The 64,300-nt window shown below is 44.2% G+C and overlaps 2 long non-coding RNA genes across 2 annotated transcripts; both read left to right on the forward strand.

The window, feature by feature from the left end:
* Nucleotides 1-11,055: 11,055 nt before the first annotated feature.
* Nucleotides 11,056-26,525, forward strand: LOC120993696. Its single transcript, XR_005777313.1, has 3 exons — nucleotides 11,056-11,177; nucleotides 23,655-23,657; nucleotides 26,516-26,525. It is a non-coding gene; the product is annotated as an uncharacterized LOC120993696 (long non-coding RNA).
* Nucleotides 26,526-45,980: 19,455 nt separating this feature from the next.
* Nucleotides 45,981-57,539, forward strand: LOC120993693. Its single transcript, XR_005777312.1, has 3 exons — nucleotides 45,981-46,139; nucleotides 48,666-48,721; nucleotides 57,504-57,539. It is a non-coding gene; the product is annotated as an uncharacterized LOC120993693 (long non-coding RNA).
* Nucleotides 57,540-64,300: the final 6,761 nt, after the last annotated feature.

Below are 64,300 nucleotides of genomic sequence, written 5' to 3' on the forward strand. Positions count from 1 at the left end.
CATGAGGCCTAAGCCTGCAAATGCACCAGATGTTGTAAATTGCCCAAAAAATAGGGATTTTCAATGTCCCAAAAGCCGCCACCTGACTGTCTTATTAAAGTAATTTTTTTTCGGTCACTGGGCTCAGGGCAGGATAAAAAAATTGTGCCCTGCACCCACACAACACAATGTATGTACACTGCGTGCAGAATTATTAGGCAAATGAGTATTTTGACCACATCATCCTCTTTATGCATGTTGTCTTACTCCAAGCTGTATAGGCTCGAAAGCCTACTACCAATTAAGCATATTAGGTGATGTGCATCTCTGTAATGAGAAGGGGTGTGGTCTAATGACATCAACACCCTATTAGGCAACTTCCTTTTCTTTGGCAAAATGGGTCAAAAGAAGGACTTGACAGGCTCAGAAAAGTCAAAAATAGTGAGATATCTTGCAGAGGGATGCAGCACTCTTAAAATTGCAAAGCTTCTGAAGTATGATCATCGAACAATCAAGCATTTCATTCAAAATAGTCAACAGGGTCGCAAGAAGCGTGTGGAAAAACCAAGGCGCAAAATAACTACCCATGAACTGAGAAAAGTCAAGCGTGCAGCTGCCAAGATGCCACTTGCCACCAGTTTGGCCATATTTCAGAGCTGCAACATCACTGGAGTGCCCAAAAGCACAAGGTGTGCAATACTCAGAGACATGGCCAAGGTAAGAAAGGCTGAAAGACGACCACCACTGAACAAGACACACAAGCTGAAACGTCAAGACTGGGCCAAGAAATATCTCAAGACAGATTTTTCTAAGGTTTTAAGGACTGATGAAATGAGAGTGAGTCTTGATGGGCCAGATGGATGGGCCCGTGGCTGGATTGGTAAAGGGCAGAGAGCTCCAGTCCGACTCAGACGCCAGCAAGGTGGAGGTGGAGTACTGGTTTGGGCTGGTATCATCAAAGATGAGCTTGTGGGGCCTTTTCGGGTTGAGGATGGAGTCAAGCTCAACTCCCAGTCCTACTGCCAGTTTCTGGAAGACACCTTCTTCAAGCAGTGGTACAGGAAGAAGTCTGCATCCTTCAAGAAAAACATGATTTTCATGCAGGACAATGCTCCATCACACGCGTCCAAGTACTCCACAGCGTGGCTGGCAAGAAAGGGTATAAAAGAAGAAAATCTAATGACATGGCCTCCTTGTTCACCTGATCTGAACCCCATTGAGAACCTGTGGTTCATCATCAAATGTGAGATTTACAAGGAGGGAAAACAGTACACCTCTCTGAACAGTGTCTGGGAGGCTGTGGTTGCTGCTGCACGCAATGTTGATGGTGAACAGATCAAAACACTGACAGAATCCATGGATGGCAGGCTTTTGAGTGTCCTTGCAAAGAAAGGTGGCTATATTGGTCACTGATTTGTTTTTGTTTTGTTTTTGAATGTCAGAAATGTATATTTGTGAATGTTGAGATGTTATATTGGTTTCACTGGTAAAAAATAAATAATTGAAATGGGTATATATTTGTTTTTTGTTAAGTTGCCTAATAATTATGCACAGTAATAGTCACCTGCACACACAGATATCCCCCTAAAATAGCTAAAACTAAAAACAAACTAAAAACTACTTCCAAAAATATTCAGCTTTGATATTAATGAGTTTTTTGGGTTCATTGAGAACATGGTTGTTGTTCAATAATAAAATTAATCCTCAAAAATACAACTTGCCTAATAATTCTGCACTCCCTGTAGATCGCTGAGCTAGATTCAGATTTTGAGCAAAGAGTCTCTCCTATTCTCTCCCTGAAATCACCAGCAGCATCCTCCCCCTACACTAAGCACAGCAGAGTGACGTGCAGCGCTACGTGACTCCATAGAGGCTGGGTCACATGCTGCACTGGCCAATCACAGCAATGCCATTAGTAGACATGGCTTCTAAGGGCACACAGTTAACCGCTTGTTGATTGGCTGCTCTGCAGCCTTTCAAAAAGCGCCAAGAAACCGCCGAACACCGAACCCGAACTTTTACTGAAATGTTCGGGTTCGGGTCCGGGGTCCAAAAATCCTACTTTTGCGGACCGCACATCACTGGCACTCTCATAGAAAATACCTTTTCTTGTCTACAATTGCATACTATTTTTTTGCAGAACGGAAGTGCGGATCCGCAAATGCGGATGCGGACAGCACATTCCGGCCCAATTGAAAATGAATGGGTCCGCACCTGTTCCGCAAAATTGGAGGCCGTTCTGTCTCTGCAAGTCTAGAAGGGGGTCATTCTTTGCCACATAAGAATGGCTGAAAGGTGAGAATAGTCTCCTGGATGTTGCCAGCACCCTCTACAAGACATTGTTCTTTTAAAAAAAAAGCATTGCATAACTAAATTTGTCATGTGAGACATGCAGGAAGCACCTGTTATTTTGCCCAAATATAGTGCGATTGTCACTGACCACCTTGCCCAGTTGGAGTTGGCGAGGAGACAGTCAGTAGGATGTTTGCTGCTCTAACACAGCATGTCATCACTTCACTTTACCCTTATGATAGGTGAGAGCTGGAGTATGAGCAACACTCTTCCCTGCTGCTATTTAGGAGGATATCCATGATGAGGAGGTGGTGGATGCACCCCTTGGTGTGGGAACCAGACTGACACAAACATGTAGGTGTCAAGAGGATCCAGCCTTCTTGTTGCGGTGCTGTCTTACCGCAAAAAGCATTGACTCAGTGGGTTGTGAAAGACATGTACTGTCCCTGCCCGTAATAGCTGCTAAAGGTGTCCGCGATGGCATGCACTCTGTTGCACAGTGAGAATTACAAGGAGTGGCCCACATTCTCCACTCTGTAAGGGATGTTTTTTTTTTTTGCAGAAATAATGTCTGTTAGATATTTTCCAGCAAGGCTGAACTCATGCCATCAGCTCCCTAAAGGAAGCAGACTCTACTAAATGTTACAGCAGTGACTGTGTAGTACCCCAGACCTGGGGGTACTACATTTGTAATGGTTTCTAATGTAAATGCAATGTAATAGAATGTCATGCTATACACTTTGCTCACCAGTAGGTGGGGTACAGTTAGCAGTGGTAGCAGTGGGCTGGTCTGACTCAGAGCAGCTTATTAGAGTCAGTTTTGGAATCAGAATGTAGAAGGTGTTTAGTGAGGGAGCATGCAATCCATCTCCCACTCCTCCAGGCCATGTGGACCTCAGAGCCGGCTCATCTAGGAGGACATCATTGCCCCAGAGAGACTGTAAGGTCCTGGGCCACAGAAGATTTGCAAACTATGATGTATTTGTGTCAGCAGAGTTATCAAGTAATAAAGCTATACAGAGTCCACTGCAAGGTGTTGGGTAGCATGTTCACTTGGACCTTAGCGTGTCTCTGCAGCCTCTCTGACTAGTATTACTAAAACTAAATCTTTATTATAAATGCATTAAAACACATATAAACTTCTTGGGAACACCTGTGTAGTATCCCCTGATGACGCCGAATCGATTCGGCGAAACATGTAGGGATACAGGCTCTTCAATTTTTAGGTCAGGAAGGGTAGATAGGAAATCCCGGACCTAACCTATTCCTGAGAGTTTTAACAATTTGTTCCCAAGAAGTTTATATGTGTTTTAATGCATTTATAATAAAGATTTAGTTTTAGTAATACTAGTCAGAGAGGCTGCAGAGACACGCTAAGGTCCAAGTGACCACCTAACTCTATTTTTCTGTAATAAATAGCGTGGCAACCTCCTGTGGGATCCTATCGTTTGTTATATTAACGGGTAACATGTTCAGACACCATCACAGCAGTTCAGGACAGGCATAGGTAAAAGCATGCATCATACAGTGGACACCTACAGTCAAAGGTGCAAGCTTTATAGCCATAGGAAAGGTAATCAGGAGACATTGTCAGCTAGCAATTAGTGATGAGCGGCAGGGGCAATATTCAAATTTGCGATATTTCGCTAATATTTTGTAGGATATTCATCATATATTCACGAATTTGAGAATTCGAGATTATATTCTTGATTGCGAAAATCGGCAATGTAAAATTTGAGTAATGTGCACGGAATACAGGCGTGGGTCACTTATGCTATATTTTTCAAACTGGTATAAGTTTCCTGAGACTGGAGAAAATGGTTGGCACGGCAGAACATTAGAATAGCTTTATATGCAGATAGAGGGCTCCAATATATTTGCGCTTACGAATTTTCGGCAATAGTAATGGGTAGGCAACTTTTCTATTGGTTGCTAGGGATGTTGCTAAGCTGTGACAAAGCCTTCTCATTGGCCCACAAGCTAGAAGAAGGGAGGGATGACCACCTGATTTGTACTGTGTTAAAAAAAAACTAAAAAAAATTGCTTTTAAGAATATATGGCGCCATATTCTAAATAATCGCAAATTCTCGAAGTGCCAATATTCGCGATTAAAATTTGCTATTCGAATATTCGCGCTCAACACTACAAAATTCTGAGTGTCATATTCTGCCATATTGCCAGTTACTATACCTCATTATCTGGGAGGTGAAATTGCATTTTGTACAAACTGTTGCTGGATATGATGCTATTTGTTTTCGCACTCAGTAAAGATAGATGTTCTTTGTTCTATAATCTCTACCTGGTTCCTTCATCATTTACCTTTATCACTGCATTGAACCCCAGGGATTGTCAGCCACGTGTAGGACACAGTGACACTACACTTCATCAGGGCCACTACCACTCCCATCCTCTGCACCGGCTCCTTAGGTGTTCGCTGCAACTTCACTGTCAGCAACTTGCCCACATGGGAGTTAAGCTTGCTCACCAGTGAATTGCTTGGCCTGTTATCGATGGCTGATGACATAGAGTAGGAGGAGGTGGAGTAGTCCGAGTTGGAGAAGCAGTAAATGACGATACAGTATAACTGTTAGCTCTTCAGACATCGAGTGTCATAATCAAATAATGAATTATTATTTGTATTTAATAATAGATAAAATGCAATAAAACACAATAAAATGTAATAAATATAATAAAAACATTTCCCCAGTATGTCCACTTACAGTACAGTATATGCCATTTCCAAATAATCTACTTGTATATTAAAACCACTGGCCAGATAGGTATTTCATTGATAGTTAAGCAGGAGTACTCTGATTTCTGCAAGACTCCTGTCTTTATAGCAGTGATATGTCTGCACTGTGCACTGTTTACCACAACGTAACCGAACTTTGTGCACAGTGCCTATAATAGCAATATGTCTGTATTGTTTACCAGGATGTACTCAAGCAAGTATTGGTATTATATTCAGTTGCTAAATGATGTAACATTTATTCTCCAATCTATTACTTACTGTATCCTTTACTTACTGTACCCTCTTATACTGTTCCATTATTGCAGCAGTTCCCAGAGTCTCATAGTTGCTTCTAGGCATTAACGTTTCACACTTAATGGACCTCTATTGGGGTACCACAAGATCAGCTAGGTGAGTTTCAGGGTGCCTAAACCTTTCCTCAGTAGCTTTTAAAATTTGAAATAGTGGGAAATCTCAGATGCAAGTGCAGCGAGCCCCTGAAGAGCCTGTGCAAAGGATTGGAGTGGTAGTGGCCCTGATGTCAAAGGATCAGGCAGATACAGAGGAACAACAAGTATTTTTCTTTAACGAGTGCAAGGGTAGTACAACCAGCTGTCATTTGTATAAGGTGCAAGGTCTGTATCCCCAAATGATGGCGTATGGTGGAAAGCAAGAAGGCACACAATAGCACTTTAGAGTTATCCTTCTCGCTATCCTAATGTACCTTCACTAACAGCAATAAGCTGGCACTTGTGGCTATAGGTGTCCACTTGTAAAATGCAGGATTTTGTATCTGCTTATCCTGAACTGTGGTGATTGGTGTCTTAACTTGTTATCCCTTCACCTGCAGTGGAGTCTGTATTGTTGTAGGACTGGTCATTCTGCTGACTTTGGATTTTGTTGCTTACAGTTTTTCTAGCGGCCTAGGACCCTGCAGTCTCTCTGGGGTAATGGATATCACAGACAAGCTGTTTTTGTAGCCCTAGTGCCCTTGGAGCTGGAGTACATGCACATATTCCCTCACTCCAGGCTTGCTAAGCTCACTTTTAATAGAACCCTCTAGAGCAGGACCAGTCCAAACCCACCAAGAGCATAGGAATTGAAAGTTCCATTCCTAATATCAACTATACCTGTCACGGATGAGAGTGGGGGAAACCCTCAACCGTGCGATGTCAATAAGATAAGGGTAGCTGCTAGGCCAGGGCGACAGGATCAGGGAGCAGGTCACCTCCTAGCGCGTCCCTAATTCTGACCCTGACTCCTAACCGTATGAGCCAACCCAGATGGTAGGAGGGCTCATACTCCGGAGCCTAGGGTCCCTACTAGCCCTCAGGAAATACCTGGACTAGAAGCAGGGTAAGACGACCTGTTCCTCCTAGACAAGGACGAACAGGAGTCTCCACTGGCCAAGAAGCAAGGAGAGGGGAAACATATACAGCATATGGATATAGCAGATGAGTTAAACCAGTACCACACCTACCTGCCACAGACACGCTGACTGGAACCCGTGCACAAGTACTGCTGTCCACACAAACATTAAGGACACAGCACACACCACAAATCACACAAGTATCCAGGACACCCAAAGCTATATATAGCATATAGACTATAAAAACATCTTCTTAACATCATAACATATATTTTATGACCACAAGGGTGGCCCTCACTGGATAGATGGCATATAAGACCAGGAGGATGACTCCAGCATAAAGCATGGCTGGAGTACCCCTCAGCTACAGGCATCCAGCAGAAGCTAAATAGCCCAAGTAGCCACACCCACACACACATACTAGGAAAGGAGTTAACCTTTCCAACACCAGACAAGGTAAGTGTCACTTAAAGGGGAAATGCACACACAACTAAATCCTGTGCACACCAAACATAGAAAGTGAACACATACAAACACACGTTGCCAGATGCAACCGCATGCCTTGACAGCGAGCCGCCTGGCAACCAGCTCAGGCTGCTACACTGCCAACAACATCATGTTGCCAGCGGCAACCACACGTGAGGCAACAAGCTAACTGCCCTCACCTGCGGTAGACAACAAAGAGCAGACCGCGGGCAAATGCATGCGAGACAAAGAGTCACGACCAAAACCATAGCCGTGACAATTCCTTTCTACTGCTGAAGCATACGGCAGATACATAACGTAACATGACATCCTAATATATAACAGTACTTATAGATCTTTAGGTGTTCTTAGAATTCGAAATGGGTTAGTCAGGCAAACTTGAAACAGGATTGCTTGATCCAAATATTTTATATAAGTCTCTGTTCAGATGGATCACAAATAAACCTTTAAATATTACATCACATTTTTAATGTTCATAGTAATATACATTTTTTCCCCACTTATTCAGTCAATTGCATGCTTATTAAAGGGGTTGTCCCATGAAAAATATTCTACAGTTTTCAAAACAGCTCCTGGATCTGAATACTTTTGCAACTATATGTAGATAAAAATTTAGTATAGCCAGTGAGTTATTCAATAAAATGTACGATGGCCATAGATGTAAGATGGCCATAGATGCCCAGTTTCATCCTTCAACTGTCTCCTTAGCTGTGATAGGGAGAGAGCTGCAGCAGAATTGACACGCCCCCTGAGCTGCAGCAGAAAAGAATCTCCCCTTGAGCTGCCAGCTTGACATAAATGTAGCAAAGCAATGAACTGGGAGATCTCTGGATCCACGTGAGGTACATGGCTGGTTCTAGCTTTGTTCGTACGAGATTATCATGCACTATTGAAGTCAGATTATCATGCACTATTGAAGGCACTATTGAATTTTGTACATTAGTCATGGGATAACCCCTTTAAAACATAATTTCAGGGACTCTACTGCTATATGTATGTAATGATATCTTCCATCTGCTGGGGAAAGATGAACATCTCCCATGTAATGTTTACCTTTCACCAGAAGATGGCGCACACCCATACATATGGACTAACAGTGCCACAGCCCAAAGAAGAGATTCACATAGATGAGCTTGAATGTTATTTCATGTAGTTACGAGTAAATGTACTGTACTTTATGCACTGTGTACCTCGGAGGTTGTGCATGGAGAGTAGTTGCCCCTCTGCCTTCTTTATTCCAGGCTATACAAATTAAGGGGGTGATTTTTGAAACAGAAAAACGTCTAAATTAGGCGTATTTCTGGTGCAGATTCTGCCGCAAAGGTCCACAATCTGCGACTTTTCCCCACTCACGCCAGGTCAAAAAAAGTGGGCGTGGTGTGGGCAGGGAAGGGGAGGGGCCATCAGATCCATCTCATTTACCATTGTCTGTGCCTGTTTTAGGCATAGAAAATGGTCTAAATGTAAGACAACTTGAAAGCTGTCTTACAGTTAGAAGTGACGGTGGATCCACCAAAGTTAAGTAGAGTAGAGATGGCCTCACGGTTCGGCTGGTGGTCGTTTCGCGGCGAACTTTGCTCGTTCGTGGTTCGCCGAACAGGCAAACATATGGCGCCATATTCTTTTACATTGTGAAGAACTTTGAACTATGACACATCCATCAGGCGGTACAGGACAGTCAATTGAGACGTTTCAGCACATAGACATACCCCCTACCTTATAAATAAACCCCATCTGGCCGCTATTTTACATTCAGTCTTTTGCCAGTGTAAGGAGAGATTGCTGTGTGGAGCAGGGACAGGCTGCTAGGGACACCAAACGCTAATAGGGCCACAAAAGCCCTGGACTGGTATAGGTGTATTATCGATATGTGTGACTTACAGAGGGGTGTGATATACTTATAATATACTTTCTAACATAGAAAGTATATTATAGTGCATTTGTATTGTTCAGCAGTTGTGTGCGGTTCTGCTGCGATACTGCATACTGCAGATAATTTCAACTGGTGTGATATACCAGTTGCCCCCCCCAAAAAAACTGATGGAAGCAGGCGTGTTATATACCAATAATATACTTTCTATATAGTGCATTTGGGTAGTGCAACTTTTGTTTGCGGTTCTGCTGCATTACTGCAGCTACACAGAGTGACAAACGCTATTGGAACAAATAATTTCAACTGGTTGGATATATCAGTTTCCCCCCAAAATAACTGATTGAGGCAGGGGTGTGAAATACCAATAATATACTTTCTATATAGTGCATTTGGGTAGTACAGCATTTGTTTGCGGTTCTGCTGCGTTACCGCAGCAACACAGAGTCACAAACGCTATTGGAACAAATAATTTCAACTGGTGTGATATACCAGTTGCCCCCCAAAAAAACTGATTGAGGCAGGGGGGTGAAATACCAATAATATACTTTGGTATAGTCCACTGGCCTGCTGTAAAATTGATATCCAATGACCGTACAATCTACCTCCAGCCACATACTTACTTGTTCTTTTCTGTACGCTGAATGCATAATTTTTGGGCCTGTAGTCCACTGGCCTGCTGTAAAATTGATATACATTGACTGTCTAATATACCTCCAGCCACATACTTACTTGTTCTTTTCTGTACGCTAAATGCATAATTTTTGGGGCCTGTAGTACACTGACATGATGTAAAATTGATATCCAATGACCGTGTAATCTAGCTCTAGACACATACTTACTTGTTCTTTTCTATATGCTGAATGCCTATTTTTTGGGGCCTGTAGTCCACTGGCCTGCTGTAAAATTGATATCCAATGGCCGTGCAATTTACCTCCAGCCACATACTTACTTGTTCTTTTCTGTACACTGAATGCATAATTTTTGGAGCCTATAGTCTACTGGCCTGCTGTAAAATTGATATCCATTGACCGTGTAATCTACCTCCAGCCACATACATAGTAACATAGTAACATAGTACATAAGGCCGAAAAAAGACATTTGTCCATCCAGTTCGGCCTGTTATCCTGCAAGTTGATCCAGAGGAAGGCAAAAAAAAACTGAGGTAGAAGCCAATTTTCCTCACTTTAGGGGATTAAAAATTCCTTCCCGACTCCAATCAGGCAATCATAATAACTCCCTGGATCAACGACCCCTCTCTAGTAGCTATAGCCTGTAATATTATTACACTCTAGAAATACATCCAGGCCCCTCTTGAATTCCTTTATTGTACTCACCATACGTACTTGTTCTTTTCTGAATGCTAAATGCATAATGTTTGGGGCCTGTAGTACACTGGTCTGCTGTAAAATTGATATCCAATGACCGTGTAATCTACCTCCAGCCACATACTTACTTGTTCTTTTCTGTACGGTGAATTAATTATTGTTGCGGCCTCGGAGGAATTCAACATCAGTGACGACCACGTGTTATCGAATTTTAACTATTATCATTAGTTTTTTTTTCAAGAGGGTGGATTTCGTTAGCCATGTTTTTAATCCAATTTGATAATATTTAGTTCTTTTATACATATGTATTTGACCTGTATTTATACTGGTCTGAGGTATCCATTGACCGTGTAATATACCTCTGGCCACATAATCACTTGATCTTTTCTGTCCGGTGAATGCCTAATGTTTGGGGCCTGTAGTCCAGTGGCCTACAGTAAATTTTTTATCCATTGATGGCATAATGTACCTTGAGCCACATAATCAGAATTCCTTTTATGTCACGTGAATGCCTAATTTTTAAGGCCTGTACTCCCGTGGCCTAAAATATAAATTTTCTAGGTTCCGACAGGGCACATTTCAGAGAATTTCCCTTTAAGACGCATACAAATGTCCCCTGATTAAGACACATATTTTTTGGTGGAATTTTTGTCATTGATCCCCCTCTAGTATGTCACTGTCCGCGTTCGCGAACCGTCCCGGCTGATGTTCGTCCATCACCATTCATCGCTGAGAATAAAAATGAGGGATTTGAGTGGTTAATCAGTTAAAAAAAATAAACTCACCTTATCCATTTGAGCGTGAAGAGGCCACTGCAACCATGCTTGATTGAAGATTCTGTATGGAAACTTGCACGGTGCATGATGCCATCATCACGCTGGCCAACGTGGTGACGTCATACATCACCGTGTCTGAGATTTCGCTCTGGGTCTTCAATCAAGATGGCCATTGGTGGACTTTATGCGTTCAAATGGACGAGGTTTCTATTTTTTTTGATGATGCCATTTCAGGGAAAATTGATTAGTTACTACAAAGCACCAGAAAATTCGGCTTTGCAGGGAATCGAATTTTCCCTGAAATTCATATGGAAGTCCACAGGATACTTTGATTTGCTCCACCCTAGTCATAAGCATAGAGGTGGTATTGCAAGCCATTAGACACTATGAGCTGTCCCAAACTAAATGTATAAATAAAAAAATCTAGGGTACCCAGGAGAGAGCCTTGAGAGACACCAACAGATAGGGAGCGTGATGAGAAGGTGGTGTATGAAGGCATGATGTGAGAGTTAATTTTTTTTTGCAAAGTCATAATTAAATCAATAATTGGTGAGAAAACAAAGACCAATGTGACAAAATATGCAAATGGAAAATTATAAAACTAATACAGAGTTCACAGAACTGTGATATCCCTCAGGCTTCATATCATGTGTGCTCAGTCTGCTCATGCTTACTCTCTGTTTATCACTAGATGGCCTTGCGGTTTGCACGGTAGTTGTTTTGCAGCAAACTTTGCACGTTCACAATTCGCTGAACATGCAAACATATGGCGATGTCTGCCGGCGCCATATTCTAAAAACGCTAGCTAACTGGTATAGGTGTGCTATCGACTGGTGTGATATACTAATGGGTGTGATATACTTATAATTACAGTTGAGCGGTCACCTGGATGTTCAGGTTCGACGGGTTCGGCCGAACTTCACAAAAAAGTTTGAGTTCGGGACCTGAACTTGACCCGAACCCGAACCCCATTGAAGTCAATGAGACCCAATCTTTTGAGCACTAAAATGGCTGTAAAAATGTCATGGAAAGGGTTAGAGGGCTGTAAATGGCATCAAAATGTGCTTAACAGCATGGCAAGTGCTCTGCAAACAAATGTGGATAGGGAAATGACTTTAAATAACATAGAATACGTAAAAATAAAAAATAATAATCTTGATCTAGGAGGACGAGGTCCATATGGAGTAGGAGGTTAAGGAAGCGGTGGATGTGGCGGTGTAGGTGGAATCGGCGGTGGAGGAGGAGGAGGTAGCCTGCAATGCTTTTTGGTTTTAAATTTATTTTTTTATTTTTTTAAATTAGGGTACACCCCAAAACATTGGGAAATATAACCTGTGATAACCCCCTCCAGTCATGCTAAACACACGTTCAGACAATACACTGGCTGCAGGGCAGGCCAGCACCTCCAAGGGGTAAAGGGCAAGCTCAGGCCATGTGCCCAGTTTGGAGACCCAGAATCTTGCAGGGGGCAGAACCATCAGTCAGTTTGTGTAGGCGTGAGAAAGGCAGACCTCATCCAAGGGAGGTCAATGGCTGCAATGGGATGAAGCGGAAATGTGGGAGAAGTTATTAAAGCAGAAGGATCGAATAAAAGGGCCAATTAAAGACGAATTTTAGAAATTTAAGTCCCTGTCACCTATGCAGAGCAGAGGTTTATTCGCGGCAAAAATTGTAAAATGTCACACAAGAATGTAACAGAAAAATGAGTGAGATTTATTAACCTGTCTACTAGGTAGAGCAGGGGTATATCACACCAAAAAATTGGTGGATTTCACCCGAAAATGTAACAGACAAATTAGTGTTTTTTTTTTACCTGTCTACTAGGTAGAGCAGTGGTATACCGCACCCAAAAATTGGTGAATTTCACCTGAAAATGTAACAGTGAAATGACATTAGTGAAATGACATAAAATAAAATACGTACAAAAAAAAAAATTGATTTATATGGAATAGGAGTTTGAGGAGGCGGTGGACGTAGCGGTGTAGGTGGAAGCAGCGTTGGAGCAGGACAAGGTAGCCAACACTGGTTTTTGGTTTTAATTTTTATTTTTTGGCGACCTCCTCCTCTGCCCTCGCCTTGTGCTTCCACTGTGCCCCCGCTGTCAGGTGGGAATGCCACCAGCAGCGCGTCTACCAGCGTGCGCTTCTACTTTTTATTAACAGAATATGACAACAGAATATAATGCGTGTATCTCACAATGACAGATGCAGCTAAGGCTGCAAAATATTTTTTTTTGCCATAAATAGATGTTTTTTCAAAAGCAGAAAAGAACAACAGTATGTAAAGGGTGTATCTCACACGTACAGATGCAGACAAGGTTACAAAATTAAGATTTTTGCCCTAAATGTGTGTTTTTTTTTATACCAGAATATGACAGCAGTATATAACCCTTGAATTTCACAGAAAGAACAACAGTATGCAAAGGGTGTATCTCACACGTACAAATGCAGACAAGGCCGCAAATTAAGTATTTTGCCCAAAATGGGTGTTTTTTTAATACCAGAATAGCACAGCAGTATCTAAAGCGTGTATCTCACACGTACAGATGCAGACAAGGCCGCAAATTAAGTTTTTTGCCCTAAATGGGTGTTTTTTTAATAGCAGAATAGAACAACAGTATCTAAAAGGTGTATCTCACAATGACATATGCAGCAACATATTTTTTTTTGCCCTAAATGGGTGTTTTTTTAATAGCAGAATAGAACAACAGTATCTAAAGGGTGTATCTCATATTTACAGATGCAGACAAGACCAAAAATTAAGATTTTTGCTCAAAATGGGTGTTTATTTAATACCAAAATAGCACAGCAGTATGTAAAGGGTGTATCTCACAATGACAGATACAGCGAAGGCTGCAAAATTATGATTTTTGCCCTAAATGGCAGTTTTTTTAATAGCAGAATAGAAGACCAGTATCTAAAGGGTGTATCTCACACATGCAGATGCAGACAAGGCTGCAAAATTAAGATTTGAATGTTTTTTTAATACCAGAATATGACAGCAGTATATAACTAGAGATGTCGTGAACATAAAATTTTCCGTTCGCGAACGGCGAACGTGAATTTCCACGAATGTTCGCGAACGGGCGAACCGGGGGCGAACCGCCATAGACTTCAATAGGCAGGCAAATTTTAAAACCCACAGGAACTCTTTCTGGTCACAATAGTGATGGAAAAGTTGTTTCAAGGGGACTAACACCTGAACTGTGGCATGCCAGAGCGGGATCCATGGCAAAACTCCCATGGAAAATTACGTAGTTGACGCAGAGTCAGGTTTTAATCCATAAAGGGCATAAATCACCTAACATTCCTAAATTGTTTGGAATAACGTGCTTTAAAACATCAGGTATGATGTTGTATCGATCAGGTAGTGTAAGGGTTACGCCCGCTTCACAGTGACAGACCAAACTATGACAGACCAAACTCCCCTTTTAACTCACCGCAAACAGTCCATTTGCACAACCGCAAACTCCCCATTTGCACAAGGTTGGATACCAAGCTAGTCATGTCCCGTTCCTTGTCCTCACTGACGTCATTGAAGGTCTCTTCCTCCACCCAGCCACGTACAACACCAAGGGTCCCCGAAAGGTGACAACAAGCCCCCTGGGACGCCTGCTGTGGTTGGTCTTCCACCTGCTCAAAGCCACCTTCCTCCTCTGACTCCTCTTCTTCAGACTCCTCTCTCTGCGTTGCCGAAGGTCCAGCAATCGACGACGACAAGGCTGCTTCTGGTGGTGATGGTGACCACAACTCTTCCTCTTCATGCTCATCTACGGACTGATCCAGCACTCTTCGCAGGGCACGCTCTAGAAAAAACGCATATGGGATAAGGTCGATGATGTTGCCTTGGGTTTGACTGACCAGGTTTGTCACCTCCGCAAAAGGACGCATGAGCCTACAGCCATTGTGCATGAGCGTTCAGTAACGCGGCCCAAAAATACCCAGCTCCGCAGAGGCTGTCCTCTTTTTTTTTAATTAAAAAAATCTGTTCTTACCAGTTTTATCTCTGTTTTGTCCCCTATCAGGGGCCGGTGTATGGAATAGATTTTAGGAACCGGGAGATGGAAAAAGATGCTTAATCGGTCCTCTTACTTCCAATTTGGGGCACTGCGCGTGCGCCGTGCAATGTACTGTGATACCCGATCTGAGTGGTATGTTAAGTAGTACTATTCCTATCACTTTAATCCCTGTTACATCACCTATCACGGGCCGGTCTATGGAATAGATTTTAGGAACCGGGAGATGGAAAAAGATGCTTGGTCGGTCCTCTTACTTTCAATTTGGGGCACTGCGCGTGCGCCGTGCAATGTACTGTGCTACCCTATATGAGTGGTATGTTAAGTAGTACTATTCCTATCAGTTTAGGCTGGGTTCACACGAGCGTGTCCGGATTAGTTCCGGATGCGTCCCGGTGTGTTGCGGCAAACCCGCGCGAGTAGGAATGCAATTGCAGTCAGTTTTGACTGCGATTGCGTTCCGATGTTCAGTTTTTATCGCGCGTGTGCAATGTGTTTTGCACGCGCGTGATAAAAAACCGACTGTGGTACCCAGACCCGAACTTCTTCACAGAAGTTCAGGTTTGGGTTCGGTGTTGTGTAGATGTTATTATTTTCCCTTATAACATGGTTATAAAGGGAAAATAATAGCATTCTGATTACAGAATGCATAGTAGGTGATCAATTGAGGGTTAAAAAATAAAAAAAATTAACTCACCTTCTCCTCTTGTTCGCGTAGTTCTCCCGGTCTTCAGTTCTTTAAAAAGATGAACTATGGGCTAAAGGACCTTTGGTGACGTCAGATCACATGCTCCAATCACAGGGTCCATCACCACGGTGATGGACCATGTGATTGGAGCATGTGATCTTACGTCATCAAAGGTCCTTTAGCCCATAGTTCATCTTTTGAGAAGTAAAGAAGAGACCGGGACTTACGCGAACAAACGGAGAAGGTGAGTTAATTTTTTTTATTTTTTTTAACCCTCAACTGATCACCTACTATGCATTCTGTAATCAGAATGCTATTATTTTCCCTTATAACCATGTTATAAGGGAAAATAATACAGTGTATAGACAGTCACCTAGCAACCGTGCGTGAAAATCGCACCGCATCCGCACTTGCTTGCGGATGCATGCGATTTTCACGCAACCCCATTCACTTCTATGGGGCCTGCGTTGCGTGAAAAACGCAGAATATAGAGCATGCTGCGATTTTCACGCAACGCATAAGTGATGCGTGAAAATCATCGCTCATCTGAACAGCCCCATTGAAATGAACGGGTCCAGATTCAGTGCGGGTGCAATGCGTTCACCTACCGCATTGCACCCGCGTGGAAATCTCGCCCGTGTGAACGCAGCCTTAATCCCTGTTATGTCCCCTATGAGGGGCCGCTCTATGGAATAGATTTTAGGAACCGGGAGATGGAAAAAGATGCTTGGTTGGTCCTCCGACTTCCAATTTGGGGCACTGCGTGTGTGCCGTGCAATGTACTGTGCTACCCTATATGAGTGGTATGTTAAGTAGTACTATTCCTATCAGTTTAATCCCTGTTACGTCCCCTATCAGGGGCCGGTGTATGGAATAGATTTTAGGAACTGGGAGATGGAAAAAGATGCTTGGTTGGTCCTCCGACTTCCAATTTGGGGCACTGCGCGTGTGCCGTGCAATGTACTGTGCTACCCTATATGAGTGGTATGTTAAGTAGTACTATTCCTATCAGTTTAATCCCTGTTACGCCCCCTATCAGGGGATGTGTATCGAATAGATTTTAGACAACCGCAAAGAGTTGTCAATAGTTGACACACTCATGACATAAATTTTATTCCTCTATGCGTCAATCTTGGTGTAGTGATGACTGTGCTCGTGCGCACGTTTGTGAGATTGCAGGCGATGGCGGTTTTTCAAAGCCTATGGTTGTGCTAAGGTAGTTCAGTGACAGTTAAGTGATCCAGAAAACAATGATTCTGCAGTGTGGGCCCATTGTTGGCCTAGTAGGCTTTAATGATCAACTTAGATGATCACAAAGAAAATTCATGTTTTTTCTATGCAAAATTATCCAGCCGATCGCTTTTGGTCTGTTCACAATGAAGCAACGACCTTATCATCTGGGGTGTGCCAACATTGCCATTGCCAACACACTCATAGAGGTGATCGCTTCATTGTGATACGCAAGTTAACGATCACGAAGGGGAATTGACAAATGTATGTGCCTTTTTTTTTTTTTTGCAGCCACAGTGCAGCACCAGAGGCCAGAAAAATTAGGCATGTACACATGCCTGAAAAATTTGTTATTTTTGCAGCCGCTGCTGTAGCAGCTGCCGGAAAAATTTATGTTTTCCAGGCAGAAAGTGCCCTAAAACATTGCGGCTTGAACCATAGTTGGTGGCGGAGAAGTCACGCAAGTCATCCGGCATGCAGAGATTAAATACAGCAGCGTGTGGATTATTTTTAGCCCAAGGCATCTCATCTCATCAGGCCTTTTTTAGTCAAATGTATCGCCCACTGTCAGTCCCTTCGGGATCCATGCCTCATTCATCTTAATAAAGGTGAGGTAATCTAGACTTTTTTGACCTAGGCGACTTCTCTTCTCAGTGACAATACCTCCTGCTGCGCTGAAGGTCCTTTCTGACAGGACACTTGAAGAGGGACAGGCCAGAAGGTCTATCGCAAATTGGGATAGCTCAGGCCACAGGTCAAGCCTGCACACCCAGTAGTCAAGGGGTTCATCGCTCCTCAGAGTGTCGATATCCGGAGTTAAGGCGAGGTAGTCTGCTACCTGTCGGTCGAGTCGTTCTCTGAGGGTAAACCCCGAGGGTCTGTGGCGATGCGTAGGACTTAAAAAGCTCTGCATGTCCTCCATCAACAACACGTCTGTAAAGCGTCCTGTCCTTGCCGGCGTGGTCGTGGTAGGAGGAGGATAACTTTCACCTCTTCCCCTGTTAGATTCCCGTTGTGCTGTGACATCACCTTATACGCTGTGTAAAGCATACTTTTTAACTTGTTTTGGAACTACTGCATCCTTTCCGTCTTCCGGTAATTCGGTAACATTTCAGCCACTTTCTGCTTATACCGGGGGTCTAGTAGCGTGGACACCCAGTACACGTCGTTCTCCTTCATCCTTTTTATACGAGGGTCCCTCAACAGGCATGACAGCATGAAAGACTCCATTTGTACAAGGTTGGATGCCGAGCTACTCATGTCCTGTTCCTCGTCCTCACTGATCTCACTGAAGGTCTGTTCTTCCCCCCAGCCACGTACAACACCACGGGTACCAGATAGGTGACAACGAGCACCCTGGGATGCCTGCTGTGGTTGGTCTTCCTCCTCCTCAAAGCCACATTCCTCCTCTGACTCCTCTTCCTCAGACTCCTCTTCCAGCGTTGCCGCAGGTCCAGCAAGCGATGCTGATAAGGCTGTTTCTGGTGGTGATGGTGACCACAACTCTTCCTCTTTCTCTTCACGCTCATCTACGGCCTGATCCAGCACTCTTCGCAGGGCACGCTCCAGGAATAAAACAAATGGAATGATGTCGCTGATGGTGCCTTCGGTGCGACTGACTAGGTTTGTCACCTCCTCAAAAGGACGCATGAGCCTACAGGCATTGCGCATGAGCGTCCAGTAACATAGCAAAAAAATACCCAGCTCTGCAGAGGCTGTCCTAGCACCCCGGTCATACAAATACTCGTTGATGGCTTTTTCTTGTTGGAGCAGGCAGTCGAACATTAGGAGTGTTGAATTCCAATGTGTCGGGCTGTCGCAAATTAAGCTACTCACTGGCATGTTGTTTCGCCGCTGAATATCTGAAAAGTGCGCCATGGCCGTGTAGGAACGCCTGAAATGGCCACACACCTTGCTGGCCTGCTTGAGGACGTCCTGTAAGCCTGGGTACTTATGCACAAAGCGTTGTACGATCAGATTCAACACATGTGCCATGCACGGCATATGTGTCAACTTGCCCAAATTCAATGCCGCCAACAAATTGCTTCCGTTGTCACACACCACTTTGCTGATCTCCAGTTGGTGTGGAGTCAGCCACTGATCCACCTGTGCATTCAGGGCGGACAGGAGTGCTGGTCCGGTGTGACTCTCTGCTTTCAGGCAAGTCAACCCCAAGACGGCGTGACACTGTTGTATCCGGGATGTGGAATAGCCCCTGGGGAGCTGGTGGTGTGCAGTTGATGTGGAGCAAGAAGCAGCAGCAGAAGAGGACTCAGCCGAGGAGGTTAGCGAAGAGGATGGAGTAGGAGGAGTAGAGGAGGTGGCAGCAGGCCTGCCTGAAAGTCGTGGCGGTGTCACCAACTCCTCTGCAGAGCCACGCATTCCATGCTTGGCAGCCGTCAGCAGGTTTACCCAATGCGCAGTGTACGTTATATACCTGCCCTGACCGTGCTTTGCAGACCAAGTATCAGTGGTCAGATGGACCCTTGCCCCAACACTGTGTGCCAGACATGCCATGACTTCCTTTTCCACAATAGAGTAAAGGTTGGGGATTGCCTTTTGTGAAAAAAAAATTCGGCCGGGTACCTTCCACTGCGGTGTCCCAATAGCTACAAATTTTTTGAAGGCCTCAGACTCCACCAGCTTGTATGGTAAAAGCTGGCAGGCTAAGAGTTCTGACAAGCCAGCTGTCAGACGCCGGGCAAGGGGGTGACTCTGTGACATTGGCTTCTTACGCTCAAACATTTCCTTGACAAACACCTAACTGTGGGCAGATGAGCAGGAACTGCTCAAGGCGAGAGGTGGAGTGGCGGGTGGTTGAGAGGGGGCAAGGAGGACAGCAGTGGTTGACGTGGCTGAAGATGCTGGACCAGGAGGAGGATGGCGGCTTTGAGTTTGTGTGCTGCTTGTACTCGTCATCATGTTTTGATCCCATAGGCGTTTGTGATGTGAGATCATGTGCCTTCGCAAAGCAGTTGTACCTAGGTAGGTGTTGGACTTCCCACGACTCAGTTTCTTTTGGCACAGGTTGCAAATGGCATCGCTGTTATCAGAGGCAGACACACACAAAAAATGCCACACTGCTGAGCTTTGCAATGACGGCATTCTGGTGGTGGCAACAGCATGCGTTGATTGGTGTGCTGTCTGGCTGACCCCGGGTGCCGATACATGCTGTCTGACTGTGCCACTAGCTCCTTGCGACGACCTCCCCCTGCTTCCAACTCGTCTCCTCCTCCTCTCTGTCTCCCCATCTGAACTTTCCCCCTGTTCTTCTTCTCTTTGAGCGGGCACCCACGTGACATCAACGGACACATCGTCATCATCAACCGCTTCACTTGTATCTGACAACTCAGCAAAGGAAGCAGCAGCGGGTACAACATCATCATCATCACACCGTACGTCCATGTGTGTAATGCTGCCTGACTGAGATATATCCCTGTTATCTACATCCTCTGGCAATAATGGTTGCGCATCACTCATTTCTTCCAACTGATGTGTAAATAACTCCTCTGACGGATCAAGTGAAGCGGCTGAGGTGCAAGTGTTGGTGGTCTCGGCAGGCGGGCGAGTGGTAACTTGAGAGGTGCCCGAAGCTGAGCTGGAGGAGGATGGTGCGTCAAGGTTCAGAGTGGAAGCTGTAGAAGATTGGGTGTCCTGTGTTAGCCAGTCAACTATGTCCTCAGAACTTCGAGTTCAGGGTACGTGGCCTCTGAACACTGGGCATTATTCTAGGGCCAAAGGAAATGACAGCACCACGACCACGACAGCCCCTGCGGGGTGGCCTGCCTCTGCCTGTCATTTTTTTTTAGATTAGTGGTACTATGCGTGCAAGGTACTGTGCCACCCGATATGAGTGGTGGGCACTGGCAGTGGGCACAGTAAACTCTGTGGGCCTGACACACGCTGGCAGGCAACTGCAATTATATTACAGAGACAAAATTGTTTTACTGTTTTAAATGCAAGCTACTGTGACACCAGATATGAGTGGTGGGCACTGGCAGTAGTGGGCACAGTACACTCTGTGAGCCTGACACACGCTGGCAGGCAACTGCAATTATATTACAGAGATTTTTTTTTTTACTGTTTTAAATGCAAGCTACTGTGCCACCAGATATAAGTGGTGGGCACTGGCAGTGGGCACAGTACACTCTGTGGGCCTGACACACGCTGGCAGACAACTGCAATTATATTACAGAGAAAAAATTGTTCTACTGTTTTAAATGCAAGCTACTGTGCCACCAGATATGAGTGCTGGGCACTGGCAGTAGTGGGCACAGTACACGCTGTGGGCCTGACACACGCTGGCAGGCAACTGCAATTATATTACAGAGACAAAATTGTTTTACTGTCTTAAATGCAAGCTACTGTGACACTAGATATGAGTGGTGGACACTGGCAGTAGTTGGCACAGTACACTCTGTGGGCCTGACACACGCTGGCAGGCAACTGCAATTATATTACAGAGAGAAAAAAAAAGCAGACTGATGTACTAGCCCTAAAAAGGGCTTTTTAGGGTGCTGTCAGGACGCTGTCCTTATAGCAGATCAGATGAGTCTTTGAGGACTGGAGTGGACACAGAGCACTGGCCTAGCTAACGATTTCCTGCAGCAGCTGCACTCTCCCTGCTCTCACTTACACTGCAGCTTCAGAATGAATCTAAGATGGATGCTGTCCTTGCTTTTTGATAGGAGGTGGGAGGGTCTGGGAGAGAGGGTATGCTGCTGATTGGCTGGAATGTGTCTGCTGACTTTGAGGTACAGGGTCAAAGTTTTCTCAATGATGACAAATAGGGGGCAGACCGAACATCGCATATGTTCGCCCGCCGCGGCGAACGCGAACAAGCGATGTTCGCCAGGAACTGTTCGCCGGCGAATAGTTCAGGACATCTCTATATATCACACGTACAGATGCAGACAAGGCCACAAATTAAGTATCTTGCCCAAAATGGGTGTTTTTTTAATACCAGAATAGCACAGCAGTATCTAAAGCGTGTATCTCACACTGACAGATGCAGACAAGGCTGCATATTAAGTATTTTGCACTAAATGGGCCTTTTTTAAAACTCTGAAAATTATAGCTGTATTTTTAGCTTAAATTGCACACTGAGTAAAGCGGCAGAGGCCCCAGATGGAGTTTATTGCCAAAAAATGTGTTTTTTTAAAGCCAGAAAATTATTGAAGTATTTAAAGCTTTTTTTTAACAGTCACAGATGCAGCAAAGGCTGCAATATTAAGTATTTTGCCCAAAATGGGTGTCTTTTGAATAACAGAATATGAAATCAGTATATAACGCTTGAATTTCACATGCACAGATGCAGCTAGGGCTGTAAAATTGTGTATTTTGCCCAAAAAGGGTGTTTTTTAAAACTCAGAAAATTATAGCTGTATTTCTAGCTTAAATTGCACACTGACTAAGGCTACTTTCACACTAGCGTTCGGAGCGGATCCGTCTGATGTTTCATCAGACGGATCCGCTCCGATAATGCAGACGTTCGCATCCGTTCAGAACGGATGCGTCTGCATTAAAACTTAGAAAATTTTCTAAGTCTGAAAGTTGTCTGAGCGGATCCGTTCAGCAGGGCTGGGACAAGGCCATTTGGTGCCCAGGGCGAAGATGGCAAACTGCGCCCCCCCCCCCCCCGTTTTTAAGAAAGAATCAATGTTGTTTCAAAACAAGAATATACTTAAAGCAATAGAACAAAGGACTGTGGGACTTTGAAAGTCACAGACACTATAAAGTTCCCCCCCATCATCATGTGCCAGTATAAAGTCCCCCCCATCATCATGTGCCAGTTTTGTAATAAGCCCCCCCAATGTGCCAGTAACACTATTGTAAAAAAAAACAAAAAAAAAACACTTATACTTACCTAAGTGTCAGCGATGCGATGCAGCCTCTTCCTGTGTCCCACGCTGTAATGTAAGGCTCAGGCGGCACGATGACGTCATTGCGCCGGCCTCTGATAGGCTGCCGGCCTAGTGCCTGCAGCCAGGGGCGTACATAAAAATCACTGGGCCCCATAGCAGGAATCTAAATTGGGCCCCCATTCCCCTTTTATAGCCTTTTATAGCCCCCAAAACAGCCCTGGCACACAAAAGAGGTATAATAGATGCAGATGTATATTATATACAGAAGTGTACAGTTATGTGAGGTACGCGGTATAATAGATGCAGTGTGTACAGGTATATAGTATATTCCCTAGTGTTCTGATATGTGAGGTACAGGGTATAATAGATGCAGTGTGTACAGGTATATAGTATATACAGCAGTGTACTGATATGTGAGGTACGGGGTATAATATATGCAGTGTATACAGTATATACAGTAGTGTAATATGTGAGGTACGAGGTATAATAGATGCAGTGTGTACAGGTATATAGTAAATACAGCAGTGTATTGACACCTCGTACCTCACATATCAGTACACTGCTGTATATACTATATATCTGTACACACTGCATCTATTATACCTCGTACCTCACATATATAGTATATACAGAAGTGTACTGATATCTGTACACACAGCATCTATTATACCTCATACCTCACATATCAGTGCACTGCGGTATATACTATATATCTGTACATATTGCATGTATAATACTGTGTAATATATGCAGTGTGTGTGCATGTATGTGTGTGCATATATATATATATATATATATATATACAGAGCAGTGTATTGATGTGACACATAGAAGGTATAATACTGTAGATGCAGTGTTTATAGAAATATGTGGTCAGTTATGCATTATAGTCACTGTGAGGTACATGAGGTAGTGGTAACTGTCTGAAGTAGTATACATGAGTGAGCAATGAGTAAAAACAGGGCATGGAGGGGGGGGGGGTAAATGATGAAAAGTGGAGGACCTCCTCTTACCTCTCCATTCCAGTCTGTATGGATCAATACAGAGCTGCTTGTGAACTTTTAATACTTGCTGTTAGGGGTTGAAGGACCTGTGATGATGTCATCACAGGTCCTGGCAGATGTACCTTTGAAACCTAGGAACTACACCATTTTTGGTGCAGTTCCTTTGCTAGATTCTGCAGGACCTGTGATGTTGAAGATGATGTCATCACAGGTCCTGGCAGATGCACTGTTCTAACCTGGGAACTACACTTTACACTGTGCAGTTCCCTTACAGGACCTGTGATGACATCATCAAAGGTCCTTTAGCTTTAGAAAGGTAAACAGGAGTAATTAGGGGGCGGGGCCTCTCCTCCACTTCGGTGCCTGCCTGCAGCCTATCAGAGGAAAGGGAAGGGACACGCCTCTCCCTCCCCTGCACCTCCGCTGGCACAGACAGTTTACAATGGAGATGAGCGCAATGGAAGCGCTCATCTCCCTGTGCCCGGCGGCGGCTGCTCACTTGGGGGGGGGGGGTCATTTTAGTTGGGGGGGCACATGGGGGGGCACAGCATGATGTAGGGGGGGCCGTGGCTGGCACTTCACCTGCGCCCCCCTCCTGTCCGCAAATGGTAGCGCCCAGGGCACCCGCTCCTTCGGCCCCTGCCTTGTACCGGCCCTGCCGTTCAGACTTTACATTGAAAGTCAATGGGGAACGGATCCGCTTGAAGATTGAGCCATATAGTGTCATCTTCAAGCGGATCCGTCCCCATTGACTTACATTGTAAGTGTGGACGGATCCGCTCGCCTCCGCACGGCCAGGCGGACACCCGAACGCTGCAAGCAGCGTTCAGGTGTCCGCTCACTGAGCGGAGCGGAGGCTGAACGCTGGCAGGCGGATGCATTCTCAGTGGATCCGCCTCCACTGAGAATGCATTGGGGCCAGACGGATGCGTTCGGGGCCGCTCGTGAGCCCCTTCAAACGGTGCGCACGAGCGGACACCCGAACGCTAGTGTGAAAGTAGCCTAATGCGGCAGAAGCCCCAGATGGAGGGTATTGCAAAAAATGGGTGGTTTTTAAAACCCAGAAAATTTATGGAGTTTATTGCCAAAAAATTTGTGTTTTTTCAAAGCCAGAAAATTATTGAAGTATTTAAAGCTTGTTTTAACAATAACATATGCAGCAAAGGCTGCAATATTAGGTACTTTGTCCAAAAAGGGTGTTTTTTTTATAGCAGAATATGACAGTAGTATATAACGCTTGAATTTCACACTGACAGATGCAGATGTAACACCCTAGAGTTATGTTACGAAACACTTTTACCCCGCTACCACCTGTTAAGTGTGTTTGCATTGTCATCCTGTGTAATTTAACATTACATCCTCACAAATGTGCATTATAAACCCTTGTTAAATGTATTTGCTGTAATTTTCATGTTCACCAGCAGGTGGCAGCAATGTGTTTAGAGACAGTTTAGCATTTCTAGACTGGAGTAGTACATTCCAGTTTAGCTCCCCCCTCTTTGAGGAGGTGTGGAATGTTCCCACATCCTGCCTCATGGGGAGGAAAGGAATTTACAGTTAGTGTACCAGCCAACCCTGCTGGGGGAAGGCTGTGTTAGTTGGAGCTCCCAGAAAATAGGGATCCCAAACCAGGACCTTGTCTCGGTTGAGACCAGAGGACATTCCCAGCCTGAGCCATCAGCCTCAGCTGGTTGACAAGCAAGCAGCCACCTCCAGCTTCCAGGAAGAAGCATTTTCTGTGAGCATAGCTGTGAGTACTTATCCAGAGTCCAGGAGAAGCCAAATTCCTCCTCAGCTAGTCAGGCCCACACCAAGAAGAAGATAGACAGAGCAGAAGATGGATACCTGCCAGATTCTCCAGGCACATAGTATAGGAGCAGAAGAGATATTGATCCCTGCCATACATTGCCAATACCTGCTGGGACCTAAAGGACTATTGCTGTAACTCGTATGGATTTATGATGCATTAAGTAAAGACAAGTTGGATTATATCACCAGTCTGGATCTCATTCCTTACTACCAAAGTTCCTACTAGCAATACTCAATTTATTGCAAGTGAGCCAGGATCCAGGAGTCCAGCCGTACCCAGGTAGGAGACACCGTTGACATTACACAAAGACACTATCCCCCCTCTGGCATTCCTCACCTGATACGTGAGTTATTACATCTTAAAGGGCCCTGCAACAGTACCCTGCGCACATTGCAATTGGCATCACGAACAAACCATAGACTTATATACATCTATCCTGACCCACTGCATAGTTGGCCACCGTACCACGCCCCGGCTCATTGCACAGACAAGGCCGCAAATTAAGTATTTTGCCCAAAATGGGTGTTTTTTTAATAACAGAATATGACAGCAGCATATAACGCTTGAATTTCACACGTACAGATGCAGCAAGGGCTGTAAAATTGAGTATTTTGCCCAAAAAGGGTGTTTTTTAAAACCCAGGAAAATAAAACTGTATTTCTAGCTTAAATTGCACACTGATTAATGCGGCAGAGGCCCAAGATGGAGGTTATTGCCAAAAATGGGTGTTTTTTAAAAGCCAGAAAATTATTGAAGTATTTCAAGCTTGTTTTTAACAATCACAGATGCAGCAATGGCTGCAATATTAAGTATTTTGCCCAAAATGGGTGTTTTTTTTTACTAACAGAATATGGCAGCAGTATATAACACTTGAATTTCACACGTACAGATGCAGCAAGGGCTGTAAAATTGAGTATTTTGCCCAAAAAGGGTGTTTTTTTAAAACCCAGAAAATTATAGCTGTATTTCTAGCTTAAATTGCACACTGACTAATGCTGCAAAGGCACCATATGTAGGATATTGCCAAAAATAGGTGTTTTTTTAAACCCAGATTATTATTGCAGTATTTCAAGCTTGGATTTGAATGTCACAAAAGCACATATGCAGTGCTGGTGCACTGAACTTGCATAAAATGCCCGCCACCGCCCACCTAACTAACAGACGGATAAAAGTTCTTTTTCTCTGTCACTGGGCTCAGGGCAGGGTAAAAAGATTGTGCACTGCACCCACACAATTAAATCTATGTAGATCGCTGAGTTCAATTGCAGTTCTGATTAAATTTTCTTTCCTATTCTCTCCCTCACAGCAGCAGCATCCTCTCCCTACACTAGTAACAGCAGAGTGACATGCAGCGCTATATGACTCCAGCTTATATAGAGGCTGGGTCACATGCTGCACTGGCCAATCACAGCCATGCCATTAGTAGGCATGGCTGTGATGGCTTCTAAGGGCACAGAGTTAAACGCTTGTTGATTGATTGCTCTGCAGCTTTTCAAAAAGCGACAAGAAATCGCCGAACACCGAACTGAACCTTAACTTTTACTGAAATGTTCGGGTTCAGGCCCGGGGTCCAAAAATCCTGAAGTTTGGTATGAACCTGAACTTTACAGTTCGGGTTCGCTCAACCCTACTTGTAATACTGTATACTTTCTAACATAGAAAGTATATTATAGTGCATTTATACTGTGCAGCAGTTGTGTGTGGTTCTGCTGCAATAACGCAGTTATATAGAGGGACAAACGCTATGCCCCAAAAAAACTTATTGAGTGGTGTGATATACCTTCTTCCACAAAATGCTGATTGAGGGCTGCAATATACCTGTTGCCCCAAATATACAGGGTGGTGTGATATAACTGTTGTTGCAAAAAAAATAATTGATGGGTTTGATATACCTGCTTCCACCAAATATTGATTGAGGGGTGAGATATACCTGCTTCTACAAAATACTGATTAAGTGGTTTGATATACCTGCTTCCACCAAATATTGATTGAGGCCTACAATGTACCTGCTTTCATAAAATACTTATTAAGGGGTTTGATATACCTGTTTCTACCAAATATTGATTGAGGCCTACGATATACCTTCTTCCACAAAATACTGATTAAGGGGTTTGATATACCTGCTTCCACAAAATACTGATTGAGGGCTGCGATATACCTGCTTCCACAAAATACTGATTGAGGGCTGCGATATATATCTGCTTCCACAAAATACTGATTAAGGGATTTGATATACCTGTTTCTACCAAATATTGATTGAGGGGTGCGATATACCTGCTTCCACAAAATACTGATTAAGGGGTTTGATATACCTGCTTCCAAAAAACACTGATTCAGGGCTGCGATATACCTGCTTCCACAAAATACTGATTAAGGGATTCGATATACCTGTTTCTACCAAAAATTGATTGAGGGCTGCGATATACCTGCTTCCACAAATACTGCTCTTCTCTAGGGACTTAGGCACATAGTAATTTTGAAAATGACAGGCAGAGGAAGAGGCAGGCTGTTCCACAGGGGGTGGTAGGCGTTGGCCAGGTGCATCAGGCCGGATCCTAATTGGGAAGTTGGAGAAGGCGCGTGCGATTACTTCAAAGGGTTCACCAGAGTTGGTTAAGTGGCTCACTCAGCCTTCCGCTTCTGCACCCTCCTCATCCTCTGTATCTGCACCCTCCTCACTCTTAGCTGTGTGCACCCCCAAAGACACCACCACCACCATAGCCCCTCTGAGTCAGAGGAATTATTTTCCAATCCATTCCCAGACCTTACCGATGCACAGCCATTCTTGGCATTAGATGAGGAAGAGGAGGTAACAACGGCCGCCACCCAGCGGAGGTAACAACGGCCGCCACCCAGGTCGGCCCAAGGAGGTTGGTCCCCGCTGTTGCTGCCTACTCCAAGATCCCTATTATCAGTGGTGGTGAAGGTGACGATGATGACGTGTCGATGGACATCACATGGGTGCCCACAAGAAAGGAAGAGGAGGGTAGTTCAGAGGGAGAGACGGAGCAGCAGAAAGGGAGGAGAAGGAGGAGAAGGAGGAGAAGCAGGCAGAACTCGCAGTACACAGGAGGCAAAAAGCAGACTGCAAATGTATCTGGAGCGAGCCATCCACCATGCATGGTCACATATTGCGCTCCCAGGACGCCGGCACATGACTCTGCAGTGTACGCTTTTTTAAAGTGTCAGCTGCTGACAATGGTGTTGCCATCTGAAGCCTGTGCTGTCAACACATAAGTCGCGGTAAGCCAAACACTCAACTAGGGACGCCCACCTTAAGATGGCACCTGGCCTCCTATCACCGAGCCCAGAAGGAGCAACGCCATCAGAACCCACAAAGCCATACACCCAGCGCTCCACGTTCTTCCTCTTCTCCTTCTCCTCCCATTTGTCCTCCACTCCACCTTCCACCATGCCATCGTCGCTCTCATCTGGCACAAGACAGGCTTCCGTGGCCCAAATGTTTGAGCGTATAAAAAACATGATGATGCCGGATAATCCTCTTGCCCAATGGCTGACCGCTGGCTTGTAAGAACTGCTGGCCTGCCAACTACTGCCATGTAAATTGGTGGACTCGGAGGTCTTTAGAAAATTTGTGGCCATTGGCACACCGCAATGGAAGGTCCCCAGAAGGAAATATTTCTCCCAGAAGGTCTAGCAAACACGGGCAGGGAAGGTACATAACTTTTACTTCCCACTGGGTGAACCTTCTGACGGCCGTCAAGCATGTAACCCGTGGCACCCCTGTGTATTTGGTGTTATCGCCACGGATTGCATGTATTCCTGCCTCTTCTCCTCCTACTCCATCCTCTGTCTCCTCCTCGGCTGACTCCTCCTTTTCCACTGCTACCGCCTCTTCCGCTGCATCACCCTAAGCTCACCAGAATGTATTCGACGTGCCAGGTGAGATGTTGTCATGCTGTGTTGTGGCGGTTGTGCCTGGAAGCCAAGAGCCACACCGGTTCTGCACTCCTTTCAGCTCTGCAGTCACAGGCCGATCAGTGGCTAACACCGCTCAATTTGACAGTTGGTAAAGTGGTGTGCGACAACGGTGCCAATCTGATGAGCACGCTGAACAGGGCAAAAAGACACACATACTGTGCATGGCACACGTCCTGAACTTAGTCGTGCAGTGTTTCGTTGCCAAATACCCCGGGGTTCAGGACGTTTTGCGGCAGTCTAGGAAAATCTGATGCTATTTTAGAAGATCTTACACGGCCATGACTCGCCTTGCTCACTTATAGCGGTGACACCACTTGCCCCTTAGATGTCTGATTTGTGACTGCCGGCGCACTGGAACTAAATCTTGTATATGTTTGATAGGCTCATCCAGCAGAAACGTGTAGTTAACTACAACCTGTACAAACTCTGCGGCAGGACAGGTTCTGGGGAGCTTGTTTTTTTCTCACCGTGCCAGTAGCTGCTCATGCATGATGCATGCAGAATTCTGCTGCCATTTGATGAGATCACCAAACTGGTCAGTTGCAGCAAGGGCACCATCAATGACATCGTACCTTACGCCTTCTTTCTGGAGCGTGCAATGCGTAGTGTCATTGATCAAGCCGTCGAGGAGCAGGAGCTGGAAGATGAGGAAGTCGCAATGCTGAATGAATTCCCGGGGGGCTACTCCATCTGAGACAAGTCAGCAGGAGTTTGAAGAGGAGTCAGAGGAGGATAGTGGTTGGGGGGAGGAGGAGGAGGAGCAAGAACAGCAGGCTTTCAACTTTTCGGGTATCCCTGGTGTTGTCAGTGGCTGGGGGGAGGAGACCGAGGACGACATTCTCCTGGGTGATAAGCAGGAGCTAGGGCGCTCCACCGTTCCCAATTTAGTGCAAATGGGGGCCTTTATGCTCCAGTGTTTGAAGAGGGACCCCCGTATAAAAGCATAAAGGTCAAGGACCTGTACTGGGTGACAACGTACTTAGACCCCCGGTACAAACTCAAAATGGCGGACATGTTACCAGCATCACGGAGGTCTGTCAGAATGCAGCATTTCCAGGACTTGCTGTGAGAGATGCTGCATTCTGCTGTTGCGGTTACTGGCAGAAGAATTTCCACCCACAGGGAAGACAGGTGCGGGTACCAATCCTACCGCGCATGCAAAAAGAGGGCAGTTTGGAGATGTGTTGGTCAATTCGGATAGGAGATCATTCTTGCAGCCAACCCATCAACAGACGCCCTACGGATCCAGCCTCAATGAACGCCTAGACCGACAGGTGTCCGACTACATCAGGTTAACGGCCGATGTGGACGCTCTGAGAAGCAAAGAACCCCTTGACTACTGGGTGTGCAGGCCTAACTTGTGGCCAGAGCTGGCAGAATTTTCCATGGAATGCTTGGCTTGCCCCTCGTCGAGTGTCCTGTCCGAAAGGACGTTCAGCGCAGCAGGGGGGATCGTGACCAATAAGCGCACTCGCCTAGTTCACAACAATGTGGACTGCCTCACATTTTTTAAAATTAATGAGGCATGGATCTCAGAGGAATTCAACACCTGTGATGACCACGTGTAATTGAATTTCTTCATGCTAGCCCACACATATCCGCCACCACCCAGAACAAAGCATGGTCCTTGCCTTATATATATACAGTGGCATAAAAAGCCTTTTATGTCAGGTAAATGCCTATTAGCAATGTCCCGAATAGTTCGCCGGCGAATAGTTCCCGGCGAACATAGCTTGTTCGCATTCGCCGCAGCGAGCGAACATATGCGATGTTCGGTCTGCCCCCTATTCGTCATCATTGAGTAAACTTTGACCCTGTACCTCAAAGTCAGCAGACACATTCCAGCCAATCAGCAGCAGACCCTCTCTCCCAGACCCTCCCATCTCCTGGACAGCATCCATTTTAGATTCATTCGGAAGCTGCATTCTTAGTGAGAGGAGGGACAGTGTAGCTGCTGCTGATTTAATAGGGAAATCGATAGCTAGGCAAGTGTATTCAGTGTCCACTACAGTCCTGAAGGACTCATCTGATCTCTGCTGTAAGGACAGCACCCCAAAAAGTCCTTTTTAGGGCTAGAACAAGAACATCAGTCTGCTTTTTATTTATTTTTCCTGTGTAATCTAATTGCAGCTGCCTGCCTGCCAGCATGTGTGTGTGGGGCTCACAGCGTATACTGTGCCCACTTGCCCAGTGCCACCACTCATATCTGGTGTCACAATAGCTTGCATAAAAATAAAAAAAAAATAAAAACTTTTTTGACTGTGAAATAATAGCAGTCAGTTTCCTTCACGCGTGTGCGTTTCAGGGCCTGCCAGGGCACAGTGTCACACCAGTGCAACTCATATCTGGTAACAGTAGTGTACATTTAAAAAAAATATAGAAATTTGACTGTGAAATAATAGCAGTCAGTTGCCTGCCCTTCACACGTGTGCGTTTCAGGGCCTGCCAGGGCACAGTGTCACATCAGTGCAACTCATATCTGGTGTAAAAGTAGTGTACATTTAAAAAAAACTATAAATTTGACTGTGAAATAATAGCAGTCAGTTACCTGCCTTTCACACGTGTGCGTTTCAGGGCCTGCCAGCGCACAGTGTCACATCAGTGCAACTCATATCTGGTGTAAAAGTAGTGTACATTTAAAAAAACTATAAATTTGACTGTGAAATAATAGCAGTCAGTTGCCTGCCCTTCACACGTTTTTTTTTTTCAGGGCCTGCCAGGGCACAGTGTCACACTAGTGCAACTCATATCTGGTGTAATAGTAGTGTACATTTAAAAAAAACTAGAAATTTGACTGTGAAATAATAGTAGTCAGTTGCCTGCCCTTCACGTGTGTGCGTTTCAGGGCCTGCCAGGGCATAGTGTCACACCAGTGCAACTCATATCTGGTGTAATAGTAGTGTACATTTAAAAAAAACTAGAAATTTGACTGTGAAATAGCAGCTTAGCTTCGGGCACCTCTCAAGTTACCACTCGCCCGCCTGCCGCCACCACCAACACTAGCACCTCAGCCGCTTCACTTGATCTGTCAGAGGAGTTATTTACACATCAGTTGGAAGAAATGAGTGATGCACAACCATTATTGCCAGAGGATGTAGATAACAGGGATATGTCTCAGTCAGGCAGCATTACACACATAGACGTATGGTGTGATGATGATGATGTTGTACCCGCTGCTGCTTCCTTTGCTGAGTTGTCAGATACAAGTGAAGCGGTTGATGATGACGATGTGTCCGTGGATGTCACGTGGGTGCCCGCTATAAGAGAAGAAGAATAGGGGGAAAGTTTAGATGGGGAGACAGAGAGGAGGAGGAGACGAGTTGGAAGCAGGGGGAGGTCGTCGCAAGGAGCTAGTGGCTCAGACAGCATGCATCGGCACCCGGGGTCAGCCAGACAGCACGCCAATCAACGCATGCTGTTGCCACCACCAGAATGCCGTCATTGCAGAGCTCAGCAGTGTGGCATTTTTTTTGTGTGTCTGCCTCTGACAACAGAGATGCCATTTGCAACCTGTGCCAAAAGAAACAGAGTCGTGGGAAGTCCAACACCCACCTAGGTACAACTGCTTTGCGAAGGCACATGATCGCACATCACAAACGCCTATGGGATCAACACATGAGTACAAGCAGCACACAAACTCAAAGCCACCATCCTCCTCCTGGTCCAGCATCTTCAGCCACGTCAACCACTGCTGTCCTCCTTGCCCCCTCTCAAACATCTGCCACTCCATCTGTCGCCTTGAGCAGTTCCTGCTCATCTACCCACAGTCAGGTGTCTGTCAAGGAAATGTTTGAGCGTAAGAAGCCAATGTCACAAAGTCACCCCCTTGCCCGGCATCTGACAGCTGGCTTGTCTGAACTCTTAGCCCGCCAGCTTTTACCATACAAGCTGGTGGAGTCTGAGGCCTTCAAAAAATTTGTAGCTATTTGGACACCACAGTGGAAGGTACCCGGCAGGAATTTCTTCGCACAAAAGTCAATCCCAAACCTGTACTCGATTGTGCAAAAGGAAGTAATGGCATGTCTGGAACACAGTGTTTCGGGGCAAGGGTACATCTGAACACTGATACCTGGTCTGCAAAGCACGGTAAGGGCAGGTATATTACCTACACTGCGCATTGGGTAAACCTCCTGACGGCTGCCAAGCATGGAATGCGTGGCTCTGCAGAGGAGTTGGTGACACCGCCACGACTTTCAGGCAGGCCTGCTGCCACCTCCTCTACTCCTCCTACTCCATCCTCTTCCATAACATCCTCAGCTGAGTCCTCTTCTGCTGCTGCGTCTTGCTCCACATCAAATGGACACCCCCCCAGCTCCCCAGGGGCTATTCCACATTCCGGATTCGGTAGTGTCACGCAGTCTTGGGGTTTACTTGCCTGAAAGCAGAGAGACACACCGGACCAGCACTCCTCTCCGCCCTGAACGCACAGGTGGATCAGTGGCTGACTCCGCACCAACTGGAGATCGGCAAAGTGGTGTGTGACAACGGAAGCAATTTGTTGGTGGCATTGAATTTGGGCAAGTTGACACATGGGCCGTGCATGGCACATGTGTGTAATCTGATCGTACAATGTTTGTGCATAAGTACCCAGGCTTACAGGACGTCCTCAAGCAGGCCAGGAAGGTGTGTGGCCATTTCAGGCGTTCCTACACGGCCATGGCGCACTTTTCAGATATCCAGCGGCGAAACAACATGCCAGTGAGGCGCTTGATTTGCGACAGCCTGACACGTTGGAATTTAACACTCCTAATGTTCGACCGCCTGCTCCAACAAGAAAAAGCCGTCAACGAGTATTTGTATGACCGGGGTGCTAGGACAGCCTCTGCGGAGCTGGGAATTTTTTTGCTACGTTACTGGACGCTCATGCGCAATGCCTGCAGGCTCATGCGTCCTTTTGAGCAGGTGACAAACCTAGTCAGTCGCACCGTAGGCACCATCAGCGACATCATCCCATTTGTTTTCTTCCTAAAGCGTGCCCTGCGAAGAGTGCTGGATCAGGCCGTAGATGAGCGTGAAGAGGACGAGGAAGAGTTGTGGTCACAATCACCACCACCAGAAACAGCCTTATCAGCATCGCTTGCTGGACCTGCGGCAACGCCGGAAGAGGAGTCAGAGGAGGAATGTGGCTTTGAGGAGGAGGAGGAAGACCAACCACAACAGGCATCCCAGGGTGCTCGTTGTCACCTATCTGGTACCCGTGGTGTTGTACGTGGCTGGGGGGAAGAACATACCTTCAGTAAGTTCACTGAGGACGAGGAACGGGACATGAGTAGCTCGGCATCCAACCTTGTGCAAATGAGGTCTTTCATGCTGTCATGCCTGTTGAGGGACCCTCGTATAAAAAGGCTGAAGGAGAACGACCTGTACTGGGTGTCCACGCTACTAGATCCCGGTATAAGCAGAAAGTGGCTGAAATGTTACCAAATTACCGGATGTCGGAAAGGATGCAGCAGTTCCAAAATAAATTAAAAAGTATGCTTTACACAGCATCTAAGGGTGATGTCACAGCACAACGGGAATCTAACAGGGGAAGAGGTGAAAGTAATCCTCCTCCTACCACGACCACGCCGGCAAGGACAGGACCCTTTACAGACGTGTTGTTGATGGAGGACATGCAGAGCTTTTTAAGTCCTACGCATTGCCACAGCGCTTCGGGGTCCACCCTCAGAGAACGACTCGACCGACAGGTAGCAGACTACCTCGCCTTAACTGCAGACACTCTGAGGAGCGATGAACCCCTTGACTACTGGGTGTGCAGGCTTGACCTGTGGCCTGAGCTATCCCAATTTGCGATAGAACTTCTGGCCTGCCCCGCTTCAAGTGTCCTGTCAGAAAGGACCTTCAGTGCAGCAGGAGGTATTTTCACTGAAAAGAGAAGTCGCCTAAGTCAAAAAAGTCTAGAGTACCTCAGTGGGCGATACATTAGACTAAAAAAGGCCTGGTGATGAGATGAGCTGCCTTGGGCTAAAAATCGTTTACACGCTGCTGTATTTTATCTCTGAATGCCAGATGACTTGCGTGACTTATCCGCCACCAACTAGGGTTCAAGCTGCAATGTTTTAGGGCACTTTCTGCCTGGGAAACATAAATTTTTCTGGCCGCTGCTACAGCAGCGGCTGCAACAATACCTGTTTTTTCAGGCATGTGTACATGCCTAATTTTTCTGGCCTCTGGTGCTGCACTGTGGCTTCAAAAACCAAACAAAAAAAAAGGCACATACATGTGTCAATTCCCCTTCGTGATCGTTACCTTGTTGTGGTGAAGGGGCTTGCGTGTCACAATGAAGCGACCACCTCTATGAGTGTGTTGGCAATGGCAATGTTGGCACACCCCAGATGATAAGGTCGTTGCTTCATTGTGAACAGACCAAAAGCGATCGGCTGGATAATTTTGCATAGAAAAAACATGAATTTTCTTTGTGATCATCTAAGTTGATCATTAAAGCCTACTAGGCCAACAATGGGCCCACACTGCAGAATCATTGTTTTCTGGGTCACGTAACTGTCACTGAACTACTTCAGCACGACCATAGGCTTTGAAAAACCGCCATCGCCTGCAATCTCCCGAACGTGCGCACGAGCACAGTCATCACTACACCAAGATTGACGCATAGAGGTATAAAATTTATGTCATGAGTGTGTCAACTATTGACAACTCTTTGCGGCTGTCTAAAATCTATTCCATACACGTCCCCTGATAGGGGATGTAACAGGGATTAAACTGATAAGAATAGTACTACTTAACACACCGCTCATATCTGGTGGCACATTCGATTGCACGCGCAGTGCCCCAAATTTGAAGTAGAAGGACCGACCAAGCATCTTTTTCCATCTCCCGGTTCCTAAAATCGATGCCATATACACGTCCCCTGATAGGGGGCGTAACAGGGATTAAACTGATAGGAATAGTACTACTTAACACACCTTATAATAATATTAATAATAATAATACTAGTGGACATAACAGGGATTAAACTGATAGGAATAGTACTACTTAACACACCACTCCTATCTGGTGGCACATTCGATTGCACGTGCAGTGCCCCAAATTGGAAGTAGAAGGACCAACCAAGCATCTTTTTCCATCTCCCGCTTCCTAAAATCTATTCCATACACGTCCCCTGATAGGGGACGTAACAGGGATTAAACTGATAGGAATAGTACCACTTAACACACCTTATAATAACGCAGAGAGAGGCAATGCAGAGAGAGGAGTCTGAATAAGAGGAGTCAGAGGAGGAAGGTGGCTTTGAGGAGGTGGAAGACCAAACACAGCAGGCGTCCCAGGGGGCTTTTTGTCACCTTTCGGGGACCCTTGGTGTTGTACGTGGCTGGGTGGAGGAAGAGACCTTCAATGACATCAGTGAGGACAAGGAACGGGACATGGCTAGCTTGGTATCCAACCTTGTGCAAATGGGGAGTTTGCGGTTGTGCAAATGGACTGTTTGCGGTTGTTTGCGGTGCGTTAAACAGGGAGTTTGGTCTGTCACTGTGAAGCGGGCGTAACCGTTACACTACCTGATCGATACAACATCATACCTGATGTTTTAAAGCACGTTATTCCAAACAATTTAGGAATGTTTGGTGATTTATGCCCTTTATGGATTAAAACCCGACTCTGCGTCAACTACGTAATTTTCCATGGGAGTTTTGCCATGAATCCCCCTCCGGCATGCCACAGTCCAGGTGTTAGTCCCCTTGAAACAACTTTTCCATCACTATTGTGGCCAGAAAGAGTCCCTGCGGGTTTTAAAATTCGCCTTCCCATTGAAGTCAATGGCTGTTCGCCCGGTTCGCCCATTCGCGAACATTTGCGAAAATTCGCGTTCGCCGTCTGCGAACGAAAAATTTTATGTTCGCGACATCTCTAATGCCTATTGGCTAATTTTTGGGGCCTATACTGGCTGACAATTACATATTTATCCTGTGACCGTCAAATGCACCTCCAGCCACAGAATCCAAAGTTCTTTGCTGTTAGGTGAATTTCTATTGCCTAATTTTTGGGGCCTGTACTGGCTGACAGTTACATTTTGATCCTGTGACTGCCTAATGTACCTCCAGACACAGAATCCTAAATTCTTTGCTGTCAGTTGAATGCCTATTGCCTAATTTTTGGGACGTATACTAGCTGATAGTTACATATTTATCCTGTGACCGCCTAATGTACCTCCAGCCACAGAATCCAAAGTTCTTTGTTGTCAGGTGAAAGCCTATTGCCTAATTTTTGGGGCCTGTACTGGCCGACAGTTACATATTTATCCTGTGACCCCCTAATGTACCTCCAGCCACAGAATCCAAAGTTCTTTGCAGTCAGGTGAATGCCTATTGCCTAATCTTTGGGGCCTATACTGGCCAACAGTTAATTTTTTTTATCTCTAGCCACATAATCACACCCCTGTCTAACTCCTCTGCCTCTCATTATAGTGGCATATGAGCCACATTTACCATAAGGACCTGGCACCTTCACCTGTTTAGCTGTAGCTGGCACAAATAGCCATGGAACTCTTGGCTTGCCCTTCGTCAAGTGTCCTGTCCTTAACCCCTTAAGGACTCAGCCCTATTTCACCTTAAGGACTTGGCCATTTTTTGCAAATCTGACCAGTGTCACTTTAAGCGCTGATAACTTTAAAACGCTTTGACTTACCCAGGCCGTTCTGAGATAGTTTTTTCGTCACATATTGTACTTCATGACACTGCTAAAATTGGGTCAAAAAAGTTATTTTGTTTGCATAAAAAATACCAAATTTACCAAAAAGTTAGAAAAATTAGCAAATTTCAAAGTTTCAGTTTCTCTACTTCTGTAATACATAGTAATACCCCCAAAAATTGTGATGACTTTACATTCCCCATATGTCTACTTCATGTTTGTATCATTTTGAGAATGCCATTTTATTTTTTGGGGATGTTACATAGCTTAGAAGTTTAGAAGCAAATTTTGAAATTTTTCAGAAATTTTCAAAATCCCACTTTTTATGGACTAGTCCAGGTCTGAAGTCACTTTGTGAGGCTTACGTAATAGAAACCACCCAAAAATGATCCCATTTTAGAAACTACACCCCTCAGGATATTCCAAACAGATTTTACAAACTTTGTTAACACATTAGGTCTTCCACAAGACTGTATGGCAAATGGACATAAAATTTAAGAATTTCGATTTTTGGGAAAAATTTCCAATATAATCCATTTTTTCCAGGAACAAAGCAAGGGTTAACTGCCAAACAAAACTCAATATGGGTTGCCCTGATTCTGTAGTTTGCAGAAACACCCCATATGTGGTCCTAAACTACTGTTTGGCCAAACGGGAGGACATAGAAGGAGGGGAACGCCATATGGGTTTTGGAAGGCAGATTTTGCAGGACTGGTTTTGTTTATACCATGTCCCATTTCAAGCCCCCCGTTGCACCCCTAGAATAGAAATTCCAAAAAAGTGACTTCATCTAAGAAAGTACACCCCTCAAGGTATTCAAAACTGGGTTTACAAACTTTATTAACCCTTTAGGTGTTCCACAAGAGTTAATGGCAGATGGAGAAACAATTTAGGAATTTCTATTTTTTTTTATTTTTTTTCCATTTTAACCCTTACTTTATTACTGAAAAAAATGGGTTAACAGCCAAACAAAACTCAATATAGGTTGCCCTGATTCTGTAGTTTGCAGAAACACCCCATTTGTGGTGATAAACTACTATTTGGCTAAACGGCAAGACATAGAAGGGGAACGCCATATGGTTTTTGGAAGGCAGATTTTGCTGTACTGGTTTATTTACACCATGTACCGTTTCAAGCCGCCCTGATGCACCCCTAGAGTACAAACTCCATAAAAGTGACCCCATCTAGGAAACTACGGGATAAGGTGGTTGTTGTTTTGGGACTATTTTAGGGTAAATATGATTTTTGGTTGCTCTATATTACACTTTTTTGAGGCAAGGTAAAAAAAAATATTAAATTCTAAAATTGTTTCTACATTCGCTATTTAGTTTTGTGGAACACCTAAAGGGTTAACAAAGTTTGTAAAGTAACTTTTGAATACCTTGAGGGGTGTAGTTTCTTAGATGGGGTCACTTTTTGGAGTTTCTAGTCTAGGGAATCAGTGGGGGCTTCTAATGGGACATGGTGTAAATAAACCAGTCCATAAAAATCTGCCTTCCAGAAACCATATGGCGTTCCCTTTGTTCTATGCCCTGCCGTGTGGCTATATAGCCATTTACGACCACGTATGGGGTGTTTCTGCAAACTACAGAATCAGGGCAATAAATATTTAGTTTTGTTTGGCTGTTAACCCTTGCTTTATTACCGGAAAAAAAGGATTCAAATGGAAATTTTGCGTGTTTTTATTTAATATTTTTAACGCTGTTCATCCAAGGGGTTTGGTCGAATGTTATTTTTATAGGGCAGATTCTTAGGGACGCGGCGATACCTAATATGCCTACATTTTAAAATTTATTTAGATTTTACACTATATTATCATTTTAGGAACAAAAAAAAATTATTTTAGTATCTCCATAGCTGGGAGCTACAGTTTTTTTTTTTTTGTTGGGCGACTATCTAATGTAGGGGGTCTTTTTTAGCGGGATGAGATGGCGGTTTTATTGGCACTAATTGGGGGTGCATATGAAATTTTGATCGCTCGCTATTACACTTTTTGTGATGTTAGGTGACAAAAAATGGCTTTTTTTTACACGTTTTTTTTTTTTTTTAACGCTGTTCATCCAGGAGGTTAAATTTTATTTTTATAGAAAAGATTTTTACGGACGCAGAGATGCCCAATATGTATGGCTCTCAGACTTTGGAGACACTAAGCAGGCATCCTCAAACTGCGGCTTTACAGATGTTATAAAACTACAATTCCCACCATGCCCTGCTGATAGCTGTAGGTTGTCTGGGCATGCTGGGAGTTATAGTTTTCCAACATCTGGAGGGCCGCAGTTTGAGGATTCCTGCACTAAAACTAATATTTTTTGGGGAAAAAAATTGTTTCGTGACTCCAAAGTCTGAGAGCCATAGTTTTTTATGTTCTCTAGGGGACTGTTGGGGATTATAAAAATGTAGTACTCCATGGAAGCAATCGATAACGCAGAGGCCCGGATGATCAAGGCACGTGTCACATTGAGTGGTGGTGTCCTTCCGTATCCCCCTTCCTTTGACACACTCTGCACTTTTTTTTGGGTTCGTCCCTTCTTTCCAGTATGGGGGACCACACCTGGAAATTGTTGGCCAGGGACCATCCGGGCGCCTCCAATTCCCGAGGTACTCCGGCCTGCTCTTTCCCGGTCTGAAAACATCAGGTCCTTGAGGACTGCCTTGAATTGGAGGAATGTCCCTGTGCTGCCAGCGCTTCGGGATAGTACAAAAGCGTTGTACGAGGCAACCTGTACCAAGTAGACCGCAACTTTTTTGTACCATGCCTCGGTTTTGCACATGGCATTATATGGCTTGAGGACTTGATCAGAGAGATCAACTCCTCCCATATACCGATTGTAGTCGACGATACAATCGGGCATGAGGACCGTGGTACCTCGCACAGGGACAGGGGTGATGCTGTTACCGTGGATTGTGGACAGTATAAGGACATCCCTCTTGTCCTTATACCTGACCAGCAACAGGTTTCCACTGGTAAGGGCAAGGGTCTCACCCCTGTTGATAGGTACCTGGAGGGGGTAGGTAGGGAGGCAGCGTTGATTTTTCCGCACAGTCCCACAAGCGGACATGGATCTGGCGGCAAGGGACCTAAACAAGGGAATGCTAGTATAAAAGTTATCCACGTACAAGTGGTAACCCTTTTCTAGCATTGGGTGCATAAGGTCCCACACGAGTTTCCAGCTAACACCCAGAGTGGGGGGACATTCTGGGGGTTCAATATGGGAATCTCACCCCTCGTACACACAAAATTTGTAAGTGTACCCTGAGGTACTCTCACAAATTTTGTACATTTTCACACCATACCTCACCCGCTTAGTGGGAATGTAATTGCGGAAACTGAGTCTCCCCTTGAACGCAATGAGAGACTCATCAACCGCAAACTTCCTTCCAGGTACGTAGGCCTGCGCAAATTTGGCCCCGAAGTGATCGATGATCGGCCGTATCTTATACAGACGGTCATAGGCAGGATCACCTCGGGGGACATGCTGCATTATCTGAATAATGCAGACATTTCTGGATGGCCTCAAACTGGGGCCGTGTCATGACCATACTGTAGAGTGGGGTCTGGTAGAGAACGTCCCCACTCCAGTATTGCCTGACACTGGGTTTTTGCACTAGACCCATGTGCAGCACGAGGCCCCACATGGGGGGCAGCACCCCTGGGTGGGTCTTGGGTCTCACAGCTAAGTGCTGTGGACCCCAACCACCAGAGACAATAAATCAGTTAAAGTTTTTTTTTTCCCCCCTAACTAACTCTCTCTTCTATCCCTGCCTAATCGTGCCTCTCCCTCACTGACCCTAACCTACCTGGAGGGTGATGGGTGCAGGAGGGTAATGGGTGCCGACGGGGGGTTCACAGGAGCTGGTGAGGACGGTGCTGTAGGGTGCAGGTGCATCAGCAAGAAGAGGAGGGGAGAGAGGAGCACCGGGAGTTTGAATCTCCCCCCTCTCTCCAGCACCAAGGACAGCACCGCCTCCCCCAAATGCTCGGACTGTGATTGGTGGTGTGTAATCACACCACCGATCACCGTCCTTTTCCGGTTCATCGGGTCACCGGAGACCCGAATGGACCGGAAACGCAGCAAACCACAGGTCTGAATTGACCTGCGGTTTGCTGCGATCGCCGATGCGGGGGGGTCACATGATCCTCCCCGGCGTTGTGACAGGATGCCTGCTGAATGACATCCTCTTCCGATTAACCCCCGCAGCGCCGCAATGTAGTTTTAAAGTTAGGACGTACCGGTACGTCCTGGGTCCTTAAGGACTCGGCAAACATGGCGTACCAGTACGTCCTAAGTCCTTAAGGGGTTAAGGATGTTCAGCGCAGCAGGGGGCATTGTGACTGATAAGCACACTCGCCTAGCTCACGACAGTGTGGACTACCTCACATTTCTAAAAATGAATGAGGCATGGATCTCGGAGGAATTCAACCTGTGACGACCACGTGTTATTGAATTTCCTCATGCCAGCCCACACATATCCGCCACCACCCAGAACAAAGAATGGTCCTTGTCTTATGTATATACAGGGGCGAAAAAAGGCTTTTTCTGTCAGGTGAATGCCTAATTTTTGGGGCCTGTAATCCAGTGGCCTGCAATAAAAATGTATCCAGTGATCGCCTAATGTACCTCCAGCCACATCATCACAAGTTCTTTTCTGTCAGGTGAATGTCTAATTTTTGGGGGCTGTACTCCAGTGGCCCACAATAAAAATTTTATCCAGTGACCGCCTAATGTACCTTCATCCACATAATCACAAATTCTTTTCTGTCAGGTGAATGTCTAATTTTTGGGGACTGTACTGGCCTACAGTAAAATTTGTTTCCAATGACTGCCTAATGTACCTCCAGCCACATCATCCCAAGTTCTTTTCTGTCAGGTAAATGCTTAATTTTTGGGGCCTGTACTGGCCTACAGTAAAATATTTATCCAGTGACCGCCTAATGTACCTCCAGCCACATAATCACAAGTTCTTTTCTGTCAGGTGAATGCCTAATTTTTGGGGCCTGTAATCCAGTGGCCCACAGTAAAAATTTTATCCAGTGATCGCCTAATGTACCTTCATCCACATAATCACAAATTATTTTCTGTCAGGTGAATGACTAATCTTTGGGGCCTATTCTGGCCTACAGTAATTTTTTTAACCAGTGACCGCCTAATGTACCTCCAGCCACATAATCAATTCACAAGTTCTTTTCTGTCAGGTGAATGCCTGTACTCCTGTGGCCTGTACTCCAGTGGCCTACAGTAAAAAGTGTATCCAGTGACTGCCTAATGTACCTCCAGCCACATCATCACAAGTTCTTTTCTGTCAGGTGAATGCCTAAAATTTTTCTAGGTTCCTGCAGGGCACATTTTTGAGAGTTTCCCTTTATGACGCATAAAAATGTCCCTTGATTAAAATACATATTTTTGTGGGAATTTTTGGCAATGATCCCCCTCTGGTATGTCACTGTCCATGTTGTGGGACTATTTGTGCACTTCTAGTAAGTATTTGGTGGCTGCCATTAAAGTCAATGTGGCCCGGCGCGAATGCGCGGTTCGCGAACATTTGATCGCAAACGCGCGTTCGAGAGCCATCCCGGCTGATGTTCAGCCATCACTATTTATCCCAGCCTGATTTAGGTCAAAACATTGTGAGGGGTCCCCTGCACTTTATAAGTGGGGACACTTGGTCAGTAATAACTGGCTACATATGAAAAATTACCAGTTACTATGTACAGTATATATAAAACACAAGAAATAGCAGCAGAATTCAAAAACTGCTATGAAGCACAAAAAGTGGCTTTTTTGCCTGAACATATGACCAGATATGTGCTACTTTTGTGGCGTATATCTGGCTCATATTCTGTTGCATGACATGATGCAGCAGAATCTGTGACTTCTTCACTGCTCACGTCAGGTCTAAAAAAGTAGCAGGGACGGAAGCGGGCCGGGAGGCCCATCTCTTTCATAATTTTCTAAGCCTGTTTTAGGCGTAGAAGATGGTCTAAATGTTACATTTAGAATTACATTTAGAATAGGCGGCTCTACAGAACTTCAGCGGATCCACCGCCAGCTGTAGGGCTTGTTAAGACCGACGTCTAAAACGCCAGTCTTAATAAATGTGCCCCTGTATGTTTAGTTAAGTGAGAATGTAAAAAATAAATAAAAACTATACACAATTGGTATTGCCACATCCATAATGACCTATACTGTAATATTATCCAATTCCTTGTACTGTGAACAGAGCAAAACATTTTTCCAGATTGCCAAAATTGCTGTATTTATTTATTTTTCTCATTCTACCTTTCAAAATAATAAAAATAATTAAAAAGGCATAATGGCACCAATGAAAACCAAACCCTGTCCTGCAAAAAAACTAGGCTTCATACAGCTCCGCTGAGGTTTTTGAATGCCGCCACACAGACACAAAAATATAAGAAATAAAAATTTGAGACAATTTTGATTGAGCAAAATTTGAAAAAACATGAAAAAACAATGAAAATTTTTTTTTGTATCTGTGTAATCGTACTGATGCTCAGAATACAGTTATTATGACACTTTAACACATTGTAAACAGCATTAACATGAAAAACAATAAAGAAATTGAGCTCAATATCTGATCAATGGGGGGTCCGAAACCCTTCCACCCTTACTGATGAGCTGCTTAAGAGTCGCTCCTTGCAACATTAGAACTGCACAGCTCCATTCAGGGTTGTAACTTAGGCTACTTTCACACTAGCGTTCGGAGCGGATCCGTCTGATGTTTCATCAGACGGATCCGCTCCTATAATGCAGACGTTTGCATCCGTTCAGAACGGATCCGTCTGCATTATAACTTAGAAAATTTTCTAAGTCTGAAAGTAGCCTGAGCGGATCCGTTCAGACTTTACATTGAAAGTCAATGGGGAACGGATCCGCTTGAAGATTGAGCCATATGGTGTCATCTCCGTCCCCATTGACTTCCATTATAAGTCTGGACGGATCCGCTCGCCTCCGCACGGCCAGGCGGACACCCGAACGCTGCAAGCAGCGTTCAGGTGTCCGCTCACTGAGCGGAGCGGAGGCTGAGCGCTGGCAGGCGGATGCATTCTCAGTGGATCCGCGTCTACTTAGAATGCATTAGAGCTGAACGGCTGCGTTCAGGACCGCTCGTGAGCCCCTTCAAACGGAGCTCACGAGCGGACACCTGAACGCAGGTGTGAAAGTAGCCTAACATAGCGGCAGACCATGTGACTGCTATGGGGCTCAGGGCAAGAGGGGGCCCAGTCTTAGTTGGGACTATCTCCTCTTCTACTGGAGATGAAAACTTGGTCAGGACTCTACCCTATAAAGGAACAACTTTTAGCAAATGAGGCAGTGGAAAATGGCCCAAGGATCATTAGATTAGGCAGAAACCCTTCTGTCCTATGTGGGGGGGCCTGGTTTGTTCCTTGCTATGAGGCCCTTACTTCTCTATGTATGCCACTGGCTCCATTCATAGTGTCGTGGACGAAGTAGGGCAGTTAAAAATTCCATCCACTGCTCGATAATCGGAGCTGTAGTTCCAGCGCTGATTCCTGTCTCTAGAACTACTCTGGAGCAGCAGATTGGTGGGACTGCTGGGTATCAGATATTTACAGCCATCAATATTAAAGTCCCAGAAAACCCCTTTAATTAACAAATTAGGTTGCATCCTTAATGGATTAAAGATAATGACTTGGGAAAAAAAAAACAACAACATCATTATAAAGTCGTAAAAATATGTTTAACATAAAATAACTGCATTTGAGCAAAAAGTCATTTTTTGATGACACATTCCCTTTAATATTTTGACTTTGTAGCTGAAGATCACCCCAAGGTAGAAGCTCAGGGTCACATGCTGTGTATTCTAGACTGAGGGCATCAATATCTGATATTATTCCATGGGAAATAAAACATTATGATTAAACATATACTTACTTAGGTTTCTTGGTAAATATTTGAGGTTTCGGATAAAAAAAATTTCCCACCTGCCTGAGAAACCTGGAAGCAAAGCCATTGGGGCAATGATAATAAGACCTCGTGCAGGTGTATGGTAGGGCGGGCAACCAAAGAGAGATAGATATACAGGAGAGCAATAGGAAGAAGGTGACACTGCACCCACAGTCCTGACAAGGTGAGTCTCCTCAGATCTCTTCTTCATATACTTAAAGGTTGGCCTTATTAGTTTTCTCCCAGACTCCTGTGCTGGAGTTATCTGCAAGGTGAAGACCCTATAGCAGGGATCAGCAACCTTCGGCACTCCAGCTGTTGTGAAACTACAATTCCCAGCATGCTCCATTTATTTCTGTGAGAGTTCTGAGAAGAGCAGAGGAAGTATGCATGCTGGGAGTTGTAGTTTCAGAACAGCTGGAGTGCCGGAGGTTGCCTACCACTGCCCTATAGCCTAGTCATAGAGTCATGGACCTATGAAGCCAAGTTAGAATCTAAGAAAAGAAGAAAGAAGGATTAGTTAGTGACCCTCCTAGGGTCACGGACGTACCAAGACATACGGACGTCCCAGAGACAGTGAGTGGCAGGAGATCTGTGAGACTGGCAACACGTGGTTTGATCTGACAGGTTTTCCTTGTGGATCAATAGGTGTCTGTGTTGTTTCTGGTAATGGCCACACCCCTTGCCTCCAGGTGTTGCTTATGTGGTCATTTAACCTTCCTTATTTATAGTTGCTTCTACCATAATGCTGTGCGGTTTATAGCTTCTGTGCCTGTGGATTGTTTGTGTTTGGATCTCAGCTGATTTACTGGTGCTTCCATAGCCTCTTTAAAGTTAAGTCTTTCTTTTCCCTTTTGTATTTTGCTTGGGTTCTGTGTGTTCCATCTCTCTATTGTTCGTTTTAGGCCTGAAGTAGACTCCTGTTCGTCCTTTCTTTTGGAAGAACAGGTAGTCACGTCTCTGCCATTAGTACCAGGGTCCTTTAGGGCTACTTAGGACTCTAGGTATGTCTGCGTATGAACTCACCTACCTTTGGGGTCTGTTCATATTGGTAGTCAGTCAGGATTTTGGTTAGGGTTTTCACTGGGAGTTGTTCATCTTTCTTCCCTAGTTCTCAGGCCTGATTCCCTGTTTCCCCCTTCCCTCCTATGCTCGGTGTGGTGTTTCCCTCCCACACCGAAGTGTGACACCTATATTCTCTCTCCAGCAATTGAGTTTAGAGGGTTCTCTGGGCTTTTAATATTCGGACAAAAGATTTAGAACCAAATCTCATTGTTGAACTGATTTGGCCGAATCAAACCTGAATGAAATTTTGAGCGATGCTCCCATTTCTACTAAAAAGCATCTCAAACAGGAAGAATAGGGGAGCACTCAGGTGCTTTTAATATTGATGACCTATCCACAGGATAGGTTATCAATATCAGATCGGCGGGTGTCGGGTTCCGAATCTTTTGCCCGAATTGAAAGTGCTCCAAATGGCCTTAAGAAATGGTGTATAACACTCTGAGGTTTCCCAGGATATGTTTTCTCTCTTGTTTTTCACATTTTGAAAAAAATTTACGTACATTTTTTTTATTTTTTTTCTCTCTCTGTCTTGGGTCAAATTTGGTTAGTATACAATCAATTTGCTCATCACTACTTTTTAGAATTGAACCGCATGGCCAATTGGGCAGATTTCCCTTTTGTTGCTTATAGGGCTGAGGTAAATTAAAGGATAACTGTCACATTTAGACCCTAATTTCAATTTTCATATATGTAGTTACAAATAACATGATATTCCAGAATCAGTTACTATTAGACTGACTTACCCCATATTTAATAAGATTCAGCCCTTAGCAACCAGTCTGCGTAAAACTGCAATTTCACTATTCAGTTAAGATGGCCGCCACTGCCCTCACCTTGAGGCTAATCCCACCTGCCTTCACTAGCCAGTAACAAAAGTGTCAGTAACCAGAGCCCTCCCCCCTAAAGGATTAATCTACTGCAGCACAAAGGGGTCCTCTTACCACATGTTGCTTTCATTTATACACTGAGCAGATGGCAGATCTCCCTTCCCTGGTCTGCGCTGCTTCAACTCTGCATTCTCCAGCTCTGCTGAGTGAGGGAGCGTCTTCCAAGCGCAGGGACAGGGAGAAGTGCACACAGCCCAGGCACTGTTATCATATGCTGGGGAGGACCTGGCTTTAGACATTTACTTACAGTCCCTGGCTGTCAGTAATCTGACCTTGCACGCAGCCTGCTTCTGCGTCCTCCGTCTATCAACAGATAGACGGACCATGCCTAGCAACCCTATTTTAAGCACAGGTAAAAGTAAGCAGTACAGGGAACAAAAATGTGGAATTAAGGGGTAATTGAATACACAGTGAAAAGTTGAAATAGGGCCACCAAGGTGATATTAATCACCACAATCCAATACAAAAAAAAAAAAAAAATATATATATATATATATATATATATATATATATATATATATACACACACACGACAGTTATCCTTTAAAGACTACAGACTCCTTCTGAGCTATTTTATGAAATTATTTATTTAGTAGAATTTTAGACTAAAAAAATCTCTCCCTATTTGGCAGCTTCTCCATTTCACAGCAGCAGAACGCCGTTCTATGAGAAATCCGTCAGGCTGACTTTCTGGCAGCTCGTTCTCCAGCCCAGGCAAGATTAGTAAATTTCTCCTTTGTCTGCTGTTCTCTCTACAGATTTGTCATGGACAGGTTGTGGATCTTATTATTTACCTCCACTCTGGTAGCCTATGGTAAGCTCTAAAGCATGATATTGTAATAAAATTTAGTTTGCACATATTTTTTCCAGTCTATCTAGAAAACAAATTACATTTGTGAATTATAGAATTCACTGAAAAGTTACCAAGAACAAAAATGAAACACTACTGTAAAAAGAATAATAATAATAATAATAATAATAATAATAATAATAATAAGAGATTAGTGATGAGCAGCATAGGCAATATTCGTTTTCGCGATATTTTGCAAATTTTTTGCCTAATATTCGCAATAAATTCGCAAATTCTAGAATTCATAATCTTCAGTCATTATTTTCTTGATTGCAAAAATCGGCAATGTAATATGTGCGTATTGCATGTGTACTGCTAGAAGTTTCCTGAGACTGGAGAAAATGCACAGTTCAGTAATTTCTATCACACTATCTAACACCCTGCACTGGAACATATCAGCTACACTATATCACTATTTAACCTACACTGACTATCTCCCACGAACTATCTGTATTATATATATATGAGCTAACTAACTATCTAATGTAATTGACTCAGCAATGCAAATGACTTAGCAAAGCACAGAGCACAGCAATGTCACTGCTCTCTCTCTCTCTCAGAACTGCAAAAAACGGCTGAAAATGGCAGCTGGGGAGGTTCTTATATAGTAAGGGGTAGTGTAACGGTCGCATACACACACAGAGGGGGAGGGAAGTGACCACTGCACTCCACCCTCACCGCTGGCCCTGCCTACTTGCCTCGCAAGTCCTAATGACAGGGGAAAACTGGATGGCAATCCCTAGCTTGGAATAAGTGCAGGGAGGACAGACCAGACAGACAACAGAATGTGAACGGACCGAGTCTATACCAGGAGAGCTACGAAGTACAAATGGAGCAAGCAGAGAATAGTCAGGAGAAGCCGGGGTCATAAATACCAGGAGAGTCGTGAAGTACCAAAGGAGTCAGCAGAGGATCGTCAGGAGGAAGAATACCAGGAGAGCAGCAAAGTACACAAGGAGCAGGCAGAGGATCGTCAGGAATTCAGCAGGGGGTCAGTACGCCAGGAAAGACAAAGTCGCAGATGGAACCTAAATAACAGGCAATCTGTGGCCAGCAGATTGCCTGTTTAAATAGGGAGCCTGAGGGGTCATGTGACGTGGCCAGCGTCACATGACTCCACGCAGACTACACAGCCGAGCTCAAAGTGATCAGCTCCGCGCTCAGCCCTAAAACCATTCTCATGAATGCACATAGACGCGTGGGGGGCGTGCATAGTATTATCAGGAGCGCGGGCGACGCTGGATGCGCTGATGATGCGTGCACGCTCCAGACGTGCCCGCCTCCTAGACCGTGCCGTGACAGGTAGGCAACTTTTCTATTGGTTGCTAGGGATGTCGCTAAGCTCAGACAAAGATATTGCAGCCTTCTCATTGGCCCACAAGCAAGAAGCAGGAGGGTACTGATGAAAAAAACTCTAGAATATTCACGATTACGAAGATATAGCACTATATTCTAAATCTTCACGAATTCTCGAAAGTACCGATATTCGTGATAAAAATTTGCGATTAGAATATTCGCGATCAACACTATGAGATGAACGAATTTCTAAAAAATTTGATTCGGCCGGTTCGCCGAATATTTCAAAAAAATTTGGTTCGATCCAAATTTATTTGCGGCGAATCGCGTTAATAAAACAGCTATTTCCTGGCTGCAGAGAGCCTTTATAGTGGTGTAGAACACTGTATCTTGCAGTAACACGGATAGGAAGTTTGCTGTGGTAGTGAAACAATACTGTGAGTCAGTATGACATGCAGATGACAGGCGTCGCTCTTAGAATTTCTACACATTTCACTTATTTGGGCAGTCACGGGGCCAAAACTGACCAAATAACTCAAGTATGAACTCAGCCTTACAGGTCAATGTTAGCGTCAAGAAGAAGCGCACTCCTTTTACATTGTAATCAGCTCATTCCACATAGATGTCTACAGAACCTGTTCTATTAAACGCTTATACAAGTAAAGCCCCCGACCGAGTGGAGAGGGTGTCAGCAGTAAGTTTGTGTTGACGTCACTGATTTATTTGCCCTTCCTCTGATCCGTTAGAACAAAAACCCCCTTCAGTAATCCATCAGTATTGCTAAAGCCAAAAAAAAACAGGAGTGGATCCAAAACAGAGATGACACGTGGATGGAATATTTTCATGTCTTCTGTGTTTTGTACCCACTCCTGCTTTTGGCTACCAAATCATGAGCTAATTCTGATGCTAAATAGGGACCATGTCATGCAGACCTTACAGCTGTTACATAGACAGGATCCATGGTGCATCTCATTTTTCCTTCCTTCTGATAGATCAGAAGAAGGGTCAAACAAATGATGTTGTCAGCCAGGCCAAAAGGCAAAATAGTGGCCCAGTCATGTAGTGGGGAGGGTGAGAACAGCATGAGAAGTCCACAGAGAGTGGCACAATGACAGTGTGGAGGTGGTGGCAACATCAGGAGTCCACAGAGTGGCACAATGATAGTGTGGAGGTGGCAGCAGCAGCATGAGGAGACCAGAGTGGCACAATTACAGAGTGTGGAGGTGGCAGCAGCAGAATCAGGAGACCACAGAGTGGCAAGATGACAGAGTGTGGAGGTGGCAGCAGCATTAGAAGGCCACAGAGTGGCATGACAACAGAGTGTGCAGGTGGAAGCAGTATTAAGAGGCCACAGATTGCCAAGACAGACTATGGAGGTGGATGGGAATAATAGTACCCGCTGATGATGGTGGGTGTAAGATTGAGCACTTGGCATAAGATGTGTGGCATCAGGCGGGTGGCAGCATCAGAATATCAGCTTAGACAGGTAGCCAGAAGAAACCGGTCTCTTTTGTCAAGGTTTGGGTGAGGCAGCAGGGATGATCTAATCTGATGCATCAGGTATTGGTGGGTGGAAATCCTGGCTGATCCATGCCTGATTCAACTTGACAAAGTTCAGTCTCTACATTTAGGGTGGAGAGATGAATTCTCCTTGGGGTAACTATGCCCCCCGCCGCACTAAACACCCGCTCTGATGCCACACTACTGGTTGGGCAGGACAGCTTTTTCAAGGCAAACTCCGCCAGTTGCTGCCACAAATCCAGTTTGGCTGCCCAGTAGTCCAGCGGATCATCAATGACGGCTGGCAGGGTGCACTCCGAGTATGCCACCACCTGCTGGTTCAGGTTCTGTTCTATGTCTAGCTGCTGGTGAGTAGTTTCTTCACTAGGCAGGTGGAGAGAGCTGCTCATCAGCGAATCTAGACTCCTGTTACTGCTCCTGCCACCCCACCCTTCCCCTCCCCAGCAGCCAAGACAGTGAATGTGAGCACAAAGGGTCCCCCGGTCAGACCTGCGAGTGGATGGACGATGGCACAGATAGGCAGCGGCCAACTGACTACATAGGATGTCTCTATACTAGTTCAGTTTGTCCTCCCTTTCAGTGGGTGTAAAAAAGGTCCCCATTTTGGACCGGTAGCGGGGGTCCAACAAGGTGCAGTGCCAGAAGTCATCCCTCTTCCGAATGGTGACAATTTGGCTGTCACTACGCAAGCAAGTCAGCATGCATCGGGCCATTTGTGCAAGTGACTCGAAGGGACTCCCTGCCTCCATCTCCACTGCATACTGCCATGGTGTGTCTGGGTCCACTGCCTCATCTTCCTCATCGCCCTGTAGCTCCTATGGCTGGTCCTGCTCCTCCTGCCCCTCCTCTCCTGTCACCCATGTAGAAAAACCACCCATTTCACCACACATTGCTTGTGCTCCAATGTCCTCCTCCTCCTCCAGTTCAGCCCCCACTGGGCTTATATGGCCGTGAGATCTAGGCGCCACGTCTCCAGTCTCCTGACCAGCCAGATTTTCCAGCATCTGTTCCAGTACATGAAGCAGTGGAATGACGTTGTTCATCCCGTAGTCCTGATAAATAACGTGGCCTCCTCAAAGGGCCTGAGCAAACGGCTGGTGTCATGCATGAGTTGCCACTGGCTGATATCAAAGTTACACAGGGGAGTACTCCTGTCTGCTTGGATCATCAAGAAATCGTTTATGGCCTTTCTCTGTTCGTATAGTCGGCCCAACATATGGAGGGTGGAATTCCAACAGGTGGATATGTTGCATATCAGTCTATGTTGGGGGATGCTGTTCTGCTGCTGCAGCTCAAGGAGGGTGTGCTTTGCGGTGTACGAGTGGCTGAAGTGCATGCAAAGTTTCCTGGTCATTTTTAGAAAATCTTGCAGATGGGTGGAAGACTTCAGGAACTGCTTGACAACCAGATTTAACACGTGTGCCATGCAGGGTGCATGGCTCAGCCCTCCTTGACTCAGTGACAACACCATATTCTTCCCGTTGAAGGTCACCATGGTTCAGATTTTCAGTTGTCACAGAGAAAGCCAGGATTCGATTTCTTGATGAAGGATATGGAGCAGTTCCTCCCCCAGGCAAATGATGTGCAGCACAGCCTGACATTGCCATGCCCTGCAAATGTGGTATGCTGGAGGGGCACTGTGAATTATCCCTGCAGTGGAGGCTGAGGACACGTGGAGGATGAGGAGGCAGAGGTGGACATTGTCACAGGACCAACGATGTGGCAACGTGGAGGCAGAAGCTGCATCACCTGGCCAAGTTGCTGGTGTGGCTGTGCAGGAACCACATTCACCCAGTGGGCCGTAAAGAACATGTACTGTCTCTGACCGTAGTTACAGCTCCACACGTCAGCTCTGCCATGCACTTTGGCAGACACCGACAGGCTCAAGGACTGGCCCACATTCTGTTCTACATTTTTGTGCAGGGCTTGTACTGCCTTTTCACAAAGAAATGATGGCTTGGGACTCTCCACCTCTGCTCGGCACAAGCCATCCATTCTCTGAAAGGTACAGAGTCCAGGACTTGGAAAGGGAAGGACTGCAGCACCAGCAACTTAAACAGGAGCACATTCAACTGCTGCAGCGTTGGATGAGTGCACGCATACTGTTGTCTCTTGGCAATCGCTTTGGTGATCGATTGCTGACGGAATTACTGACGAGGAGTAGGAGGAGCAGGGGCATCTGGACCAGCAGAAGATGGGAATGACAGACAACTCCCTTCGGCTGAGGTGGTGGAGCCTTGACTGGCTGAAACCAGGTGTGTGCCACTGGGTGATGCAGCAGTAGCTGCAGCAGGATGAACCACCACATCAGAGCCACGGTTCTCCCAGGCCACTTTATGGTGACTCTGCATATGTAGACGCAGGGCTGTGGTGCCAACATTGCCACCCTGGCCACGCTTCACCTTGTGACCAGATATTCTACTAAGTAGTTGATTTTACCCCCAACACTATGCACTGACTGACTGCTACCACCGCTGCCTCGGTGAACTCATTCGCTGCTAATTCCATGGCAGGTAGGCTCCTGCAAAGCACGTTTGGCTCCCGACCTCCCACTGCTGCCACCCTGCTGACTACTGGCCACACTAGCGACTCTCTGGCTCCGCCACTGGCTCACTGGCAAGCTGCCACCCTCTTATTCCCATGATAATGAAGCTCCTTAATCACCCGGCTCCCAAGTGCGGTCAACTACATCATCATCTTCGAGTACTGTCTGCACGTCACTGATCCGCCTCAACCATCTCTGGGTCAGGAGCCTGACCGCTCGCAACACCAGCTCCTATGCCACTCTCCTCATCATTGATTGCCCGCCTAGTGGAGGAAGTGGTGGATGTCTCCTCCACATCTTAATATTGGAAAGGATGGGGCTCACATGGAGATCCACACCCTTAATGAAGATACTTTGTTGGCGCAACTGAAAGACCAGGCGGATATGAATTTGAACTTCTATTTATTCAAGGATGACAACGTGTTTCGGAGCTTACAAACTCCTCTTTCAAGTCTTAGGTGCCCGTGGCCAGAGGTTGAGGAAGCGGGAGCACTTGCTATGATGCTGGGTTAGCATCAAATCGATAAAAGCGGAAGCCACAGAAACTGTACACACAATTCCCTTTACAAGTGAAGACATCTCCCAGGCTCTTAAAGACATGACATCGGGAAATGCCCCAGGATTTGCTAACATCCACCCAGAGTTTCTTATAAATAGTGGCAAGTACACAAGAAAATGGATGGCAGATTTCTTTACAGACTTAATGCAAACAGCAAATACTCCTCTGGAATTCAAACAATCAAAGATAATAGCCATGTTAAAACCTGGCAATCCAGCAGATAACCCTAAAAGCTACAGGCCGATCTCCCTGCTATCTGCTATGCACAAGTTACTAGAAAGACTTATCTATAATCAAATCAGTCCGTAAATACTCGAAGCAATACCCATCGAACAAGCCGGATTTCGACCAAAAAGAAGCTGCGCAGACCAAGTCACTCACTACTTATATCGAGGCAGGATTCCAAAGAAAAATGAAAACATCTGCTGTATTTATAGACCTATCTGCAGCCTATGATACAGCATGGAGAGAGGGGATGATACTTAAATTTCCCTGAATAATCCCCTGAAAATCACTATCCCGCCTAATACACAACATGCTCAATGATCACACATTTCAAGTAATCATGGGAACAAACACCAGCTCCAAAATGAAGCTAAAGAACGGACTACCACGAGGGTCAGTGCTTGCACCACTACTCTTTAGCCTATACATCGTGGATATACCTCAAACTAGATCGAGGAAGTTTGGATATGCCGATGACTGGGCACTGGCAACAAGAAGCACATCAATGGAAATGACAGAAGAAATCCTAATAGCCGACCTAAAAGTGCTGGGAGAATATATTAAAAAATGGCGACTAATGCAACTAAAACGGAAGTAACCTGTTTCCACCTTAATAATAAATTAGCTAATAGAGAACTTAGTATACAATTTGAAAACACCTCTCTAAAGCACAACCAAACACACAAATACCTAGGTGTAACCCTAAATAGAACCCTGTCTTACAAGGAACACCTAACAAAAACAGTTGAGAAGCTAAAAACAAGAAACAATATCACCCAGAAGCTGTGTGGAACAAACTGGGGAGCATGGGCCTCCACTCTGTGCTCCTCGGCTCTGTGTCTTGTATTCTCTGCTGCTGAATACAGCACCCCAGTATGGTTTAACAGCCCACATATACAAAAAATAGACACCCAACTGAACAACACTATGCGCATGATATCAGGGACTGTCAAATCAACCCCCATGTACTGGCTGCCAACATTAAGCCATATCCCTGCACCACAACTGCAGAGAAAAAATGCTCTAAAGAGAGAATATAAAAAGATAATGGACAATAGAAAACTGCCGATACACATGGACATAGAAGATGCCAATTGTGGCAGACTCCAATCCCGTAAACCACCTACCAAAAAAGCAAAAATGATTATGAGGACGGTAGCCTGTAAAACAACCTCAATGCATGGATCCAAGTACATAACATGCATCACAACAACATGCCTATGCCATGCATTACCCAAACTCCACCGGGTTTCGACCTGCCACGCAAAACCTGGTCCACGCTAAACAGGATCAGAACCGAGCATGGGAGGTGCGCATGCCTCCTACACAAATGGGTCAAACAACCATCCCCACTCTGTAATTGCATAAATAAACAGACTATAAAGCACATCATAGAAGAATGTCCAACAAGATCCTATGATGGCAGCCCAGAAGATTTCCTGATGGCAACCATTGAAGCGATTGAATACTTAGACAAATTGGATGTTTGTCTATAAACGGACAAAGCCTGTTTTGTTCCACCCTGCCACACCTATACATTCACATAAGTGTTGAGTTTATGCATATGTATATGCCTATGGATTCGCTTATGCATTTTTATGTGTTGCTATTTTTAGTGTCTATGCCATACGATAAATAAGTAATGCGATTCGTTACCACGAAGGGTGAGGAAATTGGTGCGAATCAAATTTTTCCTGAAATTCGGATTGAATTCCACTTCATCAGCTTTGATTCGCTCATCTCTAATGTCAAGAAACAACAGATAGTGTAACATCAAAGAGAGGTCAAGGACTTGGAGAAGGCAAGAGTAATGTAATTTGTCTTGGAAGTTAGCAGTTCATTGGTGAACTTGGTTAGGGCAGTTTCAGTTGACTGGTAGGGTCGGCGGCCAGACTGTAGCCGGTCAAATAAGGGAGCAAGATAAGAGGTAGGAGGCCAATTCAATGTGGACATGTTGTTTAAATAGTTTTCAGGAAAGTGTTAGTATGTGTTGCTGCTTACAAAGAAAGACACTGGGTCAGAAGCCTATTGAGGAGTCGCACCCTGTTATTGTCTGCTGATTGTGTTTCTTCTTTTTTAATTTTTTTTCTGTCTATCTATCTTTTATATAATTTTTGACAACCTCCCTGAGCATACCGGGAGCTCAAAAAAAAGGTGAGACCTCTAGTACTTCCACAGGCACTGGGTGTCACAGAAGTCTCTCAGCACCTTCTGCAGATCAACTGCTAGGTAGGTCTGGCAGTGGCACTGAGTCTGCATCATCAAACACAAACCCAGGTTCAAACACATAGTGGAGGAGCAGTAGAAAGGGGGGAAGGGACCCCCAGTTTACTCAAAGTTTATAAATTTGATCTGAATCTCTTATCAAAGTATGTTCTATCTATCTATCTATCATCTCTATTATTGAGATTAATTTAAGATTATGAAGACGATGAAGTTATCTGTATTATTTGCTCTCTTAATTTTTAAATGAAATATCAGATGGAAATATGTAATTCTATTCAGTATTATTGAGTATAATAAAAAAAAAAATACAGGCATGTTTCAAAATCAATTTTGAATCTCCAGTTAGTGGTCAATAAAATCTGTTTTTCTTTCAGGTATAAATGGAGGAATTCCAGGTTCAACAGGTAAAGTCTATAAATATGTGTGTAAATGATTGGTGATTTTTACTTGCAGTACCCTGCCTGACCAATAGGAGTGCTATTAACAGGACATATACCCACATAATAATATTAATACTTTAGTAATAGTAATGCAAAGCAGAATTAAAGCTTACCCAAAGATAGCTGCTTATGGGACCAGAGAAGAGCATGGAGCCATTGACTGTGATAGGTCTGTTGGGGGGCTGAGGTGGAGGAAAATAAATTCTTGTTTTGAGTTAGCCACAGGAGATGGCAAACTCTGTAATGGCAAAGGATGAGAGAGTGTGTAAAAGAAGGGAGAGGTGAACTGTGTCAATGACAGAGGACAGATGCTGGAGGAGGAGGACAAAGTTAGGTTATTTGTCTTGGCGGTTAGCAGATCGTTGGTGAATTTGGTAGGGTAGTTTCAGTTGAGTGGTAGGGTCAGAAACCAGACGGTAGCCTGTAAAACAAGAAGTGAGATGAGTGGTGGCAAGAAAATTCAAAGTTGACTTGTTTAAGTGTACTTTTGGGAAAAACAGGAGTAGTAATATGGTGCGACAGCTGTCTATATCTGTCTGTTTTTCTATCTATCATATATCATCTCTATTATTGAGATTAACTGAAGATTCTGGACATGATGAAGTTATCTGTACTACGCATTTGTTCTCTTGAATTTAAATGAAAAGGAGACCAATATCAGATGGAAATAGTAAAAAGTATTTGAGTACGTAGCCACTCATTCATCATATCATCATTGCTTCCATATCATCATGACATGAAAATATTCTTCCCCTTAAAGATTTTTTGAGTGGTCCAAAAAAGGTGGACATCAGATGGCTTTAAATCCGGACTATAAACTGGGTGTAACATAACCTCCCAATTCAATTGTCTGAGGGTTTCCAATGTGTGAGCTACAGCATGGGGCGGGCATTGTCATGCAAAATAATGAGTCCCTTGGACACATTTCATCTTTTCACTTGTAACAGTTGTTCCACGTTCCTTATAGGTTTTGAAAATAGGCCCCCGAGAGTCCTAGAAGACAGTCAACATCAGCTTTCCTGCAGACGGTGGCATCTTGAATCTCTTTGCTACAGGAGATAAGGGATGCTTCTACTGCATACTCAGCCTCTTGCTTTTGGGCTTGTAGGGGAGAACCCACGTTTCATTGCCAGTGACTATCTGCTGCAGATAATTGTCATTGTTTTCACAATAACGGACCAAGTTATCTACAAGAAAGAACTTTTTTTTTTTATGAATTTTTTTTTTTCTTAAAATAATTACCAAAGAAAAACAAATACACAGCGCTGAGAAAGCGGAAATAGGTCAAAAACACATAAGAATAAGGACAACTTAAATACATATGCCATTGATGTTACTATAATTTCCGCATTAACATAAATGATAGCGTTAAATCCCACACTGTATAAACAAGTTTAATACCTTTACACCTCGCTATTCCCCCTCTCAACCCTTAGCTGCTGTCGCTGGTAGCTCGGACCCCGCACCTCTCCCCCCGACCTGTCCGCCTCAATTCACCACACTTCTGCGAACACGCGTTGTTCACCTGCTTCGCCTCTCAACCTCCTCGTACAGCTTTATTTGGGACATAATCCGACGCCACTCCTCAAATACTGGGGAAAAGGGAGATCCCCATCTCTTGACTATCAGAACCTTTGCTATCAAACAACCCCTCAACCAATTCAATCGATAATCAAAAGGGTTAGGATTATCATGTGTATGATAGTCCAAGATTATAGAGATCATATCTGGTGCACAAGCTTGGGGAGAATCCGCCTGCATTGCTGTAAATACTTGCTCCCAAAAGCGCTTTATCGCCCTGCATTCCCATAAAAGATGGATGTACCCAACATTGGGTCTGTCGCACTTTCGACAAGGAAAGTCACAACCTCAGTTTTTTAGGAACTTAGCCTGCATTTGTGGTGTATAGTATAGCCTATGTAAAATCTTGAATTGGATCAATCTATAGCTGGCTGCCAATGATACCTTTTTTACGTTTTTGAAAATCTGTGGCCAGGGGAGAGGGGAGGTTTTTAATTCTTGTTCCCATTTAAATGGGTACAAGAGAGAACTTTATCTCCATACTGAGCACACATGTGGAGATGAATGTGTGCTCCTGGCACAATTTTTTTCCACAAAAAGCGTATGATAGAATGCTGTTCCTCTTTGGTGTAATTGATACGTTTCGCAGCCATCTTCACCACAGTGTGACGACTGTAATGCTAAACTGCAAGATCAGCCGGTTTGCCAGACTGACTAGTCACATGAAAATCTCAGATATGACCAATTACTACTCCTCCAGCCTTTACTGTTTCCAAGGGAAATTTTAAAGTGCTGAAACTTTTTGAAGACCTCCTATATAAGCATATAGCATATTTGCACAAGCACTATCATTTTTTAAAATAAAATGTACTTATAATATAAAAAGATATCAATTAAATCCTAAAATATAAAATCAGTAAACTTTAAAATAAATTAGTGACATACAAAATTGTTTTTATATGGAAAAAAATTGTAATTCATATAAATTTAATCACATAATCTAAATTTTCTTTATTCTGGTAAATTTCATTTTATTTGCGGTTTAAATTTTTTCATATATAAGGTGTGCAAGAAGTTAAAGAAGAAAGAATTGGGCAAAGACAAGGATTACTACCGAGTCTATTTAGTGAGTATTTATTGAATATAATATTTCTATTTTTTTATTTGAATAGTTAAAAAATTCTGGTGGATATGCTTATTTTTAACAAAATATCTCTAAGCTTTATTCATGGCTTTGTTTTTATTTTTACAATATATATTTTAACCGATTTTTTGAAAACATCTTTAACTTTTTTTTTCAAATATAGAATTTTTTTCAAAACTCTCACTAAGGCAATTCTCCATCTTAAAGTTCCCAATTAACCTTGTCAAGTTAAATCTTCTATATGTAAATGAGTAACCTCTCTTGTTCTCCATTTTTCAACCATGTATCGAATGACTAAAATGTTGCTTAAATTCTATCCAATGGGGTGCCTGATTTAAAACCCAAAAATATAAAGAAAAAATTAAAAGTTTTGTTTGAATTTTTTTTTTTTTTACTGTAATCATTTATCTGAATTATAGTAGTTTAGCATTAAAATTATTTTGAGTAATTAATTGTGGAAAAATTTTGTTTTTCAGAATTCGGTGGAAATATAATATCAAATGCAGGTGGAGTTATAATAATTAAATATTGTTCCTTTTAGAATTTTTTTTTTCTAAGACTTAAATTGGTTTAGGGCCATCATGACTCACAGCTGTATTATCATAGACAAATTCAATAAAAAAGGCTTAAGGTATAAACAGGACCAAAATTAGGTTAGATGGCACCTAGAATTTTTTATGGTGCCCCTCCTTTCCTCCTAGATATAAAGAAAAAGGTTTTGGAAGATTTTTTTTTACAGCTGTCTTACCATAAATACTAGGATTAGGATATACTATGTAGCTGAGAAAGAGTTTTTCTCCATCATATAAAATTAATGTAAAAGTTAAACACATACGGATGTAGCAGGGTTAACACACATGGTTTATGAGACATGTTATCTAAACTAAATGCAGCTAAATGTGTTAAGCAATTGCTTTTCAATGGCTTTTGTTTCAAGATAACGCGATGAGTTAAGAAATTTGAGTTAAGAGTGTGTGTTACCCCTGCTACATCTGAAATAGACAATCATCACAGAGACTTGCCATATAGAAACCTATGTTTAAGCTATAGCAGTTAATCCTCCATATTGTCTGAATTTGTGAGTATAAACTCTTCATCACAGTACCAGCGAAGTGCATGCGATTTTAACAAATTTTATAAACGCGCTGTGGGGAAAAAATTATTTGCTGGTCTATCAGGCTCTATGCTAGCTGTGAAGCACATAAACCAGTGTGAACGAAGCCACTGATGTGATAGGAGGCATCAGTCCTATCTACAATAGACACACATCCTTTTTATGGTCTTGCAGGGACAGTGTAGGGTTTGTGAAGAAGAGATATTTAGTTAGGTTGATTGAATTCCAACATAGAAAGTCAGGTTTTATCATTAGGGACACCATAGGGTGAGTTAGTTGTATGTCTTACAGCCAGGGCTCCTGCAGCTGTTCACAAGTGCTGTGTATACAGGGTGCTGCACTGCTGCACAGAGATCCCTAAAGAAACAGTACATTAGTTGTTTTTATGTGCTGGATCCATTTTTTTGTTAGAAAATCTGTTACAAAGCTCCTGCAGTTCATAAGTTTATAAGTGTAAAATTAAACTCATTTTAGTATGTGAATTTCAGTTTCTAGTAAGGGTGAAGCCAGGGGACGTTTGTTTTATCAAAAAACCTGTTACAATTTGTGCATTATAGTGATTCAGTTGCAGCATATAGCGTGGTTGAAATTGGGCCTGTATATTTTTGTTGCAATTTATATTTTTTGTTGCAATTTTTTTACTTTTTATGATTGCGATAATCATATTTTAGATCACAGTTTCTTCCAATGCTAGTGCGTGTGTGTGTATAAACATGGACAGGCATTCTCTGCCCTCCTTCCCTCGTAAGGCATACTTTTTGGATCGCTTGTCCAGAACATACCACTGTTTTTATCAATAATACTATGTGTTTAAAAACCGGCTGACCCCAATAACAATTTTTGGAACATTTTTACATTTAAAAAAGCATAACAAATCCCACAGTGCAATGTGTCTTTGAACAGGCTGTTAGCAACATCAACCATTCATTTACCCATAGCTTTATATGTCAGTGTCACTATGACATTATTTACTACTGTTGAATTTGCATTAAAGGGTTTGGGGGAAGGTGGAGAGAGAGAATGCAAAAAATTGAGAAAGACAACAGAGTAAAAATGGGTCCTGAAAGATCTTAGAGTCAATTGCATTAGTTTTGGTTTGAGTTGAATCGATTTGGTTCCAAATCTAATTTTTTTTTTTGCTGATTCGTTAGAATTGGACCTAAAACAAATTTTAAGACATGCACTCATATCTGATTCAGCCTAAGGCACTGTGATAAATCTGGTGCACAGCTAGACAGCCTAAGTTTACACCATCTACAGTTAGTCAGAACCTTTGTCTGCTTTATGGTATACAGACCTTTGTTTGTTTTTTGCTATATAATGTCACATGGAGTCACTTCTCAGGAATTTTTACATAGAAAGCAAGTGAAATGGGTCAGCCATACAATAAACATTTTAAAGGCCAGAGTTTAAAGGGGGTGGGGGCTCATTTTTGACCAATTACATATACTGTTTCTCTACAGTATATATGAGTTCACACAATAAAACAGTTAGCTGAAGGGTGTAGAGATAGCTCCTAGGTTACATATTTTAAGCAGGATAGAAACATAAAATGCATTTGAACAGTAAAAATATTTTTACTTGTACAACATTCAACATTTTTGTCTTTCTTTTGTGTATATATGACTAGAAAGCATCTCGCTCCATGACTTCAGCAAATTTTTATGGAGTTTTTGTCATATTTCTAAGCACATTTTCAAAAAACGAAGTTAAACAAAGCAAAATATAATTTAAATAAAGTAACTTTTTGTAAGCCATAAAAACACATGTTTTAGCTTCATGTAGGTAGAAAATAAATCACATTGACTTTAACATATTAAAGAACTGTACGTGTTTGTTTGTTTCTCTCTTTTTGAAGGTGATTTAGTCACAGGAGTTGGTGAAACAGCAGGAGATCTGACAAAATCATTAGGTAAGTAATTACAGAAGTTTATTTTTGAAGTAGTGTAAGTAACAGTATCGCTAACAATGAAGTTGTCAATGACTTAATAGTAGCAACAATAGCGTTAACAGTACACTAAAGCTACTTTCACACTTGCATTGTCTTCCAGTATTAAGATTTGGCAGGAAAAAAAAGTTTCCGCTTAGTCATCATACATTCTGAATGAAAAAAGATCCATTCAGGAGGCATCAGGATGTCTTATGTTCAGTCAGCAAACTGCATTTTTTTTGTCCAGTCATAAACAAGGTAAAAAATGGATCCGGCTGTGAAAACAATGTAAGTTAATGGTAACAAATCTTCTTATTATGGAAACTAAAAAACTGGATCCGTCACCAATTGACTTTCAATGTATTTAATGACGGATCCGTTTATTTCCATTTTGATGGAACAGATGCATGCTGACATGTAAAATCAAAACAAATCAGTTTAGTTCCAGCATTTAGGTCCTATGCCGGATCTCAATACCGGAAAAAACAACGCAAGTGTGAAAGTAGCTAGTTGGGACAGTTTAATTTGACATAAAGAGTGGCATGACATTATCAAACGTATAGTGGTAAAAGTAGTAATGGAGACATAGATAAACAGCAGTGACATATTAAACAGCAGTGACATTAAAGGGGTTGTCCGGGTTTAGAGCTAAACCCAAACATATCCCCATTTTCACCCAGGCAGCCCCCCTCCTTTGCCCTGTGCTCCGATGCTCTCCTTTGCCCTGTGCTAAATCGTGCAGGGCAAAGGCATTTTCTGGAGTCTGGTGAGGAACAGGGCTCTCCATAGGGCTGCCAGGCGGAGGCTTCTGCCTGTCACGGTGGGGAGTGAGGGAAACCCCCCACCGTCCAGTAGTAACTGTTACTAGGCCAGACAACAATGAGGGGAGCAGGCCACAACCTACAGCCGACCTAATCCTGACCCTGACCGCATGAGCAAACCCTGAAGGTGGGAGGGCTCATGCACTGGAACCTGGATCCTGCTGACCCTGATGGTCCCTGGCATATGGGTCAGGAATAGGA

Source organism: Bufo bufo, chromosome 1 (genome assembly GCF_905171765.1).
Source record: "Bufo bufo chromosome 1, aBufBuf1.1, whole genome shotgun sequence".
NCBI lineage: Eukaryota > Metazoa > Chordata > Amphibia > Anura > Bufonidae > Bufo > Bufo bufo.